The sequence below is a fragment of the Theobroma cacao genome, chromosome 5, assembly GCF_053813885.1.
Source record: "Theobroma cacao isolate CCN51 chromosome 5, ASM5381388v1, whole genome shotgun sequence".
Lineage (NCBI taxonomy): Eukaryota > Viridiplantae > Streptophyta > Magnoliopsida > Malvales > Malvaceae > Theobroma > Theobroma cacao.
The window spans coordinates 8,334,095-8,406,183 of NC_142643.1; the positions used below are offsets into that span (position 1 = coordinate 8,334,095).

Here is a 72,089-nt window from a genome sequence, read left to right on the forward strand (position 1 = left end):
TGTTCAACCAAAAGCTATCAAGTCTCAAACTCTTTCATATTTGTTAGAACATTCCCCGTCTTATTTCTAAGTAATACCTGATGCTATTATAGGTGAATTTAATAAGAAGTATATTTTGTGAATGTGGAAGAAGGATACTGTAACTTATCCTTTGATGGTTCTTTAGATAACTTTGAAAGAAGTGTTGGAAAAGTTCTAATTCTACCATGTAGAAAAGTTGATTCCTTGATAAAAGGTTCTGATTTAACCTTTTCTCATTTGAATAGAAATCACATCTCCTAAGAGGAAAATGATCATCATGTCTTGGACAAAACAAGTAGGAATAGGAACTCTTTGATTTCAAATTTCAAGTTAAACTCCCTAAAGTTAAGTAGAGAACCTATCTCTCTAGTCTTCAATTTAGATTTCTCATGCACCAATAATCAAGTGGAGTATTTAACTAAGATAACTATTTGTCGTAACGTGCCGGGTCTGGGAACCCGACGGCCAGACGCGGGCAAAAATCGAGTAACAAGGAGTCGCCACTAATCTTTTTTATTTAGGTGTGATTGGTCACCTATTAACTCGATTCAAATCGATGAAATCCTAAATTAATTTTAGGTCCGTCGAAAGAATGAGAACTAGTCTACTTTTTTTGGTCAAAGTTGGGTTCGGGAGTACTGTTACGCACAGGGAAGGATTAGCACCCCTATGACGCCCGTTCCACGAACGGTACCATTTAATCATATGTTATCCTAACCCATTGATTTGTTTTTATGTTCCCTTAATTATTATTTATTAAAATATTTTATTTGATTTTTACGAATTTGACGCGCATGTGATGCGAATGTGTAATGCATGACGTAGAATCGAGGTAATGCCAAACGAATACTTTTTATTGAGGATATTTTCCGAATTCGCCCATCATGCTAGTGGGATCCGAAGATATCCTCTCACCTAAAGAATTACTCGAAAGACTCACCTTCATAAGCTTAACGAGTAAATCTCATCATTGGGGTTATCGTACATTTTTTCTTCAAAAAAATAATATTTTCATGAACATGAACCTATTACAAGCAAAAGTCTTTTTATTCAAGATATTTCCCGAGCCCTCCTATTATACTAGTGGGACCCGATGACATCCTTTCACCTAGGGAGCTTTATGAGAGAAACTTGCTTTCGCAAGATCTTCGAAAAATCTCATCATCAGGACTTAACTCGTAGACAAAATATCTATATGCAATGATATGCATGAGGCAATATATATATGTTGTGCTTGTGAAATTAACTATTTTTATCATTATTATTTTAATAATTATTATTTTATTATTATTATATCCTTTATTTATTTTTTTGTATCCTTTTTTATTCTAAGTTTCTCCTATATTTTCATTGCTATTTCTTATGAATTTTCTTTCTCTATATTTCCTTTTTGTAATTTGATACTTTATAAATTGTTTATGATTCTATGTTATCTTAGTGAACAAAAAATTTATTTATTTTATTTTCTTATTTTATATTTCTTTATTATTATTATTATTATTTTATTTTATTGTTTTTGTAAACAATCTTTTATTCAAACCTAATGCCTAACATCTGATTTTATATATCTATATTTTAATTCCATTTTTCCTTTCTACTTTCTATCTTATTCCCTTTATATAATTTTTATTAATCTATTAAAATGTATTTTATACTACAAAATATTTAATTTTTTTATTTCAAACTATTTATTGCTTTGAATCTTCCATCATTAACTATTTTAATTATTCACCTATTTCTTTATTATTATGAGTATTACCATTTTTACAAATCTTTGTTTTTACCTTTGGTCAACTTAGATATGTGTCATCTTTTATCTCATGTATGCCATATCTATTGTTTTATTTTTTTTATTATTGTTTTATTATTTATTTATTTTTAATTTTATTTCATTATTATTTTATTTTATTATTTGTTATTTTTTAATTTATTGTATAATAATTTTTATTAATTAAAAATTAAAAATCTCAAAATCTCAAAATCGATGTCCTCCCATCATACTAGTGGAGCCTTAATTTGGATTCCAAACCTAAGGAAAATTAATCCAAGGTTGTGACTTCTCGCGTCCCGGGCAATCATCCCATCATCGGCATATTATACTTGTAGTTAGTGTCATGGTATATTATTATTTATATTTATATTTTTATATTTTTTATATTTTTATTATTTATTTTTATATATTTTTAAGAGTTACTTATATATTTGTAGTAAATATTCTCCTAAGATTAAGTTCTTTGTGAAACTAAACATTTTCTAAGATATTATTATTTTTATACTTTATTATTTCTATGTTCTTCTATTTGTATTAATCCCCGAAGTCTAAAATATCATCTAAAAAATTTAGAACATTACACTATAATAACTTAGAATTAATTCTGCCTAATATTCCTAAAAACATATAAAATGGGCCTACCTAAAACACCAACATTTCCATAAAAAAAGTTAAAGTTTTTACCTGATTGGGCTAAATTGGCCCAAATAATCGGTCTGACCCGTGATTCGCTCCAAGACCCACTATCCAGTCTCCTGCCCAACAACCTCCGAGTGCCAAAACTACGCCATTTTGATGCCCTAACCTTAAGTATAAAAAGGCTTTTTCTTCACCCTTTCTTCATTTTCTCCTTTCAACTTCTCTATCTAAAACCAAATTCTTTACCTTCTCTTTAAAAGCTTCCACCCTCTCTAAACAACTTTCCTTTTCACCGGCCACCACCCAAAACTGGCAACGCTGCCGGTTACCCGACCAGCCCTCTCTTTCGCCTTTAATCGGTAGCCGTCGATTGGTCTTTCTCCCTCTTTCTCTTTCCTAAACCGGCAGCAAACAACCCTTAAACTTTTCCCCTCCAAGCTTCAACTGATAAACCCAAAAAATCAAGATCTAATCCTAAAAACCCAGACTCAAAAAAAAATCCCCCTCACTCATTTCTCTCATTTTCGTTTCTTTTTTTTTGCATTTTTTTATTGTGGATTGTGGTTCTTGGCTGTTAAATGTTTAGGATTTTTTTTATTTTTTTTTTGTTTCTAGAAGATTGTTTTCCCTCTTTTTGGAAGATTGGCTTTTTTGGATATTTTTTTATCTTTGAAAGAGCCAATTTTTTTCTAAGAAAATATAAATTGTTTTCATTGTGGAAGGAAAGTTCATATGATTTGTGAGTGCAAGTAAAAAAAAGCAGAAAAGAGTTTTGGTTTGAAAATCCTAAAAAAGCAAACATAGTAGAAGAGGCTATCAAGGAATTGGGTTCCATGGTTTTTACAAAGCATATTAAAATGATAATATAATTAAATATGGCTGTTGATTTCTAAAAAAGTAAAGACTAGTGGCTAGATTTTAGTACTACAATTCATGTAGGCAATGATAAAACCTTGTTCAAGACTTTCATAAAAGTTAATAAACTACAAAATGTTTCAATGGGAAGTCATGTTACAACCAAAGTTGAATTAAAAGAGACTATCGAATTGAATTTCACTTCTAGATAGAAATTGACATTGCTTGATATATTCCATAGTCCTGAAATTCTGAAGAATTTAGTTTCTACTAGTTTGCTTACAAAGAAAGGATTTAAAGTTGTAATAGAATTTGATTATGTAATAGTAACCAAAGGTGGCATATTTGTAGGAAAAAGATACTTTTGTTATGGCATGTACAAGTTCAGCATTGATGAAATAAATATGGTTTTTGCTTATACTGTTGAGTCTGATTCTTTATTGTGGCATGTTGACTAGGACATTTAAATTTTGATTCCATGAGATTTATGTCTAAAAATGGTTGTATTGCATGTAAACATGAGCACTTAGGATAATGTGAAATATGCAAGCAAGCAAAAATAATAAAAAAAAATATTTTCGTTGTGTTAAAAGAAACTCATAATTATTAGATGCATAATGATATATGTGAATTACATGAACAATTAAATAGAAAAGGCAAGAGATATTTTATAACTTTCATCGAAGATTATTTTAGGTTCACTTATGTCTATTTAATTAAAATAAAAAATAAAGCCTTTTGAAAATTTAAAGAATATAAATCTGTTGTGGAAAGTAAAAAAAAAAAGTAGAAAAATCAAAATTCTAAAAAATGATAAAGGAGGAAAATATTTTTCCTTAGCAAATGATAATTTTTATAAAGAACATGGTTTGATACATCAAACAAGTACTCTTTATACACCAAAATAAAATGGATTAGCTGAAAGAAAAAATAGACCTTTGGTTAACAAGACAAATGTTATATCATTAAATACACATCTACCTCATTAATAATGAGGTGAAATTTTATTACCTACATGTCATATACTTAATAGAATTCCTTCCAAGAGTATTAAGATTTAACATTATGAATTATAGAATGGAAGAAAACTTAGCTTGAAATATCTTTTAAGTGTGAGAATGCTTGACCTTTTATAAAGTTCTTGAACCACAGAGAACAAAACCTGTGCCTAAAGTTATGAAAACAAAACCTACACCTAAACCAATGAAAAACATTTTTGTTGGCTACGTCTAAAATTCTAAAGCATATAGGTTTTTAAATTTACAATTAAATGTTATTATAGAGTTTATAAATGTTGAATTTATTGAAAACAAATTTTTGTATAATTTTAAAAATAAATGTGATTGTGAACAAAGTGTCTTAATTCCAAGTTATGACCAAAGCAATACAACTTCTCATAGTACATCGAGGAAAAGAAAAAAGGATAATACCAAATTCAGTCTAGAAGAAGTCAAAGAATTGGAAAAAAGAAGCATTTAAATTCAGATTTCATTTAGTCGCTAGCATTAACGTTCCTTATGGAAGGAAATAGAACCAAAGTGTATAAAAAGATGCTTATTTTATTAAATGTTGAAGATGATCTAAAAACATTCAAAGAAGCTATATCTTCAAGGAATGTAGCTTTTTGGAAAGAATCAATAAATGATGAAATGGATTAAATCTTGTCAAATAGAACATTGGATTTGGCTGATCTTTCTCCCGAGTCAAAACTCATAAGCTGTAAGTGGGTATTTAGAAAGAAATATAATACAGATGGTTTGGTGCAATCTTTTAAAGCTCGACTAGTTGCTAAAGTTTTCATACAAAAAAAAAAAGAAATTAATTAATTTGATACTTATGCTCTAGTAGCAAGAATAACATCTATAAGAGTGTTTTTAGCTTTAACGTTTATTTATAAATTAGATATACATCAAATGGATGTTAAAATTGTGTTCTTAAACGAAGATCTAAGTGAAGAAATATATATGGAGCAACCTAAAGGTTTTATACTTCTTGAAAATGAGAGAAAAGTTTGCAAACTAATCAAATCTCTTTATGAACTTAAACAAGCTCTAAAGCAATGGCATGAAAAAGTTGATAGTACAATACTTTCAAATGGATTTGTACATAATAATGTAGATAAGTGCATTTACTTTAAATTTACAAACTACTGGTGTAATCATATGTCATTATATAGATGATATGTTGATCTTTGGTACAAATATGTTTAGAACTGTTGAAACCAAAATCTTAATGAAGTTGATAAAATCTTGGGAATTAACGTAAAAAAAGATAAAATATGATTTTGTTGAATCAATCACATTACATAGAGAAAATTTCTCACAAATTTAGTCATTTGGAAATTAAAGAGTTTAATACTCTTTATTATTCTAGTATAAATTTGACGAAGAATTATGGAAGAGTTATGGCACAATTAGTATACATAAGTGCCAAGGCAACATAATGTGTGTTGTACATTGTATCAAATCAAATATAGCCTTAGTCGTTTGTAAACTTTCTAGGTTTACAAGTAAACCTAGAGAAAATCATTAGAAGGTTGTTACTAGAGTACTTGGATATTTAAAGAAAATCAAATATTTGGGAATTTGTTATGACGATTTGTTTAGTACTTTAGAAGGATTTTCTAATGCTACTTGGACAACTAGTATTGATGACAATAAATCTACATCAAGATGGATTTTTACATTAAGAAGTGGTGCTATGGGTTGGGCATTTAAAAAGCAAACTTGAATTACACATTCTATAATGAAGTCCGAATTTTTAGTATTGGCAGTTGTTGGAAAAAAAACAGCTAAAAAAATTTAGATATGATATATTAATAGCAAAGTTCTAGTTCGGGTGAGCTTACAAGATAGAAAAAAAAGTAAATTAAAGAAATAATGAAAGCTTAGCAAACTACGCGATCTCATGAAGAAGAGTCAATATTCTTAATATTAGCAAAGTTATCTAATTTTCCTTACACCTCTACCTCATGATTTCTTAGTGAAGCCATCTTCGCTTCAATATCTTTTTTAGCTCACCTTCTAACAAAGACTTGTCAACCTCTACTTTAGGAAAAGCTCTAACTCTATACATACAATCATTGAGGCACTTAAATTTGAATCCAACATTACAAACATTATCTATAAATTGTAACATTAGTTTTAGTTTCTCTAGTGAAAAACTCATCCATAGAATATGAACAATCACTAAAACTTTATCTGAGATCTTAATCATAGAAAAAAAAAAGCATCTATGCTCTTAAAAGTGTAGGTACTCCAAAACTTCCTTTATATACTGTAAATACATTCTAAATATTCTATATGCTACAATGAAACTTGAAAGTTGTGGAAGTTGACTTTCATACCATTTTGCTCAGTATGTGTTACATGAGTTTCATAAGCAATATTAACATCTTTATGCTCTAGCACTAAGGAGGAAAAAGCATGAGGATTAGGATCAGCACTAGGAATAATGTCAACATAAAGGATAACTTTAGCATCATTAGTAACAACTTCATCATCAAGAATAACCTCAACATTAGGATTAACTTCAGTGTCAAGAAAAACCTTAGCTTAAATAGCTTTGTGGAGTAAAAACATTCTCTTTCACATCATGTTTAAAAATAATCTCCATGATGTAAAATTGAGAGTTCCCTTTCAGCTGCATACAACAATGTAAAGTGTGAATAGTATGCAACATGCATAAAACTATAACATTATTATTGCAAAAACAATAAAAAAAAACTGAGACAAGATATATTACTAGTGAAGTGCTAGCTCATGTGATCTTACAAGATAATAAACAGTAAATTAAAGCAACAGCAAAAAAGCCTAGCCAATTATGTGATCTCATTGAGAGAAGTCAATATTCATAATATTGGTAAAGGCATTTAATTTTCTTTACATTTTGACCTCACGATTTCTCAGTGAAGCCATCTTTGTCACAACATCTTCTAACTTAACTTTCAACAAAGACCTACGAGCCTCTACTTCAAAAAAGGCTCTAGCTATAAACATACAATCACTAAGGCACTCAAGTTTGAATTTAATGTTATAACATCATCTATAAACTATAACATCAGTTTCAGTTTCTCTAGTGAAGAACTCATCCATGGAATATGGATAATCACCAAAGCTTGACCTAAGATCTCCATCATGGAAGAAATGACATCTATGCTCTTAAAAGTTCAGGTACTCTAAAACTCCCCCTCTATATTGTAAATACGCTTTAAATATTTTGCATGCTAAAATGAAACTTGAAAGTGTCGTGACGTGTGGGTCCGGGAACCCGACCGCCAGACGCGGGCGAAAATTAAAATCGTGTGGTGTGGGAGTCACCACCAATCTTTTTTATCTAAGGTGTGATTGGTCACCTATTAACCCGATTCTTAATCGACGAAGTCCTAAATTAATTTCAGGTCCGTCGAAAGAACGAGAACTGGTCCACGTTTTTTTAGAGATGGGTTCGGGAGTGCGGTTACGCACGGAGAAGGGTTAGCACCTCCGTGACGTCCGTTCTACGAACGGTACCATTTAATCTTAAATTATCTTAATATAGCCTTTTCTTAGTTTAATCCCTATTTTATTAATTAAATTTTATTGAATTGCCAGACTGAGTTTTTCACTTGGTCTTACGTATGCATATGATGCAAGCGTAGAATGATGGAGTCAGTAATCTTTTATTGAAAAATTATTCGAAGACTATCCCAACGCTTTGGTGAAGTCTCGAAATCCTCCTCACCTAGAGATATCTCCGGAAGAACTCATCTCTACAAGCTCCTCGGGGAAATCCCATCATCGAAATTCCCGCGCCATTTGCAAAATAAGAGTGGCATGCAATGACAGTATAAAATGATGGTATCTACATGCACGCGTTTATTGATTATTTAAGAATTTTGATTATTTGTTATTTATTATTATTTATTTATATATATACTTTATTTTTTTGGTTATTTAAATCCATGTTTGTTGTTGGTCAATTTTTTTACTTGATTACAAAGCTTATCTAAATAATTAATTAATTAATTTTTAAACGATTAGATTAACTTTATTTAGTAATATTTATTTGAATTAACAAATTTTTTCTACATGTATTGTTTTCTAACAATGACTATTTGACTTAATGGGTTTTGAAATCTAGAGTTCAGATTTATCCCGACGCTTCGGTGAAAATCCGTCTCGAACTTCGCACCCGAAAAACATCCACCCGAAAGAGGCAACTCTTTGCCCCTTTTTCAAGCAGAATTCTATTATTGGATTAACTCAAATTAACCACTTGATTTTTTAATACTTGTAATTTAATATTATATTGTATATTCTATATATTCATAAATACTTAGAACATTTTATTTTCTCTTGCCTTTACAACTAATTATATTTTATTCTCATTTTTTTTTATTTTTTTTCATTTTTTTAGACCCATTTCTATTATTTATTAATTATTTTATACATATTAAAAAACTAAGTACTTTCTAATCTTTCATTTAATTAATTAATGAATTTTTTTCTTGTTCATTCTCCTATTTTTTGTTATATGTTTATATATATATATATATATATATATATATTTATACATGCATATCTATTAATTTACTACATCTGCTATCTATTGTATTAAAAATTTCATTTTTAGCCTTCATATATTTTATTTTTCATATGCATAAATTTCAAACAATACAAAAAATAATAAAACTATTATAACACTTAAACAAGAAATTAAATAATCATTTTCAATAACTCAAGCCCAAACCATTAGTTAATGAAGTCCAATACCTATTGGGTTGTAACTAACCCAATGCTCCAAATGGGTTCAAGCTCCACTGGGCTTCAAAGGTCTCCCCCAATTCGGCCTGGGCCCAAAGGGCCTGCTGCACTTGCTTTTTGGTTTGGGCTCGAATAGTCCAATAATGCCTTAGCCCAAGGAGGAAGTCAAGCCTGCTGCAACAGCCCACTTAATCCCCTTCAATGTGCACCGTTTTTGGCTTCAAAAAAATGCTTCAAAATGACGTCGTTTTGGTCTTTTATACCTAGCTATAAAAGCTTCTTTTCTTTTCTCTCTCTTCACTTTCCTCTCTCACTTTCTCTCTCTTGCCGCCACTCTCTCTATTTTCTCCTCAAGCTTTTTTTTTTTTTTTCTTCTTCCTCTCTCTCTTTCTCTCTCTTGCCGCCACTCTCTCTACCTCCTTCTTAAACTTTTTTTTGCTTTCTTCCTCTCTCTCCTTCTCTCTCTTGCCGCCACTCTCTCTATCTTCTCTACGCCGACCTCTCGCTTCTCTCTTTCATTTTTCAGATCTAACTCTTTTTTTCTTTTCTTGCTTTGTGTTTGTTTTTTTGCTTTTGTTTCTGTGGCTGGGTATTTTTGCTGGTAGATCTAGGATTTTTTTGTTTTGCTTCTTCTTTTTTTTTTTTTCCTCCTTTTTTGCAGGTGCCCTTTTAAAGAGCCGGGTTGTCCAAAAATTTGGACAACCCGGGGAGGGGGTTCTGGCACCAGGGAGTTGGTGGCCAGAACCCCTGGTGCGTGGTGGTTGGGGACTTTTTTTTTTTAATTTTTTTAATATACTTTTTTATATTTTAGTTTATTTTATTATTTATTATATATATATATATATATTTTTATAGGTGTCTACAGTTGCCCCTATTTGTACATTCTTGAGAATCAAGGATAGTGCAAAGACGTAGACACCACATTTGGCTTATCTCGAAGCCAGTTGGTTTAATCAAATCAATCTAGAATTGACTTATCTCAAAATAAGTTCGATTTTAAACAAAAATGAAATTTCTAGACTTGATCTGGGCTTGACCCATGTTGGAACAAATTCAATTAAAATTCTTAGACTTAATCTTGGCTCGACCTATCTCACAACAGGTTCGATTTGAACAAAATTAAAATTCCTAGACTTAATCTAGGCTTGACCTATCTCACAGCAGGTTCGATTTAAAGAAAATTAAAATTCTTAGACTTAATCTAGGCTCGACCTATCTCACAACAGGTTTGATTTAAACAAAATTAAAATTCTTAGACTTAATCTAGGCTCGACCTATCTCACAACAGGTTCGATTTAAACAAAATTAAAATTCATAGACTTAATCTAGGCTCGACCTATCTCACAACAGGTTCGATTTAAACAAAATTAAAATTCCTAGACTTAATCTAGGCTCGACCTATCTCACAACAGGTTCGATTTAAACAAAATTAAAATTCCTAGACTTAATCTAGGCTCGACCTATCTCACAACAGGTTCAATTTAAAGAAAATTAAAATTCCTAGACTTAATCTAGGCTCGACCTATCTCACAACAGGTTCGATCTAAAAATTGAAATTCCTAGACATAATCTAGGTTCGCCCTATCTCACAACAGGTTCGATTTAAACAAAATTGAAATTCCTAGACTTAATCTAGGCTCGACCTATCTCACAACAGGTTCGATCTAAAAATTGAAATTCCTAGACATAATCTAGGTTCGCCCTATCTCACAACAGGTTCGATTTAAATAAAATTGAAATTCCTAGACTTAATCTAGGCTCGACCTATCTCACAACAGGTTCGATTTAAAACCAAAATTGAAGTTCCTAGACTTAATCTAGGCTCGACCTATCTTACAACAGGTTTGATCTAAACAAAATTGAAATACCTAGACTTAATCTAGGCTCGACCTATCTCACAACAGGTTCGATTTAAAACAAAATTTCTTTAATGCTAACTTAATGGAAATAACATGAAATGAAAAGACTCAAATCCTTCCATTGGAGTTTTACAATCTCAACCCTTTAGGTCGAGTGACTTTCTACCTTCGACGCTTGGGTCATGAATTAATTTTGATTCTTGTCGAGTGCGTGGCTAGGCATGTATGCATGATTGACATGATTGAATGCTTTTCATGTTTACGATTCATTAAGGTTCCAAGACCATCCTCTTGCTTCATCCGATTTTTCGCTGCAACTTTCGATCTTCTTTGCCTGTTTTCTTTCCTTCTGTAGAATTCAGGTAACTCCAGACTTTCCCTTAAGTAACCTCTCCTTTGAAATTTGACTTTGCCTTAGGTTCAGGGCTCTACCACTCCTTTTTTCATCCTTAAGTCTTTTGCTGAACAATGAGTGTAATTTCTTGCTTAATTAGTTTATTTCTTTTACCAATTATCATTCATTTCTATGACAATCACTATGTGAATCATGGGATGGTAAATAGCGAAATAGTTAAAATAAAGAGGCGAAGAAAAACTTCATATATGAGGAATCAAATAGTTCAAGGTAAACAGAATTTATAGGGCAGACATTAGATCTTTTAAATAATGAACACCCAGACCACTAAGAGAAAACAATCTGATATTCGACTTCAAGAATTGTCCTTGATTGATGCTTTGAGCAAATCTGTAGGTTGCCGATTCCTTAACTTCCCCTACTTTGTGAAATTGTGGAGCTCCATCCATGGTGTATTTCTACCTCAATCTTTAGGCTGACATCCCCAAATTCCATTCTGTCTTCCTGTTTTTCGGCCTCAAGCCGCCCTTTTTCGGGTTTTCGGCATGAGCCTCCTCTCTTAGGTACGAGCTGCCCTTTTCGGGTTTTCAGCACGAACCCCTTCCGTTTTTTTTTTTTAAGCATAGTACTTCTTCACCGCATCCGCATTTATTGGATTAGGCAAATCTCCCCCATCCATGTTAGCCAAAATCAAAGCTCCTCCTGAAAAAGCCTTCTTTACCACGTATGGCCCTTCCCAATTCGGCATCCATTTTCCCCGAAAATCAGTTTGATTAGGGAGTATTCTCTTGAGAACCAACTCTCCTTCTCGGAACTGCCTGGGATGAACTTTTTTCTCGTATGCTCGCATCATCCTTCGTTGGTACATCTAACCATGACAAAGAGCCGCCAGCCTTTTCTCCTCAATCAGATTCAACTGTTCGTAGCGGGAGCGGACCCACTCAGCATCTTCCAATTCCGTTTCCATCAACACCCTCAATGATGGGATTTCTACTTCAACAAGTAGAACTGTTTCTGCACCGTATACTAATGAGTACGGAGTTGCCCCGGTGGAGGTACGCACTGAAGTTCGATATGCATGTAAGGCAAAAGGAAGTTTCTCATGCCAGTCTTTATAAACTTCAGTCATCTTTTCGACAATCTTTTTGATGTTTTTGTTGGCCGCCTCTACTGCTCCGTTCATCTTCGGACGGTAAGTTGTCGAGTTATGATGCTTGATCTTAAATTTAGCGCAAACATCCTTCACCATCGCACCATTCAAATTGCTTGCGTTATCCGTAATGATCCTTTCTGGAAGCCCATACCGACATATGATCTCTTTTTGGATGAACCTGCACACCACCTTTTGTGTCACATTGGCATAGGAAGCTGCTTCTACCCATTTCGTGAAATAATCAATGGCCACTAATATGAATCGATGTCCATTAGAGGCTTTTGGCGTAATAAGTCCAATCACGTCCATTCCCCACATTGAAAATGGCCAAGGTGCCGTGAAAACGTGCAATGGGGCTGGTGGAGCATGAATTCTATCGGCGTATACTTGACACTTGTGGCATTTTCGAGCAAAGTTTATGCAGTCTGATTCCAACGTCAACCAATAATAACCAGCTCTCATAATTTGTCTAGCCAACATATGTCCATTAGCATGAGCTCCACAAGTTCCTTCATGGACTTCTTTCATTATTTTGTTGGCTTCCGCAACATCCACACATCTCAAGAGTACTTGATCTCGACTCCTTTTGTAGAGCACTTCTCTGCTAAGGAAGAAACCCATTGCTAATCTTCGAAGAGTTCGCTTATCATTATCGGTGACATTTTCAAGATATGCCTGGTGCTTGATGTATTGCATGATATCATGATACCACGGCTTACCATCAACCTCTTCTTCAACATTCAAGCAGTGTGCGGAGACTTCACGAACTTCTAAATCAAAAGGGCGTACATCGGCCGCCTCTTTTATTTTGAACATAGCTGCGAGGGTGGCTAAAGCATCAGCAATCTGATTCTCTTCTCGAGGCAAATGGTTGAAGCTGATTTCTTTGAACTGTTTGCTTAATTCTGTAACCAGCTTTTCATATGGAACTAGTTTAGGATCTCTAGTTTCCCATTCACCTTTCATTTGACATATCACTAAAGCCAAATCTCCGTAAACATCTATCGCGTCAGCCTTCATATCAATTGCTGCTTGTAATCCCATTACCAACGCCTCATACTCCGCCATATTGTTAGTACAATTGAAATTCAATCTCGTCGTGGCTGGATAGTACTTTCCATTTGGAGAAATCAACACTACCCCAATTCCGTGCCCCAAAGCATTGGAAGCTCCATCAAAATACACCTTCCATGGATTAAGTTCATTGGGACCAACCTCTTCTATATGCAAGACAGCCATCAAATCTTCATCTGAAAAATCGAAACTTACAGATTCATAATCTTTATTAGCTCGATCTGCAAGGAAATCGGCGATGGCGCTCCCTTTGATTGATTTTTGGGACACATACACAATGTCATACTCAGACAATAGTACTTGCCATCGAGCTATTCTTCCGGACAGGCAGGGTTTTTCAAAAATATACTTGATGGGATCTAATTTCGCCACCAACCATGTTGTGTGATACAACATATACTGTCGGAGCCTCTGGGCGGTCCATGCTAGCGCACAACACATCTTTTCGAGCGCAGAATATTTGGACTCATACTCCATGAATTTCTTGCTCAAGTAATATACGGCTCGTTCTTTCTTCCCAGTTTCATCATGTTGTCCCAATACACATCCCATAGAATTCTTGTTCACAGTCAAATACAAAATGAGAGGTTTTTCGACCGTCGGTGGCATCAACACCGGTGGATTTGTGAGATATTCTTTGATTTTATCAAAGGCTATTTGACATTCTTCATTCCACTCTCCTGGGTCTTGTTTCCGAAGCAGCTTGAAGATTGGATCACATTTGCAGGTGAGCTGGGATATAAATCGAGCAATGTAATTCAGCCTCCCTAAAAATCCTCTCACTTCTTTTTGCGTTTTGGGAGGTGGTAGCTCTTGAATAGCTCGTATTTTATCCGGGTCCACTTCGATTCCTTTTTCACTTACTATGAACCCCAGCAATTTCCCAGAAGTTACACCGAAAGTGTATTTTGCAGGATTCAACTTGAGCTGGAACTTCCGCAATCTCTCGAACAGTTTCTTGAGATTGACAGTATGATCCCTTTCTGTATGGGATTTTGCAATCATGTCATCCACGTATACCTCTATCTCTTTATGCATCATATCGTGGAACAAAGCTACCATTGCCCTTTGGTAAGTGGCGCCTGCATTCTTCAATCCAAATGGCATTACTTTGTAACAAAACGTTCCCCACATGTTCACGAACGTTGTTTTTTCCATATCTTCGGGTGCCATCTTAATCTGATTGTAACCAAAAAAGCCATCCATGAATGAGAACAAAGCATGTTTTGCCGTGTTGTCCACAAGAGTATCAATATGTGGCAAAGGGAAGCTATCCTTCGGACTCGCTCTGTTCAAATCCCTATAATCGACGCACATTCGAACTTTTCCATCCTTATTAGGAACTGGAACTATATTAGCTACCCATTCAGGGTATTTAGCCACCTCTAAAAATCCAGCATCGAATTGCCTTTTTACTTCCTCTTTAATCTTCAGCAACATCTCTGGCTTCATCCTTCTCAACTCCTGTTTAATAGGCTTGCAATCTGGTTCCAAAGGTAACTTGTGAACAACCATGTCAGTGTTAAGACCTGGCATGTCCTAATATGACCAAGCAAACACGTCCACATATTCACGGAGCAATTCTTCCAACTTCTGTCGTTCATCGGATGACAGCGAGGTGTCAATCTTAACCTCTTTCTTCTCTTCCCCATTTCAGAGGTTAATCATTTCTGTGAGTTTCTGATGAGGTAAAATCTCCTTTTCTTCCTGTTCCAACATTCTCGACAAATCAGGGGGTAAGCTATAGTCATCCACCCCCTCTTCATTTTTCAATTCATCAATGTTCGGAATTATCTCAAAATTGATATTCAAATCGTTGTCTAGATTGTCTTCATGTTCATTATTTAAAGACCTGCAAACAGGTAAAGTTGGACGGGTGTATGGGCAAGTATTTATTGGCTAAAAGAATAGATGAAAGGAAATATGCAAAAAGATTAATGAATTATGAAACACATTATGCATTGTCATTTATTCAAATGATGAAGATAACAGAAAGCCCTACTTAAACAGGAAATTAATCTTAACACCCTTGGGCATAGGCATTTAGATAAAATTGTTCATTACATTTTGGAAGACTTAAAGATGATGGGCAGTTCTGTGGCTGTCCAATTGCTTAACTCCTCTCCCGGCAGTATTGGATACACCACAGGGATCTTCCCATCAGGTTCTTCATCTCTGATCATATGGATTGATAGCTCATCAAATATCTGTAGAACTTGATTGACCTTTGGTGGCGCTTCGGGATGAATGAAACCTGCAGAGCAAAAAGTCTCGTATAGGTGTGGGATTTTCCGTTCCCCGAATTCTTCTTCCTTTCCCTCAAGTTGAGCCATCCTTTTAATCTTCTTTTGAGCTGTCAGTTTCCTTCTCTCTTCTTTGGTAGGCTTGTACCCAAAACCAAACCTTTCTTCGTTCTTCATTGGAGTCAGAGGACGATTAATTCCTTGTAAATTCTTTCCTAACCCCAAACCAGCACGGCATCCTTTACCCACAGTCTGCTTAACTCCAATTTTAGTGGCTACTGACAAACGAGGGGTTGGTATCAATTTCCTTTCCCCCACATAAGTAGCATTAACAAATTCAAAAGATCTGAAAGAGCATTCTGGGACTTCTTCTGTCGCCTCTACATAGGGAGCAGATGATGGTTGAATAGCCAGTATGTCTTCCTCCGCACATACACTTATCAGTTGGCCTTCAACTATGAACTTAACCTTTTGGTGAAGGGAAGATGGTATGGCTCCAGCCATATGAATCCATGGACGCCCTAACAAGCAATTGTATGACGGGGCAATGTCCATGACTTGAAATTGGACCTAAAAAATGCAAGGGCCAATTTTTATTGGTAGTTCAATGTCCCCTACCACCTCCCTTGTGGTCCCGTCGAAGGCCCTTACAACCATGCGGCTGGTTCTCATATACGACACATCTACTAGCAACTTGGTTAAAGTAGAGCGAGGCATGACATTTAAAGCTGAACCATTATCGACCAAGACCCTAGGTACGGCATGGTCCTTGCATTTGATGGTAATGTGCAGCGCTTTGTTACTTCCTCGACCACCCGATGGTATTTCTTCATCATTAAAGGCAATGAAGTTTCCCACTGTAATGTTCCCCACGATGTGGTCTAACTTTTCCACTGATATATCTTGTGCCACATAAGCTTGGTTCAAGACTTTGAGCAGTGCGTTCTTGTGTGCTTCCGAATTCAACAGTAAGGACAACAACGAGATGCGAGCGGGCATCTTGGTTAATTGTTCTACCACGCTGTATTCACTGTGTTTGATAAACTTGAGAAATTCACCCGCTTCTTTCTCGGTGACAGGATTTTTGACCTCATTGTTCGGGGTAACTACGGATTCGTCAACTTGGTCCTTGGAAAAGGTATCTGCTTTCTTTAGGCCTCCCTCTCCCTGTGATGGTTTCCCTTTTCCAAATCTTTCTGCTACCTCAGGGGAATAACATCGCCCGCTTCGCGTTATACCCCCCACACCAGTTAGGTCTTCAAAAGATGCTTGGGGGGCGGATGAAGCTGTGCCCAAAATATTACACTCATAATTCCATGGGACAGCCTTATCGCTCTTGTAAGGGAATGTGCTGGGGACTTCGATGGTGATACCACTTCTGATCATAGTTAGGGATGTATCATTCATCGGGCTTCTGTTTTCTTCATAGAAGATGGTGAAAGGTTTAGGTTTGTTTGCCCCAAATGAACTTGATGCCACTTCAGCTGGGGTGTCTCCATTTATGGTTCCGACCAAATTCTCTTCAGCTTCTTCATAAAACTCAATTATCGATGAATCCATCAATTCTTGCAGCTTACGACGAAAGCCATCACAATTTTGAATAGAATGCCCAATTGCCCCCATATGAAATTTGCAAGAATAAGCGAGATCATGCCCCAATTCCTTTGTGTCGTTGGGTTCTGGAGTGATGGCATTTATCTTGGACAACGCCTCAAACACTTTATCCATCGGCGTTTGAATCTCATCAATACCCTTTTTCACCCTTCGAATCATCCCTTCATGTATGGCATTCACAGTCGGTCTTCCATGATTAGGTAACGGGTTCCCATCAACACCCGAACTGTCTTTTTTGGCAAAATTTAAAAGTCCTGCCTTAATGAGCGCTTGAACTTTATGTTTTAAAGCAGTACAATTCTCGGTGGAGTGCCCTTGAATTCCAAAATGGTAATCACAATGCGCATTCAGATCATACCATTTCGGGAAAGGTGGTCGGAGTGGTTCTAAAGAGGTTCGGGCAAGGAGTCGATTTTCTATGAGTTGTGGCAGCAATGTAGTGTAAGGGACTAGAATAGGATCAAACTTTGGTCTTTCTGGGGTAGTTTTAGGTCCTCTTTGACCATAGCCAGGATTATTGGTTGAAGCTACCGGTCTTGGTGGTGGAGTTTGTGGAAGAACATTGGTTTGAAATGTTGGTTGCGGGACGGGTTGGTACACATATGGGTTTTGTGTGATGTTGCCTATGTGCAGACAGAAGGGTTGGTATGGAGGGTACGGGTAATATGGGTTAAAGTTGTGGGCTTGTTGGTTGTCGTGAGCGACTGCTTGCACATCCCCTTCTTTCTTCTTGGGCGTACTCCCTTTCTTTGAGCTGGCAACTTCATGCCCTTCAATTTTTCCACTTTTGATAGCTCCTTCTATTATTTCTCCCGATAAGACCAAATCCGCAAAGTTTTTCGTGGCATTGCCGATCAAGCGCTCATAGAACGGAGCTCGGAGGGTATTTATGAACAAAACAGTCATCTCCTTATCAGTGAGAGGTGGCTGAACTTGCGCTACTGTATTTCTCCACCTTTGAGCATATTCCTTGAAGTTCTCGCTTTGCTTCTTCTCCATAGTTTGTAATGACAACCGATCAGGGGCTAATTCAGCCACATGCTTGTACTGAGCTATGAAGGCTCTTGCTAAGTCTTTTCAAGTCTTGATACGGTTTCGATCTAGCTGTACGTACCACCGAGCAGCTGACCCAGTCAAGCTGTCTTGGAAAAAATGGATCAGTAACTTATCATCGTGAGACTGTGCAGCCATCTTCCGACAGTACATGGTGATATGTGCCATGGGACATTTTGTTCCGTCATATTTTTCAAATTTCGGAACCTTGAACTTGGCAGGGATCAATACATCCGGCACTAAGCATAGCTCAGTTGCGTCCATGGTACCAAACCTATCAACTCCTTCGATAGCACGAAGACGCTCTTCCAACAGATCGTACTTCTTCTGATCTTTTTCATTTTCCCCCGTTTGTGACGAGTCTTTTCTCAGTTTCTCTTGCTCTTTTGGATCGTCTAAGTCTGGAACGTGTATTGGTTCAATAGGATTTAACCCAGGATATGGCCCAAATTGCCCATGAGTCGGTTAATGGCCCACTGGAGGTGGTGCATTGTAATAAACAGATGGCATCACTTGAGGGTGGACCCTTTGAGAGGTTTGGGCATGTGGTGGAGTGAACCCCGGGGGATAGGGTGGATCTTCCCTTTGGTTTCCACTGTCTTGTGCTGGTGGGTTTTCTGACGGAGCTGGCTCTTCGATCGCTCTTTTTCCTTTACTAAGACTCATCATCAATTCCATCATCTTTGCTAACTGTTCTCTCATTTCTTCCTGAGCTCTTTCCATTCTGTCAATTCGTTCTCTTTGTTCTTCTTCCATGATCCTTGCTCGCTGACGCGTATTATGAACACGTTGGTCACTTGGCTTAGGTGGTCGAGCTATTTTGGAACCTTATTATTGATCATAAACATGAATTAGATGCGTATTTGATGCATGAGTGAACCCATTATCTTTTATGAAAATACTTATTGCCATGAAATGATGATTTATGCATGTATGAATAATTATGTACTAAAAGTATTCATCACATGACACCCAACAACAAAAGTCATCCATTGCATAAGATATTTGTCTTAGATTACAACTCAAAGGCCATCTAGAAATATTCGTCAATCTTATTATAATGGCTATACACCTCATCTAAATACTTGATCAACTGTTGCTCTTGTTTTCCAACTGGAAAGATCTGGCTCCTTAATATGTCCGTTTTCCAAGCCATGCTTCTTGCCTTGTAAGCCACCTCCCTCATTTGCCAAACCAAGTAATCCATCTGGTCGTATTTCTCTGTATAAGCTTGTCTGTAAGATTCACCCCATTCTTGGATTCTGGTGCTCTGTTGCTTGAGGCGTTCATATTCCTGTTGATAAGTCGTCATGACCCCTTCGAGCTCTTCATACTCCTGTCTTAGTAATTGGATGGACTCTTGTTGGAATCGCACTTGTCTTCTTAACCCATCATTGTGCGTTTGAAGTTCATCGCCTCGATTTTCTCTCACCTGTATTTCCCTTTGAAGTTCACTGGTTGTGGCAGAAAACTTATCATTCAGGCTCTCATACTTCCCTTCCATTTTTCGAACTTTCTTTCTTTGCTCACTTACTTCTCTTTTCATTTTCTCACACTCTTTTTGAAGGTCTTCATATCGTTGCTTCCAACTGGCATTTTCAATTTCGGACTTCTTTCGAGCCAACTCACTTTCAAGCAAAGCGTCTCGTGGTTTTGGATCAACTGGGCCACGTAGTGCATCTTCTTTCGGATATACCACATCCTTAACTCGTTGGTCATGCCACATTTGATATCCGGTAGTCACTTCGTCGGTGTACCTCCCTTGATCCACTTGGCTGGTTTTCTTCCAAGCTTGCGCAATCTCTTCAATCCTTTTTAGAAAACCCGGCTCTCCATAAGCAAACTCCAAAGTATTAAGTCGGTGTGTCATCGGCACAAACTGCTCTGACCCAAATTGTCTTCTCACCATAATTGGGGCGTAACTGATGGCTCCCCATGGCCCCATTAACGGTACCCAAGGTTCATTTCTGCATTTGTACAAGACCGGGTGATGCGGCATCCACGGGGCTCTCCATGTTACTTCCACACTCATGAGTTCTCGAAGTCTAGAGATCCATTGTTCCTTAGTCCTATTTTCTGGCCATTCACTCTCACAAAATTCTCTAATAGGGGCGGTTTGCGGATGAAATGGCTTTCTGAATTTATCGACCTTGCATTCAAAGTGGCTCACTATCCAGATGGAAAGAAGCTGTGCACATCCCACAAATCGTCCCTCACCTTTTCTTCGACAGTGATTCAGTGATCTGAGAGTTTCTGCTAGAATAGAGGGCGAAGGATTGGCCTTGTTGATGACTTGCTCGAAGAAGTCTATAATTCTGACTTCTATATGCCCCAAAACTTTGGGGAAGATCACTAGCCCATAAATTCCCAAGGCCATCACAAGCTGTCCTTGCTCGGTGTCCCGTTGCTTCATGATATAACTACGTAGAAAACTCCACGGGATACATTCATTGTCCCCTTTTTTCCTTAGGTTCTGATCAACTTCCGCCAAAGTAATACCCATCATCTTAGCTAACTTTCGCCTGTGTCCGATCTTCTGTCCTCTCCAATATATCTTGTCCGGATTATCGAGATCGATTTGCAGGGGAGCCGAGTATTCTTCGATCGTGGGGACCATATCCACCTTATTGAACACGAAGCATCTATACGACGGATCCCAAAATTGCACAATGGCCTTCAACAGCTGTTCATCTATCTGGACCTTAAGGAGTCGAGCTATGTGGCCATATTTCCTATCAAAATTTGCCCGAGTGGTAGCCCCCCACTTATCCCATATGTTGAGCAAATCGGTGAAGTCGTTCTGTTTGAGATCAAGGTGGACCCTATCAGGTAGTGATGAGGAGTGATCCTTTGACAAGCAATCTCCTTCACTTTGTTGGGTACTCGCCATATGCTGAGTCACTTGATAAATTCCATCGTAACTTGAGGATGGCCATGATGACTCCATGTATGCAACTGGATCTACTCTGTTAATGGTTGTCAGGTGACAAATACTTTTCCTATTATGATGCAAATATGCACATGACAAAAAATTCAAGTTAGCACTATAAAAAAAATTCCAAAAGATGAATGAAAGTAATTAGTAACCTGATACCTTTATTATTCGCAGAGAAGAATTTAGAACAAGGGGATTATGATAATTCCTTCATGTGTACCTAGTCAAAAGGTATATTCTCACGGGTGAAGCTCTACCTAAGCAAAGGTGACTCTCGGTATTCTACATGCTGAGTTTGGGTTGAAAATGGAGCTAAAGGTTCCCAAATCGCTCCTCACTGTCGTCCACACGGACTAGTAAGGCACCCCGGTCCTCACCCATTACAGGCTTCAAACGGACTAGGTTCAATCTGAGTGGGAGTCTTCACTAGCCCGTGCGGAGGTTATCACCTCACGAGAGCGTAGCTACTTAACTCCCTCCTAATTAAGGACAAAGCCCAGGTGGAAGGCTTATGCATGAATGCAAGATGTGTAGTGTGTGAGAAGGAATATACCGACCTTGGACCAATGATTTCACATTCCCCTTATCCTAAATTTCCCACAATTATTAAAAGTAGTGAAGTAATAATAACAAAATAAATGAATACACTAAAAAAAATATGCAAAATTGACGCTAGGGAAAACAGTAAATTATTTAAGGCTTTAAGATAACTTATGATTAATTAATGGCTTGACTCTCGAAATCCCCAGTGGAGTCGCCATCTGTCTTGACGTGCGGGTCCGGGAACCCGACCGCCAGACGCGGGCGAAAATTAAAATCGTGTGGTGTGGGAGTCGCCACCAATCTTTTTTATCTAAGGTGTGATTGGTCACCTATTAACCCGATTCTTAATCGACGAAGTCCTAAATTAATTTCAGGTCCGTCGAAAAAACGAGAACTGGTCCACGTTTTTTTAGAGATGGGTTCGGGAGTGCGGTTACGCACGGAGAAGGGTTAGCACCTCCGTGACGCCCGTTCTACGAACGATACCATTTAATCTTAAATTATCTTAATATAGCCTTTTCTTAGTTTAATCCCTATTTTATTAATTAAATTTTATTGAATTGCCAGACTGAGTTTTTCACTTGGTCTTACGTATGCATATGATGCAAGCGTAGAATGATGTCGTGACTTGTTTATTTTAAATGATGGAGTCGGTAATCTTTTATTGGAAAATTATTCGAAGACTATCCCAACGCTTTGGTGAAGTCTCGAAATCCTCCTCACCTAGAGATATCCCCGGAAGAACTCATCTCTACAAGCTCCTCGGGGAAATCCCATCATCGGAATTCCCGCGCCATTTGCAAAATAAGAGTGGCATGCAATGACAGTATAAAATGATGGTATCTACATACATGCGTTTATTGATTATTTAAGAATTTTGATTATTTGTTATTTATTATTTTTTATTTATATATATACTTTATTTTTTTGGTTATTTAAATCCATGTTTGTTATTGGTCAATTTTTTTACTTGATTACAAAGCTTATCTAAATAATTAATTAATTAATTTTTAAACAATTAGATTAACTTTATTTAGTAATATTTATTTGAATTAACAAATTTTTTCTACATGTATTGTTTTCTAACAATGACTATTTGACTTAATGGGTTTTGAAATCTAGAGTTCAGATTTATCCCGACGCTTCGGTGAAAATCCGTCTCGAACTTCGCACCCGAAAAACATCCACCCGAAAGAGGCAACTCTTTGCCCCTTTTTCAAGCAGAATTCTATTATTGGATTAACTCAAATTAACCACTTGATTTTTTAATACTTGTAATTTAATATTATATTGTATATTCTATATATTCATAAATACTTAGAACATTTTATTTTCTCTTGCCTTTACAACTAATTATATTTTATTCTCATTTTTTTTATTTTTTTTCATTTTTTTAGACCCATTTCTATTATTTATTAATTATTTTATACATATTAAAAAACTAAGTACTTTCTAATCTTTCATTTAATTAATTAATGAATTTTTTTCTTGTTCATTCTCCTATTTTTTGTTATATGTTTATATATATATATATATATATATATATATATTTATACATGCATATCTATTAATTTACTACATCTGCTATCTATTGTATTAAAAATTTCATTTTTAGCCTTCATATATTTTATTTTTCATATGCATAAATTTCAAACAATACAAAAAATAATAAAACTATTATAACACTTAAACAAGAAATTAAATAATCATTTTCAATAACTCAAGCCCAAACCATTATTTAATGAAGTCCAATACCTATTGGGTTGTAACTAACCCAATGCTCCAAATGGGTTCAAGCTCCACTGGGCTTCAAAGGTCTCCCCCAATTCGGCCTGGGCCCAAAGGGCCTGCTGCACTTGCTTTTTGGTTTGGGCTCGAATAGTCCAATAATGCCTTAGCCCAAGGAGGAAGTCAAGCTTGCTGCAACAGCCCACTTAATCCCCTTCAATGTGCACCGTTTTTGGCTTCAAAAAAATGCTTCAAAACGACGTCGTTTTGGTCTTTTATACCTAGCTATAAAAGCTTCTTTTCTTTTCTCTCTCTTCACTTTCCTCTCTCACTTTCTCTCTCTTGCCGCCACTCTCTCTATTTTCTCCTCAAGCTTTTTTTTTTTTTTTCTTCCTCTCTCTCTTTCTCTCTCTTGCCGCCACTCTCTCTATCTCCTTCTTAAACTTTTTTTTTTCTTTCTTCCTCTCTCTCCTTCTCTCTCTTGCCGCCACTCTCTCTATCTTCTCTACGCCGACCTCTCGCTTCTCTCTTTCTTTTTTCAGATCTAACTCTTTTTTTCTTTTCTTGCTTTGTGTTTGTTTTTTTGCTTTTGTTTCTGTGGCTGTGTATTTTTGCTGGTAGATCTAGGACTTTTTTGTTTTGCTTTTTCTTTTTTTTTTTCCTCCTTTTTTGCAGGTGCCCTTTTAAAGAGCCGGGTTGTCCAAAAATTTGGACAACCCGGCGAGGGGGTTCTGGCACCATGGAGTTGGTGGCCAGAACCCCTGGTGCGTGGTGGTTGGGGACTTGATGGGAAGGGATGGTGAAGGAATGGTGAGGGGATGGGGAAGGGATGGCTGGGCGTACGCCCAACCATCCCCCTTTTTTTTTTAATTTTTTTAATATACTTTTTTATATTTTAGTTTATTTTATTATTTATTATATATATATATATATATTTTTTTTATAGGTGTCTACAGAAAGTTGTGGAAGTCAACTTTCATATCACTTTGCTTAGTGTGTTCTACATAAGTTTCGAAAGCATTATTAACATCTCTATGCTCTAGCCTTGAGAAAAAGGAAGCATGAAGATTAGGACCAACATCAGGATCAAGAATAACCTTAATACAAGGAACAACTTTAGCATTTGGAACAACCTTAACATCAAGAATAATCTTAGTATTAAGACCAATTGTAACTTGAGCAACTTACAGAGCAAGAATAATCCTGGTTTCAAAAATAGTTGATTCCTTCTAAATAAAAATAGAAGAGAAAATTGAGGAAATGAATATAGTGGTAAAACAAAGAAAAAGCAAAAGGTAAACATACTCTTTGATACATATGTTTCTTTTTTGTTTGACGAATAGAAGCTAAAGGAACAGCACGAGTTGTAATTCTTTCTTTATCTCCTTCTTCATTTACATCTTTCTTCTTTCTAGGAGGAATCAAGAGCAAGGATATGTCATTGTTACTAACACAAGTGGTGTGAAGATGAGCATTCGGATTAACTAGTGGCACAACAAAAGATCTTCATCCCTCTACATATTTTCTCCAGTAAGCAAACCATCCAGAAGCATGAATACCATCTTTATTAAAAGTTAAGGCTAGACAACTCTTAAGTTTATCTAAATCAAATTAAAGTCCTGCCATGAGAAATGAAGAAACACAAGAAGAAAAATTGACAAATGAAGAAGGGTTAAACAGAGCTGGCTAATCATACCTTAATTAGTGTGCCACTTTATAAGGTGAATACACTTTGATAAGGAGTTAGTCTTTGTCTTCACTAGGACTAGCACTCTTGATCATAGAAGGTAATTGGAAACTATGAACCCATACAAAAAGGTTAACTTCTCGTGAGCTTTTTCTTCCAAAATATAGTGGGTGGCAATTTCAATAAATCTTAAGATCACCAAATCTATTATTAGGTTGCACACAAGGTTTGGGATTGAATTCTTTTGCCACATTTATCACTTCAAGAATATTATCCTTTGAAGTCTAACCATGTCATGCCCAAGCTCAATAGTTATTCATGGATAAAAGGCTATACGTAGAAAAAGATAAATGAGGATATATATATTATGCATAAGAGTGCAAATACTAAGCCTTTTTCGTAAACACATCTGGATTAAGGAAGCATCTACATAAGTTAAGATTTTGTGATGCCCAGTTGATTCCACAATTTTGAGTTGATACAAGTCTAGCCTTTTCTACAGACATTCTAGATATAGTGGAGCAAAAGGAAAACTTATTTTTATGGCAAGTTTTATTACAGAAAGGAATGACTGTTGAAGAGATCCCATATTTGGACACTCGAGAAATACATGTCAAGCCAACCATAAGATCAAAAAAGTGGTGCTCATTCTCATGGTTTGGGTATTCATGAAGGCTACTATCAACTCCCTTGGTGTTAAACTTCTTATAAAATAGTCTTATCCAATTGGAGAACCGTGCAACGTTTGAAATTTTGCTGAAGATTTTGAGTAGATTATGAAAACAAATTTTCGAGCACACTCATTTTTATAAAAAATTGATAGAATGAAAATTATTTTTCCTCATACAAAGAAGTTCTAAAAGAATACGTACATCCTTCAAAGTGAAAGTAAATTCCCCTTATGCTATAATTATAATATGAGAAAAGGTGCTCCACTTTATAAGAATAGAACACCATACATCCATCCTTTTCTCTTTATGGATGTTACACTGGGAGGTGACTCGTACAACATCGAGCACTCCCGTAGATGAGAGATTTTAACATAAGCAAGATTCTTTAGCACCATATTTACTTATTCATCTCAATCATGAACAAATTGAGAAATAGAGCCAAAATTAGTAATGGAAAATGGAGATACACCACACCTAAACTTGAACTTCAAAACTGATTGCCTTGAAATACAAAGTCTTTTATGAGGATGTGCTTCAAAGAATAAGTAATTCCAATAATATCCAATAGGTTCAGGAAGATGTTCATCAACTTGCCTGGGAAGAACGTCTTCTCAAAAGTGATCATCTTTTCTTTCTCTATTAACTTTGTCTTCTCGATTTTTAAGAATAGAAGGAACTTCACTAGTCCTTTCCACTCGAATATTTTTAGGAGGAAAAACTTTGGAAGCAATATTCTTCCTCTGTTTCTCGCCTATTCTTTTCACCTGCCGTAACATTCAATACTTCAAGGACTGTTCTATTCTCTCTCTCTCTAACCAGCAATGTATTTTTTTTTACTTATTTGCAATACTTCCTCTAATCCTATCACATGAGCCACTCTACAAAATCCAAATTAAAAAAAAAAAAGGCAAACAAATTTTGTGGGCTGACAGTCAATTTAAGCCCATTAAGCTAAGTAAAAGTTATGGATATTGTAGTATCAATTCAATTCTATCATTCATTCTTATCTTAGACATTTAATCTGTTGGATCAGACTAAAATTGGGATTGTATTTCAAGTACAGCCCGATTAGTAATAATTTTGCCCAACCCGAAGACATCCATCAATTTCTCATCCCAAATAATTTCCAATAAATGCCGGTGGTATAACAAAAGGGGGATCCAGGAAGAATTGTCCAAGGAAGAACAACAGATGGGGATGCTAACCCACAGGTATATCTGCTGCCGTGGCTTTTATTTTCTTTGAACAACATTGAAAGATGTTATTTTAATGAATGCAGAATCAATAAGGAGAGTCTAAAACCTGGTGACCATGTTTACTGTTGGAGGATAGGCTTTCTCTATGCTGATCATGGTATGGTCTTTTTGCTCTTTACCACCTTTTATGTTTCCAGTATGGATCTCAGCTTTTTAGATAGAATCATGTTCAGTCACTTTTAGTACTCCAGAATTAAGAGATCTTTTTTTTTTGTTTTCAATAAAAAATGTGGGGTCAAGGAAAAATGTTTGGTCTTCAGATTCTTCCATACCTGTAGTTACGAGGCATTCGCTAAAATTGGAATGTAAGATTCATATATAGGTTTCACAATTGTGTTGATTCCAGATCCTTATTAATTCAAAGGTCAGCAATGGCTATAATTCTTTGTTGAACCGTGATTTTGTTGCAACAGCCCAATGCATTGCCACCTTCACTAGAAGCCTTCATTTCTTTAATTGGTGATTGCAACAATAAAAATTAGATCATTTTGTCAAGTGGATTAGTTAACTTCTTATCTCCCCCTTCCACCCTCAACTCTGCGCCTTAATTTTACTGCTATTTCAGTCTGCTGAACTTTGGTTCTATTGAAAAGTTGACTAGCACTCTTAGTTATTTGATCTTTTTTTCTGTATATGTGCAAATGAATAAGCAGGCATCTATGTAGGAGATGACAAAGTCATTCATTTATTGAGATGTTGTTCAGAAGGAAGAGGAAGTTTGCTGGATCTTCCCCTGAACATATCAATGCTAGCACAATCTCAACCATCCTGCCCTTCCTGCACTCAAACAAAACGAGATGGGATCATCTGCTCTTGCCTCAACTGCTTCCTAGGTGGTAGAGTCTTGCGCCGGTATGAATATGGTGTTAATAATGCTGTCTTTATTGTGAAAGTACGCGGTGGAACATGTACTCGGGCAGTCTCGGACTCAGCTGATGTGGCTGTTCATCGAGCGAAGTACTTGCTTGATTATGCAACCAATAGCTATAAGCTATTCATGAATAACAGTGAAGAATTTGCCATCTACTGTAAAACTGGAGTGGCCGTTGCAGGCTACGGAACACCAGTGCTAAAGGGACAAGCTGCATCAATACCCAGTTTCTTACTAGCTGCTTGCATGTCTGCGCCTTTGCATTTAAGCAAAGCAAATGGACTTTGTATAGCTGCAACATTGTTTGGATTATATAGCAGTCTCAGATTTATTTTGGATATCAGGCGTAATCGGGATGAAGTGAAGGTAATCGTGGAGGATCTGGTAGGGAACTAGAGAGTATCTCAGGAGGAGGCTGGTGGTTACAGCATTGACCAAGGATCTCACAAATGACAATGAAGCTGAGAACAAGCTTTTGCTTCAGGGCATTAAACCCCGTTCTGGGTTATGGCCTATAACCTTGTTGTTCTGTTTCTTTTCCATGATACTTAGATATGGTACTATTATTTATTTGTTACTTCATGAGGTAATTCTTTTTTATTCTTTTGTCTATTGCCAGTGGTCTCTTTATATAGTTTTTAAGTATATGTTTTTTGTTGAATCTTCAATGTCTTTGGCGACGTTAGTTTTTCTAAAAAATTGCTTCTTGCACTTGTGGCATCAAATATCAGGCCGTGATCAGCAACTTCTTTGACTGCAAGTTTCCTTGAAGGAGGCGTCAACTCCCAGTCTTCCACTGATTAATTTTGAGGGTAGAAATTCATAATTGTGATTGGAAATTTGTAATGCAATAATTATAAGTGATATGTTCTCGGAAACTTAGAATGTTAATGATGGCTGGATTCTTCTGAAATGTCATAGCAGTGAGGAAGTAGGACAAAGGAAACTGCTTTTCCAGCCACTGTCAGATCGGTATGAAATACTGGTTTGTTTAGATCGAAAACTAAGTGGGAAAACTGAAAACGCCCAACAAAACCTGCGATATTCTTAATGCTGATGGCTCTTGTAAGTAGTGAGCCAGGGGAGGCTATCGTAGCTTCGGCTTTTGCCAGTCTTCCGGTCATTGCATTGATCCATGAGCTTGAAGCTCTGAGGATGGATCTCCCCATTGCCAGAGACTAGGGGATTAGGCTTTTGTTGGTAGCTGATAATTCTTTAATGCTAAAACATTTTCTCAAGAGTATAATGCATCAAGTTCCATGGCGCTTGAAGCAATTAAAGATGTCCAGAACTATTGCATTATTGATTTCATAACCAATTAATCATGTCTATAGGGAAAAAAGTATTGCAGAAGTTTGTTCAGACTGATGGTATTAGAAATGAGCTTGTTTAAGCTTTACAAATACATCCAACCCTGTATATGCTTTGACTAAAGGTAAAAACCCTCTTACGCTCTAGCAATGTCCATGAGTCTCTTGGCCTGACAACAAGGTGGATTACTGCACTATCCCCTTGAAAAATGAGCTGAGGACACTGCAAAAGTACGAGAACTGTTTCTGCCATTTGTCCAAGGGCATGGATTAGCCCACTAAAAGTGCAAGTGAACAATCCAACATGGCCACAGCCCACAAGTAAGTTCGCTTAATAGGATAATACACCAAAGGTTTATTATTCTTATTATTATCTCTTTTACAATCTCAGTTCTCATCCTCCTTCCAACCAAGAATTAGATAGGGGTCAAAGACCAAACGTTGACACATTCTTTCAACTTCAACTAAACGCCGCTATGAACAACTATAAAACCATCTTAATTTCATAGATACCAATGACAGGAGAAATGATGCTTCAGTACGGGAAGGACAGGACTTTCAAGTCCATAATGGAAGAAAACAAAAGTTGTTTGCTGAGGCATAGTTCCAACTTTGCTGATACTTGAACTATATATATTATATAATCGAATGCCTTGGTAATTATCATGCCAAAACCTACGCCAGCCATCATAACTGACTCAGAATTCAGCAGGGATATAACTTGATTTCAGGTAACACGGAGAACTTAAGCAAGACTTACATTTACTGACATAGAGAACTGAACATCACCTCAGTTCATCTCCAGGTGACTTGACTACAGCATATGGAAAAAGAATGTTAAGAACGGCATAGGAGAAAAGTGACAGAAATTGTACTATAAACCTCCATAATATAAATGATCAAAGTAGTTTGTTATCTCCTTGGTCAATCAAAGCCCACAGAATATACAGAGAACATGTTATCTAAAAATGTTCTGAAAAGAAGGGACCCCAGACGGGATACAGAAGAAACTAAAAGGGAGGTGGGAAGGAATTTCAACCAACGCCAACTCTCTCTGTTCCTTAAATGAAAAGTTCATAACCAACAAATATTCAAATAGAATTAGCATTACCCTGAGTCCCATAGATCTCACAGAACTAAGAGAACAATTAAGCCAATAATGCCCTCTAATGAACCATTTCAATACTCATGAACCATTCAGAAAATGTCATCATCCATTTTGTCTACTCAATTTGAATTTACTCAGGGCTTTTCATCTTCATTTCAATCTACTAAATGGAGCCATATAAAACCCATTTTAATTCAGATTCCAGTCACCAAATTTTCACATGATTGTAGAAAGAAAAACAACAAAAACGAAAGATGAGTAATAATCAGTTCATTCTTTTTTACAGTATACTGAATCATCTACTATTCGATATCACAATTTTTTGTACACCACAAAGGAGACCCCTTAAACGGCAACGAAGAATTACAACAAACCTCCAGTCTATTACGAAACTCAACTTCACTTGTCCTTAACAAAACAGGTAAAGGAAAACAGACCCCTTTTTCAATACAACATTGGTGCCTTGGCTTTATCCTATTCTCCAAGCTAAACGACAAATACTGTGGAAACTCTTTAAGCTCTTTCAAATCTCTCCCCATTTCCACCACAAAATAATTCAATTTCGGCTCGTAATTTTCCTTAACACTGTAATTAAACAGTTGAGGAAATCTACGGAACATCGAAATGGTTTGCCTGTAAGAGAATCCCATTTTTTGGAAGTACTCGATACGAGGAATCAGTTTGTTTTCCACGCTGCAAGAGAGTAAGGAAGTGTGTTTTTTTACCTCGGAGATGCCGATGTTTTGGAGGAAATAGAGGGTGGGACGCAGCTGGGTTTCCACGTTGCATGTGAGCAATCTGGGCCGTCGGTTGATTACTTTCTTTAAATCAGAGCCGTTGACGCGGGCTTCTCGGAAGAGGAAAGTGAAGATTGGGAGCAGGGAAGTTGGTTTGGTGGTTAGGATTTCAGGACACATGGAGAGGATTCGCCGTAGCTCGAGCGTACTGAAGTTGAAGGAGGTCAGGAAATCAACGGTTGATTTTAGATCATTGAGAGAGGTGGTTATGATGGGAGGGTGCTGTTGGATTAGGGAGAAAAAATCGAGGCCGATGGAGTCCAGGTAAAGCATTTTTTCTTGGAAGTCGGAGTGGGAGCTTGGGGGTGGGGATATGGAAGGGATTTCTGGGATTTTGGGGGGTTTGGGAGGGAGAGGAATAGTGATTGTTTTGGAAGAAAAAGTGGGGAAGTGGAGGTTTCTGGGGCGAGAAAGTGAAGGAAAATCATGGTGTTTATGGTGGTGGTGGGAGGAGAGTGAGGGAGGAAAAGGGTTGTTTTTGGAGAGGAAAGGGAGTGTGTCTTGCATTGTGGTGGTCTACATTGTTGGGTTTTGTTGGTGGCGCTTGTTTTTCTGGTGAGGGGAGAATAAAGGAGGGGGAAGAGACAGACCGACAGAGAAAGGGAGGCGATTAATAGGATAAGGCTCCAAAAATTTTATGACTTGAAGATTGTCAGCCAGATTGCTATCTGAAATCTAAAGAGGGTTCATGAAGTTAGGACAAAAAGGGTTATATGTTTCTTTTACCTACGAGGGACATCAAAGGGAGGTGGACTTGGACCTACATTCGAACTGGACTCCTTGGATTTTTGGGCCAAGTTTTTTTCCTCCATCTCACAAATTTAATTTGATGGAGTTTTATTTTGCAAATAGAATTGTACATCATCATTTACGTATAGAAACTTCTCAATTAAATGGAGTAGTAGAAAGAAAACATCAACATTTATCGATGGTGACAAAGTTCATAATTTTTTATCCAAATTACCCTCAAAATTATGAGGTGATGCTATTTTAGTAGCTGCCCACTTGATAAATAGGATACCAACATCTATTTTGAAAAACAAAACACCACACGAGTTGCTATGCCAAAAATGTCCTTTTTCACATCTCAAAGTCTTTAGACCGTTTGTCATGCTTCCACATTGTCTTGTAACAGAAACAGTTGATCCTAGACCCAGAAAATACATTTTTCTTGGATATCCAATTAGCATTAATGGATATAAAGTATATGATTTGAGGGTAAAATAGTAATTTATTTCTAAGATATTATTTTTTATGAAACCATTTTTCCTTATCATTGTGATTCTGATATACATGCATTTCATCATTCTGATCATTTAAATATTTCTAACTATCCATATTTTGATATTTTTTATCTTATGCCTAACAATAATTCTTATTTTACCACTTCTTTACCTAATAAAGGATCATTTGATAATTTTTTGATGATATTGATGCAACCTTAAACACTGCTTCTAATGAATCTACAAATTCTCAGGATTCTTTTGTTCCAATCCATCACATACCTTATCTAGAAAAAGTACTAGATTAAGAAACCCTTTCGAGTATTTTGACATTTATCAATGTCAACTACCTTCCCAAACAAAATTAGTTACTGCTCATTCCGTTCAAAAACACTTATCTACTGCACAATTGTCACAGTCTCACAAAGCTTTTACCATTTCACTTACCAACATTTTTTAACTTAACCTTATCAACAAGCCATCAGATACGATCATTGGAAGGAAGATATGCAAGTTGAATGCTATAGCAGAAAGTAAGGCTGGATAATAATACCCCTACCAAAATATGCACATGCAATGGGGTGTAAATGGGTATACAAGGTGAAACTTAATTTTGAAGGCAGCATAAAGTTATAAAGCAAGGCTATTGGCCAACGGTTACAATCAGCGAAACGGATTTGATTTCTAGGAGACTTTTAGCCCAATTGCTAAGCAAACTAATGTCTGAGTTCTTTTACCCATATCTATTGCTAAAGGTTTTTTCTTAAGACAATTAGACATCAACAATACATTCCTCCATGGAGACTTAGATGAAAAGGTATTCATGGGTTTGCCTTAGGGATATGAACTTCAAAGGGAGTATAAATATCCACTAGGTTGTAAACTTGTATGCAAATTATAAAAATTTTTGTATGATTTGAAACAGGCTTTAAGATAATGGAACTTTAATTCACTGAAGCTTTATTGAGGTATAGATTTTTTTAGTCTAAAGTTATTACTCTCTGTTTACTAAGACAAAGAATAATGAATTTATGGCATTATTAGCTTATGTAGATGACATCTTGATAACTAGTTCATTAGTTACAATTTTTGACAGAGTAAAACAGTTTATGAGTAATAGTTTTAAACTAAAAGATCTTGGCAAGTTAAAATTTTTCCTTAATATTGAAATTGCAAGATTTACTTAAGGTATTTCATTGTGTCAAAGGAAGTACACTCTAAAGTTGTTGTTTGAGTATGGTATGTTAGGCACAAAACTAATAAGTACTCCAATAGACTATAATTGTAAACTGACCTGATAAAGGTCAGGTAGATACTACTAGATACATTTCATACATAAAACTTGTTGGTAAGTTGTTACAAAAAGAGATGAATAAAAGTAAGATGGGATATTACATTAATGGAATTGAATGGAGTGAGCTTAATAGGAAAATGAGTTATTGCATTAATGGTAATTAATGGTATTTGTTGGTTTGAGTAGATAAAGGTGGGATTTGAAGAAACTAAAGGAAATAAAGTTGTGCTTGGAGTTTGATGACGCCATGGGTTGTTTAGTGGTGTTCGATGGAGCTTAAGACTCTGATGCCATATGAAAAGAGATAAATAAAAGTAATATTAAAGATGAAAATAAAGCCTACTAATTTGCATTTAGTTCAATGTATTTATAGTACAAGTATATGATTGGATAAATTGTTGCAGAGATAAAACCTTTCAAGTTCTACAAAGAAAAAAAAAAGGAAAAAAACTCTATTCTGTTGTGAAATATAACTTTGAAAGAGAATATTAAAAAGAAGTAGCAGGAATGTAAGAAGATCGTCTATGTCATTTCTTGTTCTAGTATATATACCATCAACTACAATGCCTTTATTTATAGGCACACATAGATGCAGGAAAAATGAATTTACATAAATAGAAGGGATGAACTTAATAGATAAGATTGTACATACACTAAATGAAACTAGGAATAGGGATGTACCAACATAAATATGTACATTAGACATGGGGAGATACATTGGATGTTATGAAATACAATGGATATTCACATATATTCATAACACTCTCCTTTAAATGTCCATTGTACTATCTCATTAAAAATTGTAAGCCGAAAAACCCAGTGAGACAAAAACCTGTCAGAAAGAAAAAAGAGTATAGTGCATAGTCCATAATTGCTCCCCCTCAATTGAGCCATATTGCCACTTTTGGACAAAAACTAGCTAGAAGGAAAAAAGAGTATAGTACATAATCCATAATTGCTTTTCTCAATTAAGCCATATTACTACTTTTGGGATTTACCATTTCTGGAGCATTTGATACCTTACCACTCCAAAGGGCAAATCAATCTTGCATCTTGTTAATTCACCGCATTTCAATACCATATACTAATTTCTCAAATGTTGACGTTGTAATGATATGGTAAAAAGATTGCAAGATTATTAGTGTAGCAAATCTGTTTAACGTCAATTTGTCGATTTTCCTAGAGTTCATGAGTATAGAAAAATTTAGACGAGATACGCTTAGTCCTATCACCTTTAATATATCCTCCCTTGACTTGTGCAACACAAGCAATATTATCTTCATAAACTATAGTGGGAGAATTTGTAACCGGTCTTAAACAACAAGAATTATAAATATGTGTTATAACGGATTTCAATCAAACACATTCTCTTCCAGCTTCATATAGAACGATAATCTCGAAATGGTTAAAGAATGTAGCTACTAGTTTTTGCTTAGTACAATGCCAAGAAATGACGATGCCATTATAGCAATAATCGGTTTAAGAGTAAACCTTGTGCAGATTAGATTTATATCCCGCATTAACGTATCCAACTAAACTCGAGTTAATGGAAACCTTGGAATAATATAATTCTAAATTTATGGTTCCTCAGAGATAACGGAAGGTATGTTTTATTCCATTCCAGTGTCTTTAGGTTGGTTCAAAACTTAAACGTGCCAACAAATTTATCACAAAAGCGATATTCGATCTTGTGTATTGTGCCAAATACATCAAAGCCCCAATTGCATTTAGATATGGTACTTTAAGACCAAGTATCTCCTTATCAGGTTCTCTAGGACAAAACGGGGTTTTTTGGGGATCAAGAGAGCTTACAACCAAAAAGGTGCTCAATAGGTAAGCCTTGTCCTTGTTAAAATGTCTAAGCAATCTCTTAATGTATGCTGACTGATAGACACGTATTCCATTTGCTTTGTGCTCAAGCTTTAGACCAAGACAAAGTTTGGTTTTACCTAAATCTTTAACTTCAAACTCTATTTTCAAATATTCAGCAGTTTTAGATAACTCTTCTGAAGTTCTAACCAAATTCATATCTTCGACATAAACTGCTATTATAGTAAATCTAGTTTACGATTTCTTAATAAACACGTATGGGCAAATAGGATCATTTTTGTGCCATTCTTTAATTAGGTTCTCACTTAAGCATTGATACCACATGTGGTTGGATTGCTTTAACCCGTACAAAGATCTTTGCAATTTCATTGAGAATAAGTTACGGGAAGTGTATATTTCAGGCATTTTGAATCCTTTGGGAATTTTCATATAAATATCGGAGTCTAATGAACCATATAGATATGCCGTCACAACGTCCATAAGATGCATTTTCAATTTTTCAGAAACTACTAGGCTAATAAGGAAATGAAAATTAATCATATCCATCACAGGTGAATACGTCTTATTATAATCAATCCCAAGTCTCTAAGAAAAGCCTTGGGCAACAAGTCGAGCTTTGTTCCTTACGACCTCATTTTTTTATTTTGTTTTTAGACAAAGACCCATTTGTATCCAATGAGTTTTACATTGTTGGGGGTTCGAGCTACAGGCCTGAAAACCTCTCGTTTAACTAGGAAAGCCAATTCAGCTTGGATTGCGTCTTCCCACTTGAGCCAATATTGCATTTGACAATGTTCAATAATAGATCGTGGTTCACAATCATTGTTTATAATCATATGAGCAATTGAGAATGAAAAAGCATCATCGATGATTATCTCATTTCGATCTCAAATCACATTACAATATGTAAAGAAAATCTCAGTATTCCCAAAGTCAGTTGTCCTTTCATGTGTTCGAGCTTCTTCAGGGGCAATAGGCTTTTTTGGAGCAAGCTCAACACTCAGCTTTTCTAGAGTGGATTCTTGATTCCTCCTCCTTCATTTTTGATAGGCAGTGTCTTTTGATCCTATTAGTCTTCCAAGCTTCAAGTGTGAGCCATTTTGATCCATTTCAGCCTATTCTTTAGGAGCTGAAATCCTAGTTGGAAAATTCACAGTTGGAATATGAGACTTTGTAACCTTAATAGCATCATTAAATGCATCGGGAAGTTTATTGGCAATGGCTTGTAAATGAATTATACGTTACACCTCATTTTCACATTTAAGAGTTATTGGGTCTAAATGAAATAGATTTTTCTCATTGCAGGAGAAAATCTCAACTAGTTTTTGCTTTTAGCCATGGAAGCCTTAGGTATCCCAACCGATAAACACTGTTTCATTGAAATGACAAGTTGTGAATTTGATGATACAAAGATCACCAGTTGTTGGTTCCACAAACCTAATAATGGATGGTGAATCAAACCCAATGTAAATGCCCAAATGGCGTTGAGGACTCGTTTTAGTCTTTTTTAGTGATGCAACAAGCACCTACACAGCGTAACCAAAGGTGCGTAACCGTGAAATGTTTAGTTCATAGCCTAAAATCAACTTGATGGGAAACTATAAGAGACTAGCAGTGGGGTGCAATCTAATTAGTGTTGTTGCATGCAAAACAGCATGACCCCACGCTGAATAGTTGAGCTTTGTCTTCAATAATAGAGTACGAGCAATAACTTGGATATGTTTAATCAAGGATTCTGTCAATTTGTTTTGAGTATGAACATGTGGAATCGAATGTTCAACCTCGATTCCTAGTGAAGCATAACATACATCAAAGCTTTTTGATGTAAATTCACCAGCATTATCCATCCTTATACTCTTGATTTGATAATCAAGGAAATGTGCCCGAAGCTGTATAATTTGTGCAAGTAAACGTGCAAAGGCGATGTTGCACGTAGATAACATGCAAACATCGAACCATCTGCAATATGCGTCCACTAAAACCATGATGAATTGGAATGGCCGACTTGTCGATTGTATTGGTCCACAAATGTCACCTTGGACTTTTTGTAAGAATGAAGGGGGATTCAGGATTCACTTTTGTCATAGAAGGTTTAGTAATAAGCTTTCATTTTGAACAAGTTTCACACGTATAATCTTTGGACAACAAAATCTTTTTATCTTTTAAAAGGTGTCCTCTAGTATTTTGGTTTATTCTATGCATCATTTAGCTCTTAGGTAACTTAGGCGATGATGCCAAAATCCAAACTCATTGAGATTTACCAGTTTCCAAGACATGGTTAGTTAAATTCAACAACTTTAATAGTGACACAATACAATCTATAGTTGAAGCTTCCAGTTTCTCATGGATGGTTTTTTGACTCATCTTATAAGAAGTGATGTAGAGACATTTCTTATTTTGCTCATAAATTGTCTCAATAAGGTATCCATTACGATAAACCTGACAATTCGTGTTTTCATGTCTTAAACGTGTTAGACACGATTAAACACAAAACATATTAAGGTTAAACACGAACACAACACGAATACTATTCGTATCTTAAATTTGAAATACGTACATGTATACGTTTAATAACCGTGTAACACGACACGACATGTTTAGACTCTTTTGTTAAACATGTCAATATGTGACACGACATGATTAATAACACGTTTAATACGATTAAATAAAAATATTTACAATTAAATATAATTTTATTATTTAAATTTAAAATCAATAATTATAAAAACAATTATAACAAAACAAAATAACAAGAACATCAATTATAACAAAACAAAATTTAAATTAGGATTTGGGCATGACATAGTTACATTATTATTTTTATAAAATTTAAAAATCTTATTAAAATAATTGTTTAAAATTATTTAAGCAAGGTTAAAATAGTCTTTGACTATTAATTTTTAACAAGTTGATAATCGTGTCATATATACACATTTAAACACGATAACACGATTAAACATGTTTATACGTTTAAACACGATAACACGATTAACACGATTAATTAAACGTGTTTAAACATGTTACTCGTGTCTGACACGTTTATATATGAAAATTTTTGTGCCTTAAATGTGTCATACACGATTAGACACAAAACACGTTAAGGCTAAATCCAAACCTGTTTAACCCCATGTCTTCTCCGTGTCATGTTAACGTGTTGTGTCTAAAATTGCTAGGTCTACATTACGACGTACATCTTTAAAGCTAAGTAGATTTCTCTTTGATCTATTGCTTAGCAATGCATCCTCGGTATGCAAGGTGGTGCCATTTGGCAGAACAATTGTGATATTTTCGAAGCCATCAATAATCCTAACGGGACTTGATATTGTATGGACATTTACATTACGCAATGTCACATTCGAGAAAAAGTGCTTGCCACAAAGTATGGTATGTCTCATTACATTATCAAGCAAACAAACATCTTTCCTTTTTTTAGTAATTCCCATTTGCACTTGTACTGACAAGTTTAGGGACTCTCAAAGGCCCACTGCCCCTTCAAGGGACAAAAGAAGGCTTAAGGTCCGTTGTCGACTCTAGGTCAGGTGGACAGTATACAAAATTAAAATCTAATTGGTTAAAGAATTAAAAAAAATACATTTTCAGTTGGTTAGAGCCTTGTGTTGATAACATATTGTGAAATATAACTTTGAAAGAGAATATTAGAGAGAAGTAGTATGAATGTAAGAAGATCTTCTATTATAGGCACAATATCTTTATTTATAGGTACGCATCGATGGAGAGGAAATAAATTTACATAAATAGAGGGGAGACACTTAATAAATAGAAACGTTCATATACTTAATGAAGTAAGGAGATAAGGATGTATCAACATAAATATATATTGGATATTATGATTCACATATATTCATAATATATTCTTTCTTTCGAGTTCATTTTTCTTTGTTCTCCAATCAATCTCGCACAGATTCAATCATTGACTCCTCTCCTTTTTTATAGTTAATTAATAAATAAACACATTCTTGTTATGTGCATGTATTTGGTATGCAACAAACTATTATTAGAAAGATACCATAATTTTTAGGGGAAACAAGATCCAGAAGAAGATGAAAGTAATCTTAAAGAGAAAAAAATTGCTGACAGTTTTGAAGGAGCAATACTATTAATCTTTTGAAATTAGTTTACGTTTCAAAGCTCACCTAGCTAGCTTCTCCCCTGGCTAGAATGGTGACCAATCGTTATCTCTAGACCTTTTTCTCACACTCCACCTTAAATTATTTTTCTTTTATTTAATTATGATAATTTAATATTTTTCAACCGTTTACTCATATTTAGTTATATATAAAACAATTGATTTTGTCTAATTATCATTTTTATTTGTATAGGCAAGTAAAATGAGTAGCTATTCCAATCCCATTTACCCACACCCACACCCACACCCACGCTGTCCTCCACTTATCCTTTCAAGTCTTACCCACCTTCATTTCATTTCTCCGCCTTATACTCCAGAGACACAGAGAGAGAGATGGCTTGCTCCGCTGCTTCAACCACCACAGCTCTCATTTCCTCAAACCCTAGGTCTTTCTCGGCCAAATCTAAGCCCATCTCTCAATCCCTTACTCTCCCCAATTCCTTCTCCGGTGTCCGTGCCCCTCTCCTTTCTCGGGTCGCCCGCTCCGTTTCATTCTCCCGCACTTCCCATTCTCGGAAGAGCTTGGTCGTCAAAGCCAGCGTATTTTGCTTTCCATTATCTCCTTTATTTCCATTGTTCTGTTTTTTTACTCTTTTTTCCCATTTGTTCGAGTAATTTGAAAAATGGTGGTACTGTGGAGGGGTAGACTGCAATGTGACGCATAATTAATTCAACTGGTTATTTTATGAATGCTGAGTGCGAACCATTGAAAGCAGAATTTATTAGGATGTTTCCAGGCTTTAGCTTTGCTTACTGAAAATGTTTTTCATTTTAAAAAGGAATTGATTAGAATGTAGTTAAGAATGGAAATTTAGAACCACTTTTGATTTGAAAGGAAGATGAAAATTTTGAGTATAATGAGTGTAGTTATTAAATTGTTCGTGCAATAAATTTGGATCTTTGACTCCATTGATAAAGCAAAATGGGAAGGTAAAGCTAATTCCATTGGTAAATTTTGTTGGGAACCAAATGAAAATGGCTATTTATATCATTTGAAGTTTGTAAATGAATTAGTATGTTTAAAATCAATTATTTTGTTGATTTCAACAAGAAAAGGAGGGAGCAAATTACAAATGTTAAATGATTTTTTTTTTTTTTAAATAAGTCATGATATTTGTTTATTCTAAACAAACACTGAATGATTTGATGGCACAGTAATGGTTTATGGTCATCTTCTGTTTCTGTATCTGCATAATTTCTTATAAATGACTCGGTTTCTTATTTCATGCATCTTCTTGCAGAGTGAGCTTCCACTGGTGGGAAATACTGCTCCCGATTTTGAGGCAGAGGCTGTCTTTGATCAGGAATTCATTAAGGTACTTTGCGTGGATGTTTTTTCTAAAGTATATTTAGGCACTTACTTTTTTTTCCAATTTTATTCTAAATGGTGCATTATTGTTTCAGGTCAAGCTCTCTGAATACATTGGGAAGAAATATGTGATTCTCTTCTTCTATCCATTGGACTTTACATTTGTTTGCCCCACAGGTTTGTTTGATTCTTAACTAGGCTGAAGTTTTCATGATATTAGATTCTGATTCTTACTTCCACCTCCCCAAAATTGTTCCTGCTTGCAGAGATTACTGCTTTCAGTGACCGCTATGAAGAATTTGAAAAGTTAAACACAGAAATATTAGGTGTTTCTATTGACAGTGTGGTAAGTTCCTTGTTGCCAAAAGAAGGTGAAAGAAAAACTTGTATATTTCATCCCAGCTGTGTCCAATTGTTATATTAAAAAATTTGAATATTTCTTTTCCCATAACAAAAGTCTTACAGGCACAACAGAGTATTAAATGAATGCTTTCATCTTCAAATTAAGTGTCTTGCTAGTTGCTTATGCATGGAGGTGGCAATTGACTTTCTGCTCTGAACAGGCTCTGATTGTTGACTCTTTGTAGTTAATTCAGGATGGTTAGGGTAGCGTTTTGAACAGATTGAGCAGATCATTTACTTTTTTGTCAATTTTTGCCACATTCACTCTGCTATCATTTAGCAATCTTGTTCAAGTTAATTGGGTTCTGGCTGTTGACTTTTTTGAATAAATTGGGTTGGATTTCTGGTTGAGTTACTGTTTGCCTTGTGTAGCCTATATAACAATGTTATTTATGCTTGGCTTTCATTACTTATTTTAAAGATACATGGCTTTAGTGATTTGCAATTTTGCATTGCTTATCTCATCACTGAAGTGGACCTATAGTAATGTCACAAAGTTGCACATTGTCTCACCAAAGGTTGTTAACATGTCTATCTACATTGTGTTACAGAATACTCCTTTTCCGCATTAATCAATGTTGCTAGTGTACTGTATTCCAAGTATTTTGTGCAGTAATTGTCTTATCTATTCTTCTGATATCACTACGTTTTATGCTCACAACTATAGAAGAATTTGTAGTAGCAGTGATGAATGCTAAGGGGGTTTTTTGACCTAGGTGAAATGCTAAGTTTTGGCAAGTTTCAGAGTGGATCAAAAGAGATGTTTATAGGAAAGGAAAATCAATAGAGCTTGTTGTTCTTCTAGTTGCAAACAAGCTCTGCATTGACGGTGTATTAGTGATCTGCAAACAATTTTATATTTGTTACTTTATACCATCTGGAAAGTTGCATAATAAATGCTGCTTATTGGCTTATGTATTATGTAAAAGTTGATACTACTAAAGGATGAGGTTTTGGTGGATGTATGTGGTGTTATAGCTTAGATTACAGTAATGTGTGCAGTATAACAAAGCATTAATATGTTTGGTGGTGCATCTGCATTTGTAATTCTGTGATGAAGTTTGCATTCTTGCTTTGTAACTTAGATTATGTTTTTGGATTTCAAGGCAAATAAAACTTAATCTCAACTTATTCTTTATGCAGTTTTCACACCTTGCCTGGGTTCAAACAGATAGGAAGTCTGGTGGTCTTGGTGATTTGAAGTATCCACTGATATCTGATGTCACCAAATCAATTTCCAAATCGTATGGAGTGTTGATTCCTGATCAGGTATGAGATAACCTCATGTTTGCTAGTAACTAATCCTGAATGAGCAAACTGTCATTTCTTCTTTAATTCTTTGAATATGTTGCGTGGAAGAATATTGCATATAATGTTCTTTAGTTTTTCCTTTGGCAATTATGGGGATATGTCCATGGCTGGCTGGACTGTCACCCAAGGGGTGTGTACTTGACTGCACAGCTGAAGGCTCGTGATTAAGTTCTGCTCATACATACGTCTATATATGTGTATGTGTATGTGTATGTGTTCCTTATCGAAATTAATTTGTGGAATATAACTGTTTTTAGTGTTTGGTAAGCCCAGAAAATCATGGTCAAAAGATATGGTTTTTTTGTTCAAATAGAAAACTCATAAAAGTTTTTCAAAAACATCTTGACAAGTTGAGATCAGGAAGTTATTTTCCAGACCCATACCATCTCAGATATTCTCTTTTCATGCTCCTCTATGATCCCAGCTGAAATTTTGACTGAATGGATTTCAATTTCATGGTGTTTTAAAAGTGGGTTTTGCTTGTGGTGCAATCGGCCAACATAGAGTCTTCGTGCTTCATTCAAAATCTTATATATATTTTGTAAAAAGGCAAAACATATTCTCTTAAAAGAAGTTTTTGGTTTTGTTTGAATATAGACTAAATGATTGTAACCTGTAATTCTCAACTTGTATTGCTTTGGTTTTTAGCAGATTGAATATTTTCCGAAGATATGTTTTCTTTCCAACCTGTGTCATAATGCCTTATGCTATGTTCAAACCTTTTCTATAATTTGCTAACATGATTGTAGTACATATATGTATAGTAGACCCAGTAGATTCATATTTGGACTTATTGAATTTTCAGTTTTCCATAGGGTTGTGTTATATAAATTAAGGTTAGCTCAGAAGTTTATGTAACACTGAAGCTATTCATTGAATCATTGCCAATGTTGGTATTGCTTTATTGTTAATAATGCTTGTTGGGTTACCTATATGACGCTACCTTACTGGTCAAAGATCAACATGTTGATACCAAGGATATTAACTATCCTAGCTTCCTATTAGTTTCAACATAGGGGCTTTAGGTTTGGCAAAAGCTTGATGTTAGATTTCTTGAAATAGATTCAGTAAGTTCAGGAATTATCCAGATAAATGGCATGCATGCATCTGTGATACTATGACTTATTATTTAAAATGTTTGGATTGATTATCTTTGTCTTAACTATACTCAGTGAGCACTTGTTTATTGCAAATATGATATGTACCATACTGCATCTGTTACAAGTTCACTTTGGATGTCAGGGAATTGCATTGAGAGGGCTTTTCATTATCGATAAGGAGGGAGTTATCCAGCACTCTACTATCAACAACCTTGCCATTGGACGGAGTGTTGATGAAACGATGAGGACACTTCAGGTAATTGTAATATTTTACAAGCATGGTACTGCAATGGACAGAAGAGTTAAAACTTAAGATTCTGCATGTTACTTTATGTTGAAAGTTTCTTTTTCGACATGTATTAATTTGTCATTAATTTTTTGCTTCCTGCAGGCCTTGCAGTATGTGCAGGAAAACCCAGATGAAGTTTGCCCAGCTGGGTGGAAGCCCGGAGAGAAATCCATGAAACCGGACCCAAAGCTCAGCAAGGAGTACTTTGCCGCAATTTGAGGGTGTGTATCTGTTGTATCCTTGGGAGTTTGTCTAAATGAGTTTTGTTTCTATGTATCTGTTATCAATCGCGAGCTTTGGGTAGCAATGTCTGGGGGAATAATCACCTGTGGATTGGGCCTTGCATTTATATTGAAAACGCAATTATCTTCTTTTTGGTTTTAACCCACTTCCTATTAAACATCTCGAAGCATAATCAGACTCGACCCGGGGAGCAATGGGCTTTGGCCCACTGGCTCACATGCTTCCACTTTACTCGGGATCTTAGCAGAAACGAAGTAATATGATGGGAGGAGTCAGAAAGGAAACAAATGGACCTCCTTGGACATTTAGAAATTTGCTTTTATTGTCCATAGAAGGCCGGTGGATAAAGAAGAGAAATTGCCAAGAACCATGACTGCCGGAGGTTTTTTAACCTTTAAATGTTGAATGAGATGGAGGGAATAAAATTGACTATTTGTCTCTTTTTAGTTGTTGTTTACCAGTTTGGCAATACTTGAAGAATAAGAGAAGCATCTTTTCCTGCACTCTGCAGCATTCAGCTATAAGTTAATAACTAAAAGAATTGAAAGAAACTTAACTATCCCGTTATAATTACAGATCAGCCGATATTGACAGGCCATTTTCTAAAACGACGAGGTTAGCTTCCCATAGAAACTTGGAGATCTAGACCTCTCACCTGTTGGATTCTGTCTGTTTAATTTTCTTCTATTCTTCCAAGGTAAATCACAACCCTAGACAGGGTTGACCATATTTTGGCTGACTGCAAAGAATCTTGATATGGGATTTACACAGATCTAATCTTAAGTAATCAAGATGCCATCAGTTGGATCAACAACCAATCATGTGTCTCACGTTATATTCATTATAATATGGTAGGTTCATCACAACCCATTTCTCCCCAAAATGTGGACATTATTGTTTCAAAAAAAAAAAACATTGTTTTTAGTTGGTTGTTAAGGGTTGCTATGCTAAGTCATTGCATGGATTATGCTTCTAATTATTTCATTTATTATCCATATCAATACCACTTCTAATGATCCAAACATGATTTCGTTCAAATAATTTTGGAATCATGCTGACATTAGGGTTCTTTATTAGAACATGCTCTACTACTCAACTTAATTATAAAAACTTAAGGGAGTATTATAATTCAAGGAATTGGATGATAACAGGACGTGGAATTTGAAGTGTGGTACTCTTTCAATACCTTTGAACATAAACAAACAGGGAAAGAAACTTAAAAAAAAAGGAAAAGGACTTAGAAATGGGATCATCATTAAGAAGTTAAAAGTCATCAAGATGTTTTGATCCGTACCGCATATTATGATTGGAGTATCATGGTGGATGTGAGAATGAATAAGTTAAAATATTAAGCATAAGCATGAGTAACAAGTCAAAATTATCAAAATATAAACACCTAGGGTTTTAGGGTGGATATATTCAAAGTATATATGAACAATTTGACTTTAGCTAAAGTGTACCTCTACCATTAATTTTATTCGGCTTAAGCCAAGACTTACATAACCTACTGCAAATGCTAAATCCCAATAATAATTTCAATTAACTGGCAATTAGATTTTATGAGCGTGTAAATTTTGAAAAATTTTCAATACGAGTAGACACTTTTATTATGTATAAAAGAAGATTATCTCTCCCATTTCTTTGTTATAACTTGCTTGAGAATGACATAGCTTTAAACATTTGATGAATATATTATCTTTCTTTTTTTAATTATGAAAGGGTAAGATTCCTTTGAACCACATTTCATGTTTCATCAAATTTTATCCATCTATCTTGATATAAATGGGTATATGCTAAATTTACAAATCAAACATTATTTATTTGCAAACATCAACATGCAATGTAAAGTCGTTTATCCCATTTCCACATAATAATGACAGAAAAGAAGATTGACAAGATCATGTTTTCTTGACCACTCGTGCCCTAATTCTTACATGTGAAAGGAACAACATCGTAGTCCCATATGCCATACCCAGAAAATGTCTAGTCCAACCAATAACATGCATGTCATACGATCTTGTCTAGTCATTGAAAAAGGAACATCTGAATTTTAACATGATTTATGGGGGAGAATTGACGGATTTGTTTCCTATGGTTGACTCTTCAAATAATCTCTTTTTATGCCCTAATTAGTATAACATGATTTATGGAAGAGAATAATTAGGGCATAGAAACATCTTAATTAACATGCTTGCTTTCCTACGGTTAACTCCTTAAAAATCTCTTCCTTTTAATCAAATATTAAAATTAGTATAATTTTATGCTCACATTTTTTAGTGTTACCTATATATATTAAGCATATTCAATTAGAGCTCACATATGATTAGGGTGAGTTCTAACCTCCATTCTCTCAATTATGATTGGGATAACATTACTCATTTTTTTCACTTTTTTTTTTCCTTATAATTTGTCCCTTCTGATATTGTAAGAATAATTTATAACATAACTTAAGGTGGAGTTTATCATCCCTTCTTAGACAAATAAAAGGAATGATTATCTGTTGTAATCATGAGCTTTGAATTTGAGTATTTCAATTAAATTTTATATTGGAGGGATCAGAAGATTAACTCATTCACTAAGGCAGAAGATTTTTACATAATTGCCATGAGTTCGTGACTTTGTAACAAGTGGGCCCATTGATGAGCCAATTCAAAAAGTGGGGCCCATAAGTGGAAACCCATCCGGTCCACTCCCAAGAGACACGCGTTTTTCTTAAAATACTTGATAAAAAAAAACGCGTCTGCATTGCATCTTTATCAGCATTGACCGCCGACACACCACCGTACAAACAAGTGCCTATATTAAAAATTGTAGTATCTAAATAAAAATAATTAGAATAATATGATTCCTATGAAATACTTGAATGAAAATAATTAATAATTACTTTGTTAGAAAAAAGAATAATAAATAAAAAATGATAAAAAGAAAATTATTAAAAAAAAAGCCTAACCATTTTGCCTTTTTATTAAATTTGATAATTTTAGATACTATACGAAATTAAGTGGGTTTAAATTTTGGTATTATTGTGGTAATATGTTTACAACTAAAAAATATTCTTGTTTTAAGTTGAATTGATACTCTTGGCTTATATATGATATGTTTATACGCATTTAATTAATCGTATTTTTTTAAATAACCATTTAATTAATCATATTAATAGATTTAATTGATATTACTCAACATATTTAATCTATTTAATCTCAATTATTAAATTATTAATATTTAGAATACAAAATTACTTGCTATTCATGCTTAAATAAGTAAATTATGTTTAAATGGGTTATCCTCATCATGTCTAATTAGATTAATCATGTCTCAATGAGTTAATTGTATTGTGTCTAAATATGTTTCAAAACATATTAATCATATTTAAATGTGTTGATAGTAACATATTGTGTAACTCGTGTAACAAACTGGACATGCTCGTGTCGAAGATATTGACAAGATTAATTAACTGATTATATTTGTGTTATTTCATTTATCAATTATACATTTACCCTTACACAACAACATTAAAACCAACACACACAAGGTATCAACCCTATTTTCAACCAATTTAAATATAACGAGTAAAAAATGTTGGATAATCTCCAAACAATAACTTCACTAAACATTTTATTTACCATTTAACATATATTACCTATGTTAATTATCAAATTTTCTAATAAAATTTAAAAATGTCACCTTCATTATAAAGTATAAAAGACAAATTTTCAATTTTTATTGTTATGATTAGCTTCAAAAAAAAAAATATTGTTATTAAATTATGACCAAATGTTTGCACTTTACTTCTTTCTGTTAAAGGTGGTCAGCTACACAGTGGTGAGAAAGCCAATCCGAGGGATGTAGATGGTACATATGTCTCATGCACGCTTCCTTAATTAGGTCAAGTTTGAAACATAATTGATTTCAATCCCATGAAACGCGTTAATGAAGATTGGGTTAATATCTAATTTTGTCTTCTTAACTTTACCTATGAACATTTAAAGAAAATAAAATGATATACCTATTGAGTGAGGAAGAACAGATGTGAATAGTTAATGCTAATTAATTGCTTGCAATCAGGACAACTAAAGCCTCATGGAAACGTATTTACATTGCAGTTTGAAGTAATAATGTGATATAAGATAGAAGGTGGTCTTTGGAGTTCGCCATAATCATAGGAAAATTTCTTCCGATCAAAGGATTTTCTCTTCAATATATATTCCGGAGATTAGGGATTGACTAATATTTCATGCAAGGATTAAGGGAAACGATTTTCCAGTTGTTTGAAAATAGATACTTTGGATTGAAAAGTTGGAAAACATGGTGTGTGAAAGAGCTTGGGAGAGGGTACATTTACTTTCTTCGAAAAACATGTTTCCCAACTTCCAAAGTATCTGTTTAATTCCTTCATCACGCTTCTTCTTACTTACCAATCAAACAATTGAATTAAATATGGTACCGTCATAAAAAATTGATCATGATTCATGGATCCTTTCGGTTTCATTATCCCACAATTCTTTTATCTTTAGGTCATGCAAACTCCTAATCGGGGAGTCTAGAGTTAATATTTTTCAACCTATAAACACGTATTGTAGCTTACATTACTGTGGGTTTTAGCTCAAGCATCCTCTTGGACGATGACCCTCCCTATCTGTTTAGCATAAATTTGTTTTATGGAGTCCAAAAGTGATAATAACCTACGAGTCTTGTATCTAAAATGAAAGATAGTGGTTAAAAAAGTGGCATATAGAGTGTTAACAATGAATAGATAGTCGTTTACGAGGAGAGAACTTTTTCAATCCATGAGCGTTAAGGAATAAAGAACCAATGGAAGGAATATTCAAGTCATTCCATCCTATTTTTAATTAATTTCCATACAGAAAGCATTTATCTTGCTTAGATAACTATATATATATATATTGAGACTGAGAGAAGCTTAAAGAACTGATGTATATAAACAAAAGTCGTAGTTAAGTCCTGAATTGATGATTTCTCCACGGTTTCACAGAGGGAAAAAGTGACGCTACATCTTTTCTCTACGGACATGTATATATCAGACTTTTTGTGACACTGCATGCGATGGTAGGCCAAGTTCCAAAACACCACCAAAAAGTACCTGTGCTCCGCTCCGGCTTGTACGGTATTAAGACCGCATATACACTTAGTAGGCAAAACCCAAAAAAAGTAAAAGTACATAGCTGAAGCGATATTTATCACGTGGTAACCCTGGATTCCGGAACGTAACTAAGTCTGTCCACTTCATCCCATACTAGTTTTGATGTTACTTCATCGTACTCTGGCTCGTAATCCTGCTTAACATAGAAAACCTTAAGTCAATGAGGTTAATTTCATTCATATGTTCAGAAGCCCATGTGAAATTGCTTTTTCAATCTCAAGGAAAAGTGAGGACAAAGAAAGAATGGTCATAAAGGACACTACGGCACATATAATAATTCTACTTAAATTAGTCTTTAGTCATGGAAATATAATTTTTCAACTTTCAAACATGTGAGTTGCCTACTCATTTTCTTTTAACTCTTTTTTGATTTGCTATTCAATATTTACCAGGAGCTGCTTACCTCCAGTTGTCTGACCAATTGTTTAGCAGTTGGGGCAGACACGATAATGCGACGTGCAGTTGGTGAAATAAAGCCTTCATCAACGGCCTTATCAATGAAAGACAACAAAGAATTGTAATATCCATCCACATTCAAGAGACCCACCTGCAAAAAGGAATATGACTTACTTTTAAATTATTGGATAAAGTATAATATCCAAGTCCATAGTATCAAACTATAATAATCTTGATTTGTCTAGTGACCTAAGACATAACACCAACACCTTCATTTGACCAACGTTTCTAGTTTTTTTTTAAAAAATAGTACGTAAGAACCTTTCTCCCATTCAAACGGAGATCTTCCGATCAATTCTCAAATCATGAAAGCACGAGCATCATTAGGTTATCAAATCTTATGCTATCTTTCCATGTGAATTCTTTTGAAGCACCACATGCATTGATTCTACGTTTTTCTTCCTAATCTGTCACAATTTATAAAAGATATTAATCTAACAACATCGTGTCAACTTTGCTTTCAAGAGTATAGAATTCCTAAGAAAACAGCATTGTACTCAAGAAACATGACAAATCAAACATGTAGAATCACGCTACTTAGCTTGGAGACAGGATAGAAATATATATTAATGTGAGACTAGAAACCAAGTTGAGTTCTACAACACAAAACATGATGTCATGTGAACATATGAGTGCTGACAATAAGTGCGGGTATGATATAAGTTGAGCAACAAATATTTTAAGGTGAAAAATCCATTCGTTTATATTTTAGGGCCAGGCCACATGATTCTATACTTGACACCTTCAATTATTTTCTCTGGAACAAACCACCAATGCCTTGATTCGATTTTTACCACTTACAAGGAAAATTGTTATTTAGTTAGTTTTAGGCAGCTATTTGCAAATATCTTTTCCTACCATCACAAAAACCACCTACCAATTTCGATCCGAGACCAAATTCTTATCTGTCATCAACTATACCATCATACTCAATGATTGACATAACTAAACAAACGACGGAAACACAGAATATTTCTTACAGGTTTACGATGAATTCCCAGCTGAGCCCATGTAATAACTTCCAGCAGTTCTTCAAGGGTGCCATAACCACCTGATATTTTAATAAAACATTAGTACTGTTTGAGCATTCCAAGCCAAGCATTCTAATAAATTATAATGTGATGAAAACACCTATGGTTATTTGGGACACATCCTGATCAAGGGATTAAATACAGACTGACAAAATATAAGAATAAGAGAGAGATATACCACAAATCAAATAGAATGCATACCGGGTAGCGCAATGAAGGCATCAGCCTGTCGTGCCATTTCAGCTTTCCTTTGGTGCATATCAGATACAGCCCTTACTTCTCCAACAGTCTCACCAGTAATCTGCAACAAGACCCCATGTTTCCAACAGATTATCAGTAACACCTTCCGCTTAAAATTCCACAAAAAGTTACTAAATTAGCAAAAACAAGATCACATTTTACAAAGAAGTAAGAAATTAAAAAATCAGATCTCCACTAAGCAACAAGTCACTGAAGCAACTAACTGCCTAGTGTTGTCAACACACAGCTAACAGAAAACCAAGTAACAAGCTTTTAATTGCACTCAGCTTTCAGATATTGACAATTTACTTTTGCTTTATCATCGGATTCCGCAAGCCATTAGTTCTATCAATAGGCTACATAATTTGACAGTTACAGCGGGATAGCTACGTACACTATCATATGTATTATCAATTCCAGCCATGGCTTTTGTAAATGATGGATTTCATGGGAAATAGATATCAGAATAACATTGCAGACAACTCGGAACAAGTTGGAGATTTGATTCAAGGCTCTGAATTTTACCTCTCTAGGCATCAAGGTCCTTGGAATAACACTGCAAAATCCAACAAGCATAAATCAGTATTATTCTAAAACGATAACGTTAATTTTATTATCCTTATGGTAAAAAAAGACATAAACTAATAAGGAATGTACTACTAGATGTAATCTTGCTTCCAAATCTACAAGAAATTAGGCTACAATTACCAAAATTATCCTTACGGCGACACAAACTAGAGACTTCCCAGTGGCAGCAAAGTCTTTTTCAGTATAAGATGCATTCAGTTATGTTAAAAGGAGGAGCTCCAATGACTGCAAAAAGTTTCTAAGACTCTAGACTCTACAACTTTAAAATGATTTCTAACTGGAAGTTAGAGTACAATTGTGGACTGACAATGCAAGGATCAATAGGGATTCACTTTTCCCAACCAATAAAAGCTACTCGAAAAGCCTTGTAAAAACTTTTAGTAAAGGCACTTCTAGATTCTAGTTGCATGTACGAGATAACCATGTTCCTTTCTGCACAAATCCAATTAGACCACAAAAACAGAAACCTTTAACCCATTGGAATTTTTTTTTTTTTACAAAAAAGGGACAAATCAATTCTTTCCTCTGGCCCAGCATTTGATCCCATGATGTCTGCCTTTGTTGAGAAACCCACTGCCATGGATAATTGAGAAAACTTGCATGGTTCAAGAGGGAAAAACTCTTTTAAAATATCAAATGCTCAAAACCCATTTCAAAGTCCCAAAAAAACAAAGATCATTACCCATCTTGGGATGAAAGAAAAAAACATGATGCTTGTCTTCTAAAACGAGAAGACCAAGAAGGAAGAGAGAGAGAGAGAGAGAGAGAGAGAAAACAAACCCTAGAACATGGCGCCCACCATCATGAACTGCCTGAGAAACAAGACCCATCAATCCCACGCTTCCACCCCCATACACCAAATCAATCCTTCTCTCCACCTTCAAAAACAACAAAAAATTCATAAATTGCATCGAAAACCAAACCCCATTAACACGTGTCACAAGGACATAAACGTTGATTGTTGTCTATACAAGAACAAGAACAAGAACAACTGGAACATAAACAAATTGAGAAAACACTATAAGGTTGAGTGAAAAGGAACCATCAAAAAAACCCTACAAAGCGAGAGAGAGAAAGAAAGAGAGAAACATAAATATATTTTCCTGGAACCCCATAAACAAAAATCATGGAGGTTTTCTTGTACAAGTGCCAAAGTGAAGAACACGCTCAAAGGAGAGTCATGATATCAAGGCAGGCACGTTTGCTTCCCTAGGGAAAAGCAGGAGATTATGACTATTATTATTATAGATATTATAAATGTTATTCATTTTTAAGGGTTCTTAAACAAATGAAACAAAGGATCATGCAAGACGGCTGCTCAACTGACAGGCAGGTTACAGCTAGCAAGGTCTGTCTGTCTGTCTCTCTCTCTCTCTCATGCCAAACATAAACCCTAAACCTTCTCCCTACAGCTAATTCCCTCTACAATCATAAGCGCACGTCGAAGGCTTGATTGTTTCAACTCCCCCCACTTGAGAAGAAAGAGAAAACGAGCTCACACAAGAAAAATCATTTCTGGGATCCAAATGGAATATTCTTAAAAATATATAAATATTGCAACCATGAAGAAGAAATTAGTGTATGATTAAGGAAAGTGTTTTCCGCATCTATTGAAGAGAATTGCACCAAATCAAGAACTCCGCCATTGTATCAGATTTTCTAGAAGACAAAAGACTGAGTACTCCATGTTGAAAGCAATGAGAATTTTGGAATCTGAGAGTTGAGACTTGAGATGGAAAAATGTTGGAGTAGGCCCCAAAACAAGTACTACAAAAAGAACCGTAACAATGGAGGAAAAACACAGAGACAAAGAAAAGGGTCCACAACGGAATTGTTTTCTCCAGGAAACATTCTTCATCGGAAGCGCTTCAAAAGTACAAAAGAAACGAAAAGAAAAAAGAAGAAGAGGAAAGAGAAGACACGTATCCCCAGAAAGAAAAGCCAATTAAAGAAAGTAAGAAAGAGTCGATTGTTTTATTTACCAGTTCCTTGCCTAACTCCACAGCAGCTTCTTGGTAGCTAGCTTTCTTCCCCGAACTGCTCCCACAAAACACACAAATCCTCTTAAACCTGGACTTTGTCTCTTCCATCGCTCTCTTTCTTTCTTTCTTTCGTTTTCTCACTTTCTTTTCTTCCCAATAACAATAATGATGACCTTGAAGAAGGTTGAGAAATGAGAACAAGGTGAGTGGCAGTAGTATTTGTTTAAACACAGGGAAAAGCAACACGTTCGAAGCCACATTCAAGAGTAGGGAATTGGGTGCTTATATATATAGCCAAGTACTGTTTACTTTTGGGATATTTTTAATTTGGAAGGTAGAAAATATTTATTTTTTATTTAGAGAGAGAGGGAAAAAAAATAATCACAAAGTGGGAACTCTATTAGAAAATGGAGACAGGTGCTGCTGCTTTGCATTATATCTCAGTTTCACACTGTCAGCCAATAGCTTTCACCCACGTGGCTAAAAAAATCACCCTTCCAAATATTGTCATTTTTCGGGCTTGGCTTTGATTAATCAACCAACATGGATGATTTATATACATACGATAATTCATGTTTACAAATAAAGTTTGTTAAAATTGAATTATAAAACCTAATAATCCCTAAATTCAAAATATCTTAATTCTATAAGTTAATAATAAAATGTTGAGATGTTTCTTTCAAAGAGAAGACCTATATACATGCACAAGTTATTTGCTGCTTTTAAAAGATTTGAAAGCATTATTTTACATAATATTAACATTTCTTTCCTACATAATTTTTCTAGCATGAAACCCTGTGAACAAACGAAATTGTTATCAGTCATAAAAGCAAAGATGCAAGTACGAAAATATTCTTGTTTAACTTCAATATCAAGAAACAAAAACTATAAGTGATGTTAAGAGAAAACCATAATCTTTTAACATTGATAACTCAAGATTTAGGATTCAATTGGAACTTACTCTGGAGAGATTTTGGTTTCAGATCTTCCTCTTCGAATTTGTTTATTGAGACTATGGAGACTTTGTTTTTCAAATCTTCTTCTCTCTCAATTGTGTGTCAAATGGTTTGAAGGAACGTTGTATTTATAGTGTTAAATAAGAGATTTCAATGAGAATTTAATCTCTTTGACTTCTTTTTAAATTATTTTAATTTGATTAGAATAAAAGCATGATTCATAAATGGCGTTTGATTAGTCAAATTCTAAGTCTTTGAATTTTGATTAATTGAATTTGAGTTTTATCTCTAAATTATCTTAATTTATTTATAAATAAATTGGATAACTATATTTGAATTTTAGTAAATTTATTTAGAGATAATCTCAATAACTTAGACGTGAATTTTGATTGGCCAAATTTAGACATTCTCTAAATTATCTCAATTTATTTAGAGATTTAATGAATGAGTCATAGATGAATTTTAATTCCCAACTATGTGTCTTTGATATATTTAGTTAAAAAAATTAATTATTTTTTAATTAATTATATCTCTAACTTAAATGGTGTCATGGAGGTACAAGGTTTGTCCTTGAACAACTTTTCAATTTACTAATTTTGAAAGACATGTGGCATCTTGTAATTAGATAAAATTTTTTACCTTCTAGAAATGCCTCATCAAGACTTGTTCACGAATGATTTTTAACGTAACAAATGGACAAGTTTTGAAATTTGATTTGATTTGACATCAATATTTTCTTACATTTTTCATTTCAAGAGAATATTTGCATAGCTAAAATCCTTTAACGAGAGTATGCTGGACTCTTAGCATATGTAGAATTAATTGAAGAAACTCATTCTTGATTTCAGGATTTAATTGGAACTATCGTACATCCTTAACATACTTTAGTTTTATTCAACTCATAATCATGAAAGAATTACGCTTCGACTTTAATTGAATGTCATGGTTGCTTCTTAACTGAATAGCAATAAAGTAATCCCAAAAGAATCACTTCACCATTTTAATTGATGACACATTCTCCACCAATTAGAAGAAATACTTGCTTCCAATTAATAATTTACTCCCTAATCAATTAGGAGTAGATGTTGCTTCCAATTGATAATTCACTCCTTAATCACTTAGTAGATCAAAAATCAATCACAAAGCCTAAGGTGCACTACGAATCTGATTTAAGCTATGCAACCAGCCTATGGGTAGAATTCTTTACCAATTTGATAGTTAACTCGATTTGTCCTCTATAAAAATAAAGTTCCCTTGCCAATTTTTTGCACATCAAAACAATTCATGTTTTGCAACCTTTCAATTTAAAAGCTAGTTGCCATTATATTAGAAGAATTCTCCATCCTCCTAAGATCATAAGGTGATGTCGCTTATTTTTTTTCTTTTTCTTTCACTAGAATTGTCTTTCTTTTGTTCACTATCCTACTTTTTGCTTGATGTTTTTAGCTAGATTGATAACTCAAAAACAATTAAACCATTCATAGGCATATCTCTTGCCCCTACTTGCTCGCTTTATCAAGAAACGTTTTTGCATGGTTATTGCTTCAAGTTATTTTGAAATTCTACTTTAAGCTTTGTTTGATAGTTTGCCTACCACCTTGCTAGCCACTGTCCAATTCTTGCAACTACTGCTTAGCTTCTTTCCAACTACAATTTTTTTGGCTTCTTTCCAAATTGTAATTTTTTTTGGCTTCTTATTGCAATCTTTCTTGGTTCATTTCTTGCTATGGTTTTCTTGGTTTGTTGCAATCTTTCTTGATTCTTTTCTATTGCTGGAATTTCTCAGTTCCTTTGCTTGTCTTCACTTGATTTTTTTTATCTCTCGCATATTGACACTTTATTCAAGTCTTTCAATTTCCCAAATCTTAATCTCTTAGCCAAAAATTTTTTTAGTCACAAGAGATTCGACAATAATAATCAAGAGAAAGAAAGATCTAAGCACTAGTGAGCATAACTTCATATTGCTCCCATGTTCTTGGTCTTTGTCCTCATCCATTCTTATTCACAAGATTATATGGCCATTTTCTTCCATGAGCTTTTTAGTGTGCAACCTTGAATCTTGGATAGGTTCCTTGTACTGAATTTTAATAACTTCTTGAAAAGCACTATGTCACATTCTTTTCTCTTTTAGTCTTTTACCATGGTACACTTTAAAGACTACAAAGATCATCTTCTCATTCTTTACACGAAAGATGAAACATGAAGAAGGGATTATTTATTCCCTTAGGCATACCTATATTTGGTTCGATTTTATCATCCCAGGTATCAACACTTATTGCTTCTATCACTTTGGAAGAATGGTCCTCTCAGCCCACCAAAGCTTCAACATCTTCCTTAAGAACATGATATCTTCAATCTCATCTTCTAAATAAAATTTCAAGCCATTAGAGATTTGTCACCTTGTGAAGTCACATAATTTCATGTGAAGCCTATTGGGAGAACTCCCTTCAAGATTATTGAAGAATTTAATGATATTTTCTAAATATTAGGAATAGGGTAATGAAGTGTTGTTTTTCTTGCGTGATGCAAAGATTGATGATGCTATTTGTTATGCATCTTTGTACATTTCTAATCAAAACAAGGATGTCATTTGCAAATTTTACGATGGTTGATGCCCAACCTGGAACTCCTTCCATATTGCCTCTAAAGAAGCTTCCCTTCCATTATGAGGTTTACACAAATTTTGGTTGTCTTTTTATTTATCATTGGCTTTATGAAGTTATCTCTTGTACCGTAGAATTAATTAGTGTTGACGACAAAGCGAGATTCTTCCCCAAGAGCTATGAGTATTTATTTGTCATCTTTCAATATTTAAATAAAAGAAAAGATGACCAAGGAAAATTCTTCGTGGAGCATTGGACAACTTTTGGTTTTTAGGCAAATTATGTTACTAGAAGCCTTTTGCTCAAAAAGCAAAGAAGTTAAACTCATCTTGAATTTAGGCAAAGTCCTTCTAGAATCATTTGAAAGCATGAAACTTGGCATTGACAGCAAACAAATAATGCAATGAACTTAACATTAGAGACAATTCAAAAGCAGACATTTGTTTGGCTACTTTCTTTGTTTTTGCTGGCTTTGTATTTATTCTTCCAAATGCAAACTCTGACATTCGATCACAGACATTTGAAATTGCTAGCTTTATGGAGATTAAAAATAAAGGTGTTAACCTTGCCATTCGATTATTGATCAAAATTTACCATTGGTTGAACAAAGTTACACTTTCTATTGAAGTAAGTTCCTTAGATGCATATTTCCTAGTTCACCACGTCTATGGATGGTTGAATCACCATTTTGAAACTCACTTTCGAACTTCACAAGAAGTAACTAGACCTATGACAATTAAATTCTCAAGAGAAGGTGAAGCCAAATATTTTGATGAACATGAAGCACATAAGTTGACTCACATAAATATGGTGTGAAATACTAACTTATTTTCCAAAAACACAGATAAGATCATCATTGATAATAGGATATTTGATTTTACATATCATAATTATCTTACTAGTTTTCACTCCAACTAGTTGCATGTTCTTTGTAATAAGGCCATTATTATAGAGCATGATAGTCTTTATTGATTTGAAAGACAATTTGACTTCTATCAAAATATTCTTGGAGTTTTTCAAACCAACATTTTGAAACATTTTTCTATCTAACCTTTGTGTTGATCACAAATTAAGTGTCAAAAAAATCCAACTTACAGAAGGAATTCACTTCAGTAGCTATTTAATGGCTTAAATCATGAATTTTTAAGAGAAGTACAAACTTGATTTACTATTCAAGTATCATTATCATCTTGGTAAATTCATCATCGCATTTACAATTTTAGGTACAAAGATTTGGACCATTCTTAATCTAGAAAAAGTGTTTTTTTTTTTTAATTTTGGCATTTGGATTGACTGAACTTGATAATGAAACCAAGCTCCTTACGTACCTTAACTTTTTCCTAACTTATCTTTTTGAGGATTTTCAATTTAGCGAATCATTTTTTAGGGGTAGTTTAAACTTTTACTTAAGCATATCTGATCTTCAAATATAATAGCACTTTAAGAACTTGTGATTACTAGGGCAATTTTCTTGGGATTGTTTCTTCATTAAAAACATGATTAGATGTGTGGATCTCTATTTCTTCAAGTCCTTCTTCCTTTAAAAATGAAACTTGTTTGTTATAACCATTGTGTGCTTCTTAGTCTTTAATGCTCCACTAATTGTTACAACTCATTTACTTTGTCTTTTCATTCAAGAAAGGGATTGTACTATGATTATCCTTTGACTTATCTAACATGAAGTTTTTTCTTTTCTTACTTTGCGAGAATTTTTTTGAAGTTTGACTTTTAAGCCTTACATTCATGGGCTTACTCAAAAAAGTTTGGATGTGTTTTTCCTCAATTTGATCAAAAACTTCAACTCTATTCGAAGGTATATTTAAATGATCAAAAATTGAAGTTCAAGTCAAAAGCAAACCTAAGATATCAAAAATTGAAAGTCTAAAGGCCTTAATTGGATTTTTCTTATCTTCATTAATTTCTTCCATCATTACACATCTTGAAGCTTCTTTATGAATTTTCAATTTTAATGGAGAAAACCCAGAGGCCAATAAGGTCAAAGTGCTTGCAATTAGAGAGGCTTTCAAGTTGTTTAGGGCCTCTAAATGGGTTGTGAGTTTTGCATTAATGGTTGAGAATGATTCGAGCAATGCAATTAGTTGGTTCTTCCATCCTAGGAAAGCTCTATGGAGGTTGAGGAGGAAGATTCTAGTTTTGGAAAGGTTTAGGAGGAAAGTGAGAGAATGTCGAATGACGAAAATTCCTAGAGAAGCAAATGGTGTAGTGAATGATCTTGCCAAATTCAAGATTCGAAGGGACAAGGAATTTCTTTTGATTTTAGATTAAAATGTAAAAGGGCACTTATGGTTAGAATTGGTTGCTTTCATAATATATGTCTGCGGATATTATTTTTTCTTGTTAATTTTTTATTTTTTCTTTTCTTTTTTTCTCCAGGGAGGTGTTCATTGATATTACACATGATCAGTTTTTTTATTCTAGTGGGTGTTTCTTTTTTAGGCCTCAAGTTACTTAGCAGAACCCCCTGATGATGAAACAGGTTGATAACAAACCATGGTAAGAAGCCTAACTTACTAAAGGAAAAAGTGAAAAAAAAAAGATAAAAGAGAAAAGGAAAAAAGAAATAAAGCTAGAGGAAAAATCAAAACCGAGGAAAAAAAGAAATGAGAAAATTGAAGGAGGGGTCGGATAGAGTAACTATCTTCCTTGCACACAACTTTCCTAATTGGGTTTGGAGCTCTGTTACGTTAGGGGGAATAGGTGTTTTAATTTTTGTCTTTTTGTTTGTTGACTTGAGTGAAATCAAGGAGGTTGTTTTAAGTGGGGAAAGGTTGATTTTTCTTGTGTCAATCTCTTGTGCTTATTTTTGATCCAAACACCTTAGTGGTTGCTTATCCTTGCTTTTTTCTTGGGAAGGGGGTGGGTGAGGTAGGATTACTTTCAGTAGTGTCGTTTGGCTTTAGGTTGGTCTGATTTCTCTCCCTTGGTTGAGAAACGACCTCTTTCACTTGATGTTGTGTTTGATTCAGACGCTTTTCCATGTTGAGCACTTGGTGAAGGGGAGTCAAATGGAGGTTCTTGCCTTGTTTTTGCCTTTCGTCTCTTGTGTTTCAACTTGGTTTTATGTTGGCTGATTTAGGGGTGGTCGTGATTGTTGAATTGTTGTCAAGGTTCCTTAGGGATTTTGGTTACGTTGTTTAAGGATAAGAAGTCAAAGCAAGGTATAAAAAGTTGTGCAATAAGAAATAATAAAAAATAAAAAAGGAAAAAAAAAGAAAAAATGAGAAAAAAAGAAACAAAAGAAAAAGAAGAAAAAGGAAAAGAGAAAGAGGAACAAAAAAGAAAAAGATAGATAAAAGAGAGAGAAAAATAAAAGAAAAGGGAAAAGATAAAAAAGAAAGGAAAAAATAAAGAAACAAATTAAAAAAAGAAAAAAAATAAGAAAGAAAAGAAAATCTTGTGTTTTGCCATTTTCTTACACTAGGGTGTTCTCGTGTATTGATGGAATGCCTTGGACAATTTTACCTTGTTGTCCTTTTTTAGTTTTTTGGATGTGGTTCTAGTTCTTTAAGTCTTTTTTTGTGGGAAGAAGAGGGAAGAATGGGGGGATTTCTCTAGTGATGGGATGTTGATTTTGATGATTTTGCTAGGGATGGAGAATAGGGGCTTTTAGAGGGCGGGGGGGGGGGGGGGGGGGGGGGCTTTGAAAGGTGGGTTATAAGTCTATTGGTCCATTGATAGCGGGAGAAGACGGACCTAGTACGGAGTAAGGGGGAAGGGGGAAAGGGGGTATATCCCTCGTGTTTTGTGGATCTTATTTGCTTTAGAGTTTTAGGGGGAACAAGAATACATGTGAGGGTTTAGGAGTTGGTGATCGATGGATCCTTTGTTTTTGCCATGGTGAATCCTTTTTTCTTTTTCAACCTGGGTTATGAAATTTTCTGGGTCGTGCTTTTTCTTACTTGAGTGATGGGAGGCTTTGTTGAAGGACTCTGGCAACGAGTCATGATGGTCATTGAGCTAAATTTCGTGATGCTGCTGTTGCGCGACTATCTTCTTCCTTGGGTGCTCATGTTTGTGAGTATGGACATTGATCTTTCTCTCTAGCTCTTCGCTTCGGGTTTTAAGAGGTGCAGTTGAGTGTGTTGTCTTTGAGCTTGCGTTTGAATTGCGCTTTGCTATTTCGGCTTGTTGTTACTCAACTACATCATTCATGTTAGGTTATTAGTGGGTCTTGTCTTGACTAATTTTTTATGGCTTCTTTTTAGTGCCTTTTCATTTATTCTCTTGAGATGAGGCTATTCTCGTTGTTCTTCGATGTTGTTCTGATATCTTTGGGTTTTTGGGCTAAAGGTTGTAATGCTTGGTCTTTTTGGTTTATTGCTCTCTCTTTGTTTATCACAGGCCAATAGAAAAAGGGTAGAGAGCTTCTTGTGGATTTTCCAGCTCATCTAGGTTAGGAGATTGTAGTTGAACCTTAGTTATTATCTCTTTTTGTAATTGTATATATTCTACTTTCGCACAAACCAAACTCTTCATGCCATTAAAGTCTCTAACAAATAGTTAGAGACTTGAGTTGGCATGGTGGTTTAGTGCTAATAAAATCATCTTTCAAAAAAAAAATGGAAAAAAATCCAAGCCTTGGCTTTAAAGTTTCAATAAGATTAATTTTTTTTTCATCGAACATTACGAATCTTGGTGGAATTTTATGTGGTCTTTTTATTTAGCTCACTTAATTTGTGTACCAATTTGGTAACATCCTTTTGCCTGTATCTAACCCTTCTAAGGCTTAAAAACTGTTGACTCTTTTAAACTTGTAAGTGGAAGATTCAAATTCTTTAAACCTTAAATAATTTCATCATTCCCGTTAATAGGTGCAAACAATTTTTTTTTTTTTTTAGTTTTGCCTTGATGGTTCTCCTTCATCATTTGGGTGACCAAGTGTAGGTTGTAATTCCTCTACAAAGGTATTCTCCAAGTTAAATTTAACATCAACGAAATGTGCCCATACTATAGTAAATGGATTAGAATATGCAACAACTATCTTTACTTGACAATTTCTACAATATTTAAAACATTGACTAAATGTTGAAGTGATCACATCATTGTGATGTATCCATGATCACTTAAATAACATGTTGTATGTTGCCTTTACGTCAATCACATAAAATAATGGATTTGATTCCATGCCATCAATGTAAAGTTGGAGTCTAAACTTTCCTAAAAGCGTTTTGCCCTCATTGATTGAAACCTAGGACCATCAAGCGATTTTTCTATAGTTCATTTAATGGAACTCCAAGTTTTTTCATTATCTTTAAAGAAGGTATATTGATAACAAATCCATCATTTATCAAAATTTGATTGATCTTTTATTCATGAATATATTTCACAACAAATAGAGGTTGATTGTGAGGAGTAAACTCTAACAATAATCTTCATTAAAAAAAATTAATTTTTGAACCATAAGAAAGATTATATTTGAATTTCACTTTGTCTTTACTCACAACATCTTCATCAACTTGGTAGCCAAACATGGGAGCCATACTTTCATTTCTAAATTAAATTGGCATGAATTCATTCGAGGTAATTAGGTGTTTAGACTTCTGCACGATTGAATTTTCATGCTTAAATGGAATTTGTTTTTCATCAAGTTGCCTTCAGCATTAGCTTTGTTGTTGATTGTTTTATTACCCTAGATCTTCTTGACACTTGTTTATGTTGGGTGAAGTCTGATCATGCATTAAATGCAAATAAAACGTAGCAAAAATAAATTTAAAAAATTAAATTTGTGCCTCACCCTCATAGGATCTCTTTCATGCTAAATTGAGTACATAATTAAATTAAAAATAAAAGTATATGATCAGATCACTTTACCTAAATAACAAAGGTTGATGAATCCTTTGTTAAATCACCAAATCAGCTTTCGAAAAGCTCAAACACATCAGCCCGGTTGTTGCAAACCAAAGCTGTCTAAGGAATCCTTGTGCAGCCTCTAATGGTGATCCACACCAATGAATGAGAAAATCCTTCTGTAAGGATTGAGAGTGCTAAGCCTTGACAATGTGCTAGCAAATGAGTTTCATAAGCTCATAATCCATACAAAATTGTGGGGCTGAACACACAAAAATGAAGTGAATGAAAAACTATTTTTCTTCACATAATGAACGGCAAGACAAAAGAATTTCTAATGTTCCGTTCACTTTTTTTTCAGCCGTTTCCACTCACTTTATATGGAGGCTATAGCAAGATATTTATACCTTGGATTAATTTTAAACCCTAATTACAAAACTATTTTGTAATTGCCAATTAATCCAATCATTTGATTAAATAATTTAATCAAGTCCTTAAGAAGCCCAATAATTTAATTGTTTATTTAATTAATTAGGCCCAATATCTTAATTAAACAATTCAATTAATTAAGCCTAACAATTTAATTAAACAATTTTAATCAATTAGGCCCAATGACTTAATTAAACAAATTTAATCAATTAGGCCCAATGACTTAATTAAATAATTTAATTAATTAGGCCCAATAATTTAATTAATTAGGCACAACTTAATTGAACAATTTTAATCAAGTGCTTGAGAAGCTCATAACTTCTAATTTGATTAAGTCCAACTTAATCACCTCTCCCATTTTATTTTCAATATTCATTTTAGGTGTGTGACCTATTAGGCTTCTAACATGTTGACAATGAACTCAACATATAATTCTTAAGTTAAACTTAAAATTAGATAAATTTAAACTACTTTAAATTTATCATTAATCAAGTTAACTACCTAGAGTTCATAGACCAAGATTGGGATCTAGCAATCCATCATGGCCACCCAAATGTTAAAAGAGTCAAGATGGTTTGACTCAACCTTTCAGTGATCAGCCTTTCAATGTAATTCATTCCCTCATCATATATCCCGGAGATGATAAGAGCATGGTGCAGTGTCTACTCTTATTGACCTCCATATTCGTTCTTAAAGTTTGATCATCAGCTTTATAAAGACTTATGAAACTCCTTTCATAATCTTTAAGTCGCCTTGGTCAAGGACTTCAATAAGCTAATATCAACCAAGAATAGCTAGGATATGTCCCCTACATCACTTGGGGTGGTGATTCCTATCTTGACCACTCATTTGCCTTCACATGCTTTATGCTATACTCAAAAGCATCCTGTTTTGGCATCCTTGGTTAGACACCTGTAGGGATGAAATCAAAGCATAACACTCCACACATAAGACAACCTAGTGTCTTAAGTCTAGGGAGTGTTTACACAACTGACACATGAAAAGTATTGCACAGACACTTGAGTGAAATACCAAATGCACTTCTTATGGCGGGTCATGTTCAGTGAACTTGCTCTCCTAGGCAAACATCTACATTCTAGTTCTAAGTATCTCTATACTTCAACCTATGAGATTAGTTGCTTACTTCTCAAGTAAGGAACATAGAATGTACCAATCTCTAAGCATCATTGATGTGCAGTCTCAATGATACATTGACCAGGAACATTTTGAGATTACGCTTTGATGCATAAGGATTTCATAACTGTAACCTATTACAGTTCCTTTGCAAGGCATATTAATCTCATGGACTTCATCCAATTAGACTTATAACTTGTTATAATAGATGTCTTATTGATGAACGAAAACCTTTAATCATTCAACATGAATGATGTTGTTGCATGATTGGAATCAAGCCTTAACTAATCCCAATTGATTGCAGGGCCCATCCTAACAGTTTAGACTTAAGAGGGTTCTTTTTTCGACCTTATTAATGGGTAACTAGGACATCCTTCGTTGTCTTGATTTTCAATTGTTTAGCGATAAGTATTGCCCTTATTTTCTTGAAGATTCATTGCTTCACTCGCATTTAAAGTTAGCATGATGGTATCCAAATATCCAAATTTTATAATTGTACTCAATACATTAAGTTGAGAAACCATACTTGTTAATGATGTGAGGTTTGATGGCACAATTTCTTCCTCAAATTCAATTTTTCCATTTTTATAAAGCCCTATGATTTTGTCTTTCAAAATGAAGGATTTTTCAATAATCAAAAACTGATACTTGCAATAGTTGGCTAATACTTGCAATAGTTGGCTCATTTACTCCATCAACTTATTCAAGCCACTTCTTTTTTGGAAACTAAATGAGCTTAGCCTTCATGAGGTTTTCCAACATGTTTGGAACATTTGAATTAAGGAAGAGATATTGTTTTTCATGTTTTTCCTTCAAAGAGGTCTTATCTTTACTTTTATCTCAAGAAAGAGCAAGATTTCCTTCTTGAGATTTCTTTGAATTGGTGGGCATATAAAAGGCTTGGTGTTCACAGTCATAGATTGTTTACTTTCACCTTTATCAATTCATGTTTACCCTTTTTGTGAACGTTTTGCTTCTCCCTACCTTTATTTTGATGTTGAATAAAAGGTCCTCGATTCCCAACAATACACATGCTTAACTTCATGCCATGCACACGAGTAGCTAACTCTTCGAAACTCTAAGGGTTAATGGCTTGTAGAATATAATATAAACCTTAATTCATTTGTTAGAAGCTCATATCGAAAGTAGATTACTTAAACAATTATTCTTTGCAATTGAGACTCAAATTTCTACACTTGTGGACATAATAAATCACAAGCATATTTCCAATAATGTGAAATTGTGAATTTAATCTTGCTAACTACTCAACAATTATTGTAGAAGCAATTGAGGAATTCACAATTTGCTTGTTCTCAACTATCAATTGTCTTAGGCTTAAGATTAATATACCCGTCAAAGGTGTTACCTTTTAAAAATTAAAAAATTGCTTCACCATGAGATCACTGTTGGTGTCAGTATTATAGAAGTTTCCATAAAGTGTTCAATGGTTGTTGAGGCTTTCCTTTATTGTCTAATCGTTGGAACTTTGGTGGTTGATAACTTTGAAGAATCTTCATGTAATCAATCCTTTGGGAATAAGGTTGAGTGATGCTTTTAACTTGTTTCTTGATGGCTTCTATGATAAATTCTTTAAGTTGATTAGAAAAAAACTATTTGAAGATCTTCTGCATGTATCTTAAAGGGATTTTCACCAACGTTTTGAAAAATTTAATGTTTGTTTTGATTTGGAGCAACTTTTTTTTTTTTTTCATTTAGACTTTCAATTTTCTTCATCATGAAAGCAATTTGGTCATCTTTTTCTATGATTTCTGTTGCAAGGGATTCCATGGTTTTTGGAAGAAGAGCAACTTGTTCTTCAAGAGAAATTGTGCTTGTTGTCATGACAATCACCCCCTCAAAATTTGCATTGATGACAAATTTTGCCAAAGTGAGGATGCAAAAATTTTTTCTAACTTTCAAGTTGGATAAGACTTGAAAGTTGGCTACTTGTTGTCACAATTCTTCTTAAGAGGCATTGCAATTTGAAATTTTAATTTCTGAAGGAAAGAGATAACATGCAAAGATTGCCCCATTGAGTGTCAGAAATTTTTATATACAAATTTCTATTCGAAAATAAGACTTAGAATTTGAAAACAATTAAAAATTTTATTATTAGACGTGTGATTACAATATCTGAGAATTCTTTTATAATAAAAGAATAATCCTTTAATTCTTTTCTGCAACAAATCCACTTCAACAATCTTGATGACTTGATTTTGAATAAATGGAATTGATTTCTTTCTTTGGGCTAGAACCAGATCGAAGAATGATTTATTACAAAATCTTGAAGCATAAAATCAATCTTCTTAGAATTTTTTTCACTTATTTAGGGCTTGAGACTTCCATGAGAATTGTTTAAAGATTTTGCAATAAAAGATCCAAGTTCCTTCTACTTTGCAATAAGAGATCAACTTATTGCATGAGAACTTTGATCTCTTTTTACAAAATCTTGAATAAACGGAATTGATATCTTTCATTTAGGTTGAAACTTTGGAGATGCTTTGATTCGTTAGATCTCCCTTGAATTTGTTTGTAGAAACTATGGAGACTTTATTCTTTAGATCTTCATTTTAGACTTATAGATCAGAACTTTGGAAAGATTTTAGTTTTTCATATCTTCTTCCTTGGATTTGTTTATTGAGACTCTCAAGATTTTGTTCTATCTTCTCATTCCTAATTGTGTGTCGAATGGCTTGAAGAAGCATTTGTATTGATAGTTATATATGGGAGAGTTCCATGAGAATTTAATCTATGTGATTTACCTCTAAATTATTTCAATTTAAATAGAGATAAAATATGATGACTTGTAGATGGTCTTTTATTTTGTAAAACTTTGAATCTTTGCATTTTGATAATTTAGAAATAAAATAATTTAGAAATAAATTGGATGATCAGATTTAGGTTTTATCTCTAAATTATTTAGAGATAAATTAGATGATTCATAAGTGAATTTTGATTGACCAAATTTAGATATTATCTCTAAATTATCTTAATTTATTTAAATAAAATGGATGAATCATAAGTGACTTTTAATTGGCTTAACTATGTGTACTGGAGATAATTATTCAAGAAATTAATTATATGCCTAACTTAAATGGTGTCATCAAGTCCACATGAAAAAACATGATTTATCTTTGAACAATGTTTCAATTTACTAATTTTGAGAGACATGTGACATTTTGTAATTAAATAAAAATTTTCCACCCTACATCAATATTTCATCTTTTATTATTTTAAGATCTAACATCTTATCTTATTGGGATTTGTATTTTACCCAAAAATTGAAAACATCAAAGAATATTTATAATAAACCTGGTAATTTTGGATACGATACAAAAAAACATGAGATTAAACAAGTTTCAGTTTAACCTTATCGTGTTTTATGTTTTAATCGTGTTGACACAAGTAACACATTTACAACACGTTTAATTAATTGTGTTAGTCATGTTATCAGATTTAAACGTGTATATATGACACTTTTATTAACTCGTTAAAATTAATAGTCAAATACTATTTTAGTCTTATTTAAATAATTTTAAATAATTATTTTAAAAAGTGTTTTGAATTTCTTAAGGATAATGTAATAATGGATGTCATGAATTTAGATATTAGTAAGAAGAAATGGCATCAGTCGAATGATCTAATACTATTGATGTCAATTAATCATCAATGAAGGTAATGCTTTAAACTAAATTTTAAATTTTATTTAACTTTTTTGTTTTGATTCAATGTTATTAAGATATTGTTTCCATTTTATTATTAGGTTTTGTGACACTGGAATAACGTGACATTGGTAAGCGAGTTTTTGATATTGGTTTAGGTGTTTAGAATTGTTCATGGTTGATAATGTGGGTAATAATATATATTTAATTATGATTGAAAATTATGGATGATTTTAGATGTTATTAATATTTTTAGGTTAGATGTTAATGATGAAATTTATTAGTATGATAATAAATTTTATAGATGTTATTTACGTTAAATTATATAATATTTGACGTTATTATTATTTATTATAATTATTTTTATAATTATTGATTTTAAATTTAAATAATAAAATTATATTTAATTATAAATATTTTAATTTAATCGTGTTAAATATGTTAACTTTATTAACTATGTTACGAAAAAATTATGTTTAATCTTATCATGTCGTGTAACAAATCTTAATACGTTAAATAAACGTGTTAGTTGTATCATGTTACACAGTTATTAAACGTATTAGTATACATATTTTTAAACGTTGACATAAATAATTATTCATATCATATTTTGATTTAGTTTTATCATATTTCGTATCTTAATCGTATCTACATGATAAAAATAAAAAATACAAATTACCGGCTCTAATTCATGCAATACAAAATCTTCTAAAAATGTATATGAAAAAGAGATTTTAATTATAATTCTGACCTAAACAGACTTTTCATCCATTGTGAAAACTGAGTCTATAGATACCCAGTAAATAGAGTTACTTATTTAGAAACAAATTACTACTAAAAACCAAAAAAATCCATATATTGAAAATAATGACAAGTATCATTGAACAATATATAATCGCTTGCTATTTGCCGTGGCCAAGCGTGTTGACAGTTTTATAATAGCAACTTTTCTGTTTTAAGCAATTAAAGGAGTCATTATTTAGCCTGAATAATTTTGAGAAAAAAAACAAAACGTGAGAATTAAATATTTAATTAATATTGTTCCAAAAAGATAGAATAAGTAATTAGTCAGTGATACTATTATGTGATGAATCATGTTGAAAGGAGCCTTTTAGCGATTACATGAGAGCGACCTGATCGTAGCCGCATCTCAATTAGAATATTTTTTTTCTTAAAATAAATAAGTTGCTTAATTATTTTAATATTTTTCTAAAGTAATGCATTGTCTCCTCTAATTAAAAAGCATGCTCCTCACGTGTAAAACCCCCAATATTATAGGTGCGCCTGCCGGTTGAGTGGCTTTCAAATAGTAATTTCTTTCAATTAATTAAAAATCCCGCATTAATTGGACAACTGTAATTAAGTTTTAATTAAATTGTTAATTAAGCGTCTTAGTCATCTAATTAGGTGCCCAGAAAGGTGTTATTCATGCCATGCATGGAAATCACAAACTTAACCCTAAGAGCCAGTTGGTCAAAGGCCAAAGTATTGTTTCTTAATTTGGTTGTTAACATACTAATCACATTAATTTAATGGCTAGTGATTAAAATTCTAGTACAACTATTGTCCAAAGAAATGGCCCGAAAATTTTTATTTTAAATTATATTTTCATTCTAAGTAAATAAAATTAAAAAAAAACCCCTTAAATTCTAAAGCACTTTGATAAAAGATTCATACGATTCAGCATGTGTATAAACTATAAACATATTCGTAAGCTAAGCTGGCGCTTGGCTTGTGGATTTTTCGTTTGCAATGGATTTTATGTTATAAAAGCAGTTGCATGCGACACGTGCTAACAATGATAACAAGTCAGAGAGCAATGGTAACTAGCAAATTGAGCTTAACCAAAATAGTAGGGGCATAACCTTTTCAACGTTATTTTTGAAGTAAAATAAGGAAAAAGGAAAAAGGAATTGCTGTCACTGGTTAATTTCGCAAGAAATGAGAAATAAATCCACGTGGACAGATAGGATTACGTTTACAGGTGAATGAGAAGTGGCCTATGGATAAGAAAGAAAGGCAAAGGCCAAAGGCAAAAGGGACTTTGGGAAATGGAAATGCTCCTTGGGGGCTGATCCAGTGTTTTGTACTGACAATTGTAATGATTCACTTTTGCTTGATTTATGCTTTTTGATTGATTGACGTGATGATATAATAATAAGCGGAGCAGAGCAGAGCGGAGGAGAATTCACCTGCTCCTAACCTTACACCCATCACTCCACTTGCAAGTTGCATTTCTCCCTCTGGGCTGTGGCTATTAGATCGTCACACCACATGGAAAAGTTACATCTGGCAATGTTGTTGGTCTAGACTTTTCTTCTATATTTGTGTCTTATGAGAATTTCTTTTCCTTTTCCAAGGAAATGCTACAACTTATACTTTACTCCCGACTATGATTTCTTTCCTCCTGCAGCAATGCCACAAAATAAGTTTGAAAACAAAAGGCAATACTATTATTTTAGGTTAACGTTACAAACTTTAGAGAATCAATGAGAAAGTTTGTCGTCGTGTAATCCTTTAAAGAACATGTTGTTTCCAAGTTTGAAAGGAAGCATTCATTGCATTTCATTGATGAAATGACAGGCAATCGAGTCCAAATGACTAACAACAGCCAAAAAAAAAAAGAAAAAAAACCCTGCCTCACTCACACCCAAAGCTAGTCAACATCTATCTATTATAAAAATAATGCGTGGCCGGTGATCCAAATTCCAGTCCACAAATCCGCACCGCACGTGTAGTGTAGCAGCAACAATCAAAAATTACAACAGTCGGCACGTGAATTTTTTGTCTTGAAAAGGTTTTCCTTTTCGATTTTTCTTTCAATTATTACTAATATTATTTTGAAACGAGTTCCTGTCAATTTTGCCGACAACTGTTGTCAAACTCAAGCAACGACGTGGAGGTAATGACACCCGGTGGATTATTCAACCGGCATGGAAAGATCTCCGACCATGCAATTAAGATTTTAACGGCGCGAAAAGCAAAGCAATGGCCCCCACGAGATTAGATGAAAGGGACAAGATAGATCTAGTATTGTACCTGTTGGTGGATAGGGGGTCCACACTCCACAACGAGAGAGTGACACACGTGGGGCAAGCCGCCGGTTAAATAAACCGACACAGAGGCAAAGAAACGATTGAGGGAATGGCACGAGCGGGCGCATACAGAAGAGAGCATGGGGCAGGGAGGTTCTGCTTTTTCTTTCTTTCCGGGGTGAGTTGCTGTCAAACTATTAATGGCTTTGTGTCGAGTTCTTTTGATGTGTAGTTTTTAAATTTGATCGATGCTTGTGTTTTGTTCTCGATATTTTCAAAAAAGCTTGAGTCCCAAGGGATGAATGGATGAATGAATTGACGGTTATCGTGCAGTTTGATTTAGTTAGCTTCAGCTAAGTAAGCTTCATACGCTGTTTTTGTTTTTGTTTGTGTGAGAGTACAGATAACAATGCTTTAAAGTTGTTTTTTGTACATATATATTGATCAAATAATGTAATTGTTTTATTATATTTAAATAAATTATATTTTATAAGAAAAAAAATCTTTTATATAAATAAATATAATATTAATTTTATTTATAATCTAATTTTAATTAAATATAATAGTCT

The 72,089-nt window shown here is 34.4% G+C and overlaps 4 protein-coding genes across 4 annotated transcripts; 2 read left to right on the forward strand and 2 right to left on the reverse strand.

The window, feature by feature from the left end:
• The first annotated feature begins 26,995 nt into the window (after positions 1-26,995).
• Positions 26,996-28,684, forward strand: LOC18598368 (protein LEAD-SENSITIVE 1-like). The gene is made up of 3 exons (XM_018121241.2): positions 26,996-27,156; positions 27,225-27,298; positions 27,855-28,684. Exons 1-3 carry the CDS (start codon positions 27,137-27,139, stop codon positions 28,466-28,468), a joined length of 708 nt encoding a protein of 235 aa, XP_017976730.2. The 5' UTR covers positions 26,996-27,136; the 3' UTR covers positions 28,469-28,684.
• Positions 28,685-30,745: 2,061 nt separating this feature from the next.
• Positions 30,746-31,967, reverse strand: EMB3114 (Mitochondrial transcription termination factor family protein). Its single transcript, XM_007027867.3, has one exon. The coding sequence runs from the start codon at positions 31,792-31,794 to the stop codon at positions 30,793-30,795; it is 1,002 nt and encodes a 333-aa protein (XP_007027929.3). The 5' UTR covers positions 31,795-31,967; the 3' UTR covers positions 30,746-30,792.
• Positions 31,968-39,995: 8,028 nt separating this feature from the next.
• Positions 39,996-44,576, forward strand: LOC18598370 (Thioredoxin superfamily protein). Its single transcript, XM_018122141.2, has 7 exons — positions 39,996-40,321; positions 41,023-41,097; positions 41,186-41,267; positions 41,357-41,436; positions 42,636-42,761; positions 44,046-44,159; positions 44,295-44,576. Exons 1-7 carry the CDS (start codon positions 40,115-40,117, stop codon positions 44,409-44,411), a joined length of 801 nt encoding a protein of 266 aa, XP_017977630.1. The 5' UTR covers positions 39,996-40,114; the 3' UTR covers positions 44,412-44,576.
• Positions 44,577-49,374: 4,798 nt separating this feature from the next.
• LOC18598371 (cytokinin riboside 5'-monophosphate phosphoribohydrolase LOG7) lies at positions 49,375-54,136 on the reverse strand. Its single transcript, XM_007027869.3, has 7 exons — positions 53,894-54,136; positions 52,692-52,789; positions 51,849-51,879; positions 51,285-51,384; positions 51,033-51,103; positions 50,000-50,143; positions 49,375-49,729 (listed from the first exon to the last, which is right to left on the reverse strand). The coding sequence occupies exons 1-7, from the start codon at positions 53,999-54,001 to the stop codon at positions 49,634-49,636; spliced, it is 648 nt and encodes a 215-aa protein (XP_007027931.1). The 5' UTR covers positions 54,002-54,136; the 3' UTR covers positions 49,375-49,633.
• Positions 54,137-72,089: the final 17,953 nt, after the last annotated feature.

Coding starts and splice junctions, on each gene's coding strand:
- LOC18598371 (XM_007027869.3), bottom strand. CDS start 54,001: ATGGAAGAGACAAAGTCCAGGTTTAAGAGGATTTGTGTGTTTTGTGGG. Junction 51,880..52,691: donor GGTGGGCGCCATGTTCTAGG/GTTTGTTTTCTC, acceptor TGGATTTTGCAG/TGTTATTCCAAGGACCTTGA. Junction 50,144..51,032: donor TGGGAATTCATCGTAAACCT/GTAAGAAATATT, acceptor TCCTTTTTGCAG/GTGGGTCTCTTGAATGTGGA.
- LOC18598370 (XM_018122141.2), top strand. CDS start 40,115: ATGGCTTGCTCCGCTGCTTCAACCACCACAGCTCTCATTTCCTCAAAC. Junction 41,437..42,635: donor GTGTTTCTATTGACAGTGTG/GTAAGTTCCTTG, acceptor TTCTTTATGCAG/TTTTCACACCTTGCCTGGGT. Junction 42,762..44,045: donor GAGTGTTGATTCCTGATCAG/GTATGAGATAAC, acceptor TTTGGATGTCAG/GGAATTGCATTGAGAGGGCT.
- EMB3114 (XM_007027867.3), bottom strand. CDS start 31,794: ATGCAAGACACACTCCCTTTCCTCTCCAAAAACAACCCTTTTCCTCCC.
- LOC18598368 (XM_018121241.2), top strand. CDS start 27,137: ATGGGGATGCTAACCCACAG. Junction 27,157..27,224: donor ATGGGGATGCTAACCCACAG/GTATATCTGCTG, acceptor TAATGAATGCAG/AATCAATAAGGAGAGTCTAA. Junction 27,299..27,854: donor CTTTCTCTATGCTGATCATG/GTATGGTCTTTT, acceptor ATGAATAAGCAG/GCATCTATGTAGGAGATGAC.